General features: G+C 38.2%; 3 protein-coding genes and 1 long non-coding RNA gene across 16 annotated transcripts; all 4 read left to right on the forward strand.

The window, feature by feature from the left end:
* Positions 1–21,212: 21,212 nt before the first annotated feature.
* LOC132316553 (uncharacterized) lies at positions 21,213–23,330 on the forward strand. Its single transcript, XM_059815030.1, has 2 exons — positions 21,213–22,420; positions 22,559–23,330. The coding sequence occupies exons 1-2, from the start codon at positions 21,213–21,215 to the stop codon at positions 23,328–23,330; spliced, it is 1,980 nt and encodes a 659-aa protein (XP_059671013.1).
* Positions 23,331–32,580: 9,250 nt separating this feature from the next.
* Positions 32,581–39,838, forward strand: LOC132266996 (uncharacterized). Of its 10 annotated transcripts, none has more exons than XR_009468801.1 (9): positions 32,581–32,977; positions 33,404–33,454; positions 33,538–34,556; positions 34,643–34,776; positions 35,419–35,584; positions 35,668–35,934; positions 36,056–36,146; positions 36,249–36,345; positions 39,444–39,838. It is a non-coding gene; the product is annotated as an uncharacterized LOC132266996 (long non-coding RNA). The 10 variants fall into 10 exon arrangements; XR_009468802.1 differs by having other exon boundaries at positions 34,472–34,556; XR_009468807.1 differs by having other exon boundaries at positions 34,481–34,556.
* A 1,904-nt stretch (positions 39,839–41,742) lies between these two features.
* Positions 41,743–45,790, forward strand: LOC132266995 (uncharacterized). 4 transcript variants are annotated; one of them, XR_009468798.1, is made up of 8 exons: positions 41,743–42,577; positions 42,981–43,101; positions 43,180–43,336; positions 43,415–44,177; positions 44,254–44,338; positions 44,447–44,962; positions 45,091–45,131; positions 45,547–45,790. XR_009468798.1 is itself a non-coding variant. In XM_059768029.1 (8 exons), the coding sequence occupies exons 4-7, from the start codon at positions 43,703–43,705 to the stop codon at positions 44,579–44,581; spliced, it is 615 nt and encodes a 204-aa protein (XP_059624012.1). In that variant the 5' UTR covers positions 41,757–42,577; positions 42,981–43,101; positions 43,180–43,336; positions 43,415–43,702; the 3' UTR covers positions 44,582–44,628; positions 45,091–45,790. The 4 variants fall into 4 exon arrangements, 1 of the variants encoding a protein (XP_059624012.1); XR_009468797.1 differs by having other exon boundaries at positions 41,748–42,577; positions 43,415–43,984; positions 44,065–44,177; positions 44,254–44,308; positions 45,091–45,790; XR_009468796.1 differs by having other exon boundaries at positions 41,757–42,577; positions 43,415–43,984; positions 44,065–44,177; positions 45,091–45,790.
* Positions 45,791–54,053: 8,263 nt separating this feature from the next.
* Positions 54,054–55,540, forward strand: LOC132316554 (uncharacterized). Its single transcript, XM_059815031.1, has 3 exons — positions 54,054–54,331; positions 54,742–54,957; positions 55,051–55,540. The coding sequence occupies exons 1-3, from the start codon at positions 54,054–54,056 to the stop codon at positions 55,538–55,540; spliced, it is 984 nt and encodes a 327-aa protein (XP_059671014.1).
* Positions 55,541–72,089: the final 16,549 nt, after the last annotated feature.

Here is a 72,089-nt window from a genome sequence, read left to right on the forward strand (position 1 = left end):
TATGTTTACTTGGATTTTTTTAAGGATTCAACCTCCTGTGACATGTTAACATTCCCATTCCAATTAATTAATAACGTATACAAGAAAGAAGTTAGGCTATGTTTGCGGCATGAAATTGGAGTTTTGGAATTGGTGGAATTGGAGAAAAACCAATTCCAAAACTAAGGCTCCAATTCTATACCGCCAAACAAAGCCTTAAAAAAAAAGAGCTCACATTCTCAACCCCAGAGAAAAGAGGAATTCGATCTAATCATGAATTGGATGGATTCACGGACCTTTTTAGGGGGAAGATGTAATAAAATTTAAAAAATGCACCAACAGAACTAGTATTTTTTAAGCAGCAAATGCGAAATTTAAATGCATAATCATAATGTATCTTCCTGACAGAATGAACTGGAATTTATTCTTTATTCTAGACTGATACAAATGCTTTCAGTTCTTTATATTTGTAGCGCAAGAGAAGGAAGGAAGAGAGCTAGGAAGCAAAGAAACAAATGTTTCAAGGTGTTTGAACACTATGCCGGTGGTGGTGGGGCAAAGCAGAAGTCACGACAAGTTTGTTTGCTCTGATAGCATTGTTTATGAGGTTGAAGAAGGCAATCCCAACAATCTCCAAACGCAGTATGTGAAAGCAGGACGCATATCTCTGGATCATCATTAATAGAGCCCCCTGTCATAGAATTTTTTAGCTCAAAAACTCCCACATCAGCTCTGCCTGCATTGCCTGATCATGCAAAACACTTTTATTAGAAATAGAAGCATAATGTAATAAATTAAGAATCAGAATCAAAGCCTTGCAAAGCCTGGTTATTATAAAAAGAATCGAAGTCGATTCTGGTAAACAAGAGAAAAGCAACAAATGATACAACGGCCCATTGGGCATACTCACATTGATGAAGAGCCAAGAGCGTGACAAGCACAAGGCAAAAGAGAGGCAATGAAGTGGTGACTGATTTAACAATAGCCATGTTTATGTGTAAAAGAAGTTGTAGGGAACAAGCCAACAAGGGTGATATATATAGAGTAACAAAGATTACCTAGATTTTAATTATAAGGTGTCAACCTCGTGTGACTGGTTTAACATTGTCATGCCAATAAGGAAAGAAGAAAACAACTTGGATACCCTAATCTTATTTTTTTATTTCTGTGGCACCCATTCCAATTAATATGAGTATTTTTGTGGCCCTTCCAATTTTTTTTTTTTTATTTTTTTTTTTTTTGTGGCACTCATTCCAATTAATATGAGTAATAAACTTCATTAATACAAGAAAATTCACTTCACTCTCATATTACAAATAACTAGTCGTAAATTAAGGCACTTTCATCAATGTTTACCTAAAAAAAAATCTTTTTTACCTAAAGAAAATGCTCATTCAGTTTGAACTCACATGCCCTGTTAGTTCTATTAATCCTTATTATCCGTAAAAAATGTGATAGTTAAAGAGATGGAGTTATCAAATAAGAATCGGTGAAGTGCAAAAAATACCTTAAATATTTTGCGTAACACTTTTTATTCTTTATTTTTAAAAGTGTGTTAATAACCTCTTTATTATTTAAACAATTTGCGAAAACACTCTTTAAATAGAAATCTAGTATAAAGTAATATTAAATACTCATTTTGCCCATTTACTCTTTCGAAAATATCCAAAGAATTGTGTATAATCTCATAGCATAAGAGCATCTCCGTAGTTTGTTAAACTATTATTTTGTGTAAAATATATATAATACGTTTTTTTTTTTTTTTTTTTTTTTCAGCAGTATGTTAAGATGCACAATAAGAAAATATCATTTTGTGTAAAATATACACTGCCACGTATAATGTGTAATTATTATTTTTTATCTCCAACAGTCTATTGAGATATACTTTCAATTCATCAATGTGTAAAATTATTGTGTATTTTACCCAACCTTTTTACACAGTCACATTAACATATTTCCTTTTTCTTTCCTCTTTTCATTCCATTAAAGAATTAACCCTATATTAAGTAGGTTTGTAAAAGTTATATGGGATTCTGACATGACACGTAGTTGGTTACTGATGTGAAATATATTTTTACACAAAAGATATAAAGCATCCTCTGGAATTAAAAATAAATAATCTAAATTTTTTGTATAAATCTATCATGACACATCAGATTTACACAAAAAAAATATATACACAACATTTATAGATGCTTTAAGGGTGTTATGTGCACACAAATTATATTTAACCCTATTAAGAATATTTTTCTCACCTTTCAAACAAAAACGTAAATAAATAAAATTTCTCTTTATATATTTCCCGTAACAATATATTATCTTTATGTATTATCTTTCTCTAAGTTAAGAGTTTTACATTTCTGAAGACTTAATGCTACCCATAAGTTGAAAAAGTTCTAATATATGTATTGTATTTTTTTTATTGGTCAAATATAGATAAAAAAATATTTATTCTCACAATTGTTAGATTAGTGTAGCGTAGTATATCATATAGAATGAAAACATTAGTTCATGTATTTTATAATTATTAAAAAAATTATTCCCAATTAAAATTTAATATAGTTTTTATTTGTCACTATATATAAAATTTTAAAATTAAATTAAAGATACTTTTATATTATATATATATATCTTTTATATATGTATAATATACATATAATTTTTTAGAACTTTAGAATTTTCAATAAATTTTCATATATAAAAATAATTCTTTACATAACAACAAATGAGTGTTCAAATTCAAAATAAAAATAGTTTCTAGGGTAAAGTGTATAAGATCATGGTTACAGTGCTTTGTCAATTTTTGTCATTTCATAAAATATGTATTTTTAAATAATATACAAAAAAATGTATATAAAGATAATTTAGACAAATTCTACTTCAAATGTGTTAGACTCGTTAGGGAACTTAGAGAGTTTTTCGCACATAGAAGGGGGTGATTGATCGGTTGGTCAATTAACATCAACCTTCGCAATAGCACGAATCATTGTAAAATAGGGCTATTGGTCGGGTAAGTCGAACCACAGGGACTACGCTAGTCTAATACAACCTAAATGTCTAGAATCATTCTTAGAATGATGAAGGGTGTATAGAGGTTTTGTTGGATGTCACTTAAGCTAGGAAATTAAAAGTGCATAAAACAATAAATTGCAAGAATTCAAGGGAGTGAAGTACAAGTAAAGAAGGCTAGGGAAATGAATCCACCTCCATCCCTATACACATGCTAGGTTAAGATTAATTTAAGGGGAAAACAACATATATGATAGTCATGATACATAACAATACTAGGTTGCTATAATATCCTTAAGAAGTTCATTTAATTAGAAAGGCAAGAATAAACCATCAAAGGTTCACATGATCAACTACCTAAACTAAAATGTATCTTAGAATATGCTTACTAAGCCAAGGATTATCAAGCCCTAATTTAAATGGTGAATGCACATAAAGCTAAGAATCAAGTATAGCCCATCAAAGGGAAACCCTAAGCCATGAACTATCTAGGTTCTCCAACTCCATGCCATTAAAACCATTCCATGATCTAACTTCCATTGTCACCATGGAAGTGCAAGCAATATGATTAAGAAAAGCAACCATCCAAGACAAGATGAATAACTCACAATAATCATTTAAAACATTCAACATTCATTACAACAAAAATGAGGCTCTTGACCATGGAAAGACTATCAAAAATACATTGTAATCCCCAAAAATAAACTATACTAACACATGCTTACAAGGGAGGGGTTTCATCACCTCCCTAGATGAGGTTTAGTTACCCATTGGTGAGCTAGAAGAAGGAAGAAGCATCATCCTCATCTCCATTTTCGAGCTCCTACTGTAGCACTCAAGAACACCCTTCTCCTTGCTCTCTTCTCTCTCCTTTCTCTTGCTCAAGATAAAGCTTGATCATATATGTGGCCTTTGGGTAGCCTTTTATGCTCCAACAATACCCTCTCTCCTCCAAGGAACACCTCCAACCACTTCATAAAGAAGGAAGATGGCATTGAGGAAACCAATGTGCAAGTGGGCTGAAATGAGCCATTTCCGAAGGGCATTCTGCCTGATTTTCGAGCACACGCTTGGTGACTTCGAGCACTCTAACTTAGTGCAATGTGCAACATGCTCCTCTTGCTCAGTGCTGACCTATTTTGGGAAAACTGCTATAACTTTGTGGCCCGAACTCCGAATGACGATCTGTTTGAAGCTTTGGAGAGCTGATTCAGTGCTTTAAAAACTTCATGTTTTGATGAAGACCCAATTCTCAAGTCTGGTTGGTCGAAAATGGGGAGAAAGGTAGTACATCAGTGCTGCTAGGCAGTTCTGCGCACCTCTGTTGTGAAGATCATAACTCTCTGCTCCGAACTCCGAATGATGAACCACTTGAAGATTTGGAAAGCTGATTCAGAGCTCTAAATCTTTCATGTTATGAGGGAAGTCCAGTTCTCGAGTTTGGAAGGTCAAAATGGCAAGCAAAGTCCAGGCTCTACTGCTACCAGAATTCAGCATTGGCACCTTTTGTTGCTCAGGATTCCACAAGGCCTTATTCTTGTTCCATTTTGGCCAATGAACCTGAAAATGCATAAAAACATAGAATTGGAGTTAATCTACATAAAATAATTAATAACTGGACTTTGTTAATGTAATTTAGGGCGCTTGAATGTACATTATTCGGCGCTTATCACACCCCCAAACTTACATTTTGCTAGTCCCTTAGCAAAACTACAATGAAAAACATAAAGAAAAGACAACCATGGGCATGCTACTACAAAAATATCTTCCATGGTAAAATGAGATAGAAACATAGCTCAAATACAACTTGAAACAGACAAAAACTGGAGATGGGGTCATTGGGAAAACTACCTTGCATATATGAAGCATTGATACAAAAATTGGCTAAATACATTTCTACATACATGCATCAACATCAAAGTCTATATAAATAACTCAATTATCATCTCTTGAATAGAAATCAACTCTAGCTTCAGTGAAAGTGAATTGGATTCTCAACATGCGGCTTTTACTTTCTTTTCCAATTCCAAGGCACAAGTTTTCAAGTCAATGAATTCCCTTTTACATGAAGTCCCTAAGGCATGATTTTATTTTCAAGACAACTTTTGTTGCTTGTTAACAATTTATTTCAACACATAAGCGAAACATAGAATGGTTGTGCAATGCTGAAGTCCCTTAAGCTTTCTAACCAACCCTTGTAGCAAGTGTTAGGCCAACAACTCCCAAACCAGATGGCTTTAGGGTGCTAAGTGTAGAGACACTCCATAGGGCTTAATAGCTCAAGTTGGAAAGGCTACGAACTCCAACGAACCATGTTTATTACTAGTTTAATTTTTTTTTTTTTTTTTTTTTTTGAATGACCGTGCAATGTTTAAGTCCCTTAAGCTTTCTAACCAACCCTTGTAGCAAGCGTTAGGCCAACAACTCCCAAACCAGATGGCTTTAGGGTGCTAAGTGTAGAGACACTCCTAGGGCTTAATAGCTCGAGTTGGAAAGGCTACGAACGTCAACTGGTCATTTTTTTTTTTTTTTTTTTTTTTTTTTTTTTTTTTTTTTTAATAGATACATGCCAAAGGTATCCATCTATCAGGTTCATCAAATCAGATTAACTAGGCCAAGGTCAAGGTCAATCAAGTTGCATGCCTCACAGTTAAGTTTCCAATGTGCATCTGTGCATTGTGAAACTTATAAGAGTGTAAATCCAGCAAGAATCTAATTGAGGCATTTATACAGACTACATTGTATTTACATGATCATTTCAACTCAAATTTTTCTTTATTTTCAAAATTTTCAATTGCTTCTATACACAAGGTATTAAACATATGTTTCATCTCCGACAAGTGTCAAGTTATACTATCATTGCTTAGCAAAAATTATGGAACCAAAAATATGCCAAGAATGCTTGATGCACCCCCAAACTTAAACGACACAGTGTCCTCAATGTGGACATGGATGCAAGTGAGAGACAAAAATGACAACGAGTATAAAAGGAACAACAATACCCAGGGGGAGGGAACGACATTTTGAGACAAAAACCCCCCAAACTTGAACTGGACTGCGCAACCTGGAAAGCAACATGAAGAACCAAAAGAAACAACCACAAACAGCATTAATAGCACAAGCATAAAGACAGAAAACGAATGTATCGAAAGTTAACAGAACATAAAGAATTTGCATTGCAAAAAGAGTTTACATGATGACAAAAAGAGCTGTACAGGGATCATGTCGACCAGAGCAACCTATACATAGCAAATTCTTATAGTGTAAAAGGAAAACAAAATATACAAGAGAAATAGTTACAAAGGAAACAAAAGAGAAGGTCCACACGCGCAACAAGCTACTGGCCAGAAGGTAAACGGGCGAGGATGGAATGGAGGAGAGATTGAGTCTTACGCCGTTCAGCGGAAGCCAAACGACGGTCCTCAGCAGCAACACGGCGATCTTCAGCAGCAAGACGACGATCTTCTTCAGCACGTGAAGAAGACTCACACAGAGCCTGAGTGCACGCGGACAAAGAATGCTCAAAACGATCTAGTCGCGCATGAATACCGGCAATGGAAGCCCGGATGAAAGCCTGGTCCTGGTGAGAGTCGACCGAAGGCTCTACCCTCGCAGTGGCTGCGGCGGTGGAAACTGCCTCAGAAGGAGGAGGAGGTGGAGCGTGGATGAACAGGGGGGCAGGAGGCGGAGGGGTACTAGAATGGCTCAGAACATTGATCCACCGGCGCTGGGTAAAAATTTTAATTTTGTCGCCTTTTGGTTCGTGGGGAGGAACAACGAAACCCTTGTGCTGAAGGAGTCGAGTGATGAAAAACGGCAAAGGCAATTTCCGATTTTCAACTCGCGGAGCCCGTGCATTATGAGCATCATGCCAAAACTTCATAAAGGTGGACCAAATGAGCTCTGGGATGGAGAACCATTGGCCTTGGTCCATGGCATATAAGGCTGGCAGAAAGAGGCCCCGACGCTCGGTGCTGTGCACCAAAGGGCAAACATTGTGCTTGAAGACAGTGTCAATGAACCATAGGCGTTCCGGAAGATTGGTCTTGCGGATAAAAGACCGGGGCCGAGAAGGATCGTCAATAGGGCAAATGGTAGCGGCAATCTGCGCCACAGTTAATGTATCCGGCTCCTCATATAAAGGGAGATTCTCACGATTGACAATGTCATCGGGGTACTCAATGGGGCAACCAGAAACCTGAATGATGTCGGTCATAGTGAAAGCATAGGCGGTGCCATCAATGGATGTATTGAGAGAAATGGGTGGCTCTTCAGGGCACTGGAGATTCTGGTAGAAGAGGCGCACTACACGGGGGTAGGCAACCCTGGCAAGGGGTGCGCAAATGTGTTGCAGACGCCGGTTAGTCAATTCGGCTACAGCCCACGAAGTTGTGGGTAGAATGTCAAAGGCATCCGTGAGCGGAAATGAGAGTTCGTAGTTGAGTTGTTTGCGATCCCAAGGATCACGTGGTCGCTCACGAGTGACAGCACGGGCACCTGAAGAGGGTCGAGGAGGGCGAGAAGGACCGGCACGAGACATTTAGAGAGGTGGACTCGGTTGAGGAATTTCAGCGAACACCTGGCGTGCACCACAAAAAGGAGAAGATGGAAGTGAGTGGGATGGAGGAGCAAACCCAAAAAATTTGGCAAGATAACAAGCTCTAGCATAGAGCAACATCAACAACAAGCAACCCAAGCATCAACAAAATCACCGACATGCAATCCCATCCTCCTTATGATGAAATAAAGACAAGGAAAGGAGAAAAATAGGAAGCTCACATACCTTGGGACAGAATAGGAAATGGGAACTGCAGAGATGTAGGGGTGGTGGCAATGTGGGTGGGCTGGTGGTGGATGAGAGATGGATTGGGTGGTTTGGGTAGAGAGAGGAAGTGGTTGCATGCATGTGGTGCATGGAGGGGTTGGTGGGTGGGGTGCCGAGAGCTGGGTGGTGTGAGGGGGTGAGGGTGTGGGAGTTTGGTGGGTTGAGAGGGAGATGGAGTGGGGAGGTTGGTTGGTTGGTTTGGGGAAGGGAAGGAGCTGAGAGAGAGAGGTGGTTGTGAGGTGGAAGAGGGGTTGGTGGTGGTTTTGTGGGTTAAGAGGGAGGGAGCTGCGAGGGAGAGAAGGGGTTTTAAAAGAGAGAAAAGAGAGCTTGGTTCGAGCACTCGAAGGCCCACTTCGAGTGCTCGAAATGGTGGCAGAGAGTTGGGTTTGGCATAGGGTGTGGGCATGAGGAGTTCGAGCACTCGAAGCTTGGTCTTCGAGTGCTCGAAATTTGAGCAGTGGGTTGCAGGGAAGGGTGAGGGGTGCCGAGAGCTGGGTGGTGAAGGTGTGAAGGTGGAGGGGTGGTGAGGGTGTTGCATGGAAGGTGGTTATGGTTGGTGAGGGTGTGAGGGGTGGCATGCATGCATGGGCGTGCATGCATGCATGGCCGAGAGGGTGGATGGGTGGCTTGAGAGGGTTGGTGGGAAGGTGGTGAGCTGGGTGGTGAGGGTGTGAGGGGTGGCATGCATGCATGGGCGTACATGCATGCATGGCCGAGAGGGTGGATGGGTGGCTTGAGAGGGTTGGTAGGAGGGTGGTGAGCTGGGTGGTGAGGGTGTGAGGTTTGGCATGCATGCATGGGCGTGCATGCATGCATGCAGGGTGGTGATGTGTTGCATGGCCGAGAGGGTGGATGTTGGAGCACTCGAAATGGCCTTCTCGAGGGCTCGACATTGTGGCAGAGAGTGAGGGGTGGATGGTGCATGGAATTCGAGCACTCATTCTTAGAATTGAGAGTGCTCGAAATGAGAGCAGCAGGGTCGGCAGTATGGGTTGAAGAATTTGGAGCACTCAAACTGGAAGTTAGAGTGCTCTAACTGAAGGCAGTAGGCACATGGAAGCTTGGTTAAAGCCTTGGAACACTATGCTTCATTCTTATGCATTGTGAATGTGAATATGATCAACTGAGAGCTGAAGAATTGATACAACTTTGAAATATGCTTCCAAATCAACTTTGAATTTGATTTTTTTTCTTTATTATTATTTTTTTGTTTTTAGATATATATATATATATATATATTTTTTTTTTTTTTTTTTTTGATGAGTGTATGGATGATTGCAAGAAGAGTTCCCAACTTTTGCAACCTCACATAATGCATGGATGATTTTGAGAAAATTTTCAAGCTTTGGAACATCTCGTCAATGCATGGATGAGATTAAGAACATTTAAGAAATGCATTAAAAATGAGAGATTGCACATGAGTTGCATGCCAAAGATCCTATGAAATTGCTCGAAAGCGATGGAAATTTCCGGGAATGAAAATTAGAGCTGAGAAGGTCTAAGAGGCCAGTCTAAAATTGCGAAACACAACTGAAGACCATTTCAGAAAAAAAATCAAATTTTTGGCTTATCTAAACCGTTTCCCAGAAAAAAAAAATTTTTGTAAGGCACGAGCAATTTCAAAGAGAAGGAAGCTTGGAACATCGAAAGAATTTATTCCCTTGCTTTGCTAAATTTAATGTCGATAGCTAGACCAAGCTAGAGCAGGCACTATTCCTCATAAATGGGATCCGTCAAGGGGACTTCCTCAACTTTTCGGGTTAGAATTGTGCTGTCAATGCAAGGCTTAAGCCTTTGGCCATTTACCTTGAAGAGTGATCCACTTGCAGGATCATGAAGTTCGATTGCTCCATGAGGAAAGACGGTAGTGACAATGTATGGACCATCCCATCTTGACCGGAGTTTACCGGGAAAGAGCTTCAAGCGGGAATTGAAAAGCCAGACCTTTTGTCCCGGGGCAAAAGACTTTTTGACGATGTGTTTGTCATGAAAAGCTTTAGTCTTTGCCTTGTAAATTTTTGCATTTTCATACGCGTCATTACGCAATTCCTCAAGTTCATTTAATTGCAACGCACGATTAGAGCCGACTTGTTTGAGATCAAAATTGAACCTTTTTACGGCCCAATAAGCACGGTGCTCTAATTCTACCGGGAGATGACATGCTTTGCCAAAGACAAGTCGATATGGTGACATGCCAATGGGTGTCTTATAAGCTGTCCGGTCAGCCCAAAGTGCATCGTTTAGCCGTAATGACCAATCTTTGCGATCCGGTCTAACCGTTTTTTCTAAAATGTGCTTAATCTCCCGGTTAGAAATCTCTACTTGACCACTCGTTTGAGGGTGGTAAGGTGTAGCAACCTTATGAATGACTGAATACTTAGCAAGGACGGATTTGAGATAACGATTTCGGAAATGAGATCCGCCATCACTAATGATTGCTCGGGGTGTACCAAAACGACTAAAGATGTGAGATTGAATGAAATGGATCACGACTTTATGATCATCGGTTTTGGTAGCCGCGGCTTCAACCCATTTAGACACATAATCCACCGCTACAAGGATGTACTCATAGCCATAAGAAGATGGAAATGGTCCCATGAAGTCAATCCCCCACACATCAAAAATTTCAACAATTAAAATGTTGGTGAGGGGCATCATGTCTCTTCGGGACATGGATCCAAGTTTTTGACATCGTTCACACGATTTGCAAAAATTGTATGCATCCCGGAACAAGGTAGGCCAAAAGAATCCGCTTTGAAGGATTTTGTTAGCGGTCTTTTTGGCACTGAAATGGCCTCCACAAGCAAGAGTATGGCAAAAATTTAAAATGCTTGTGGCCTCGGTTTCAGGAATACATCGCCGGATGATTTGGTCCGGGCAATACTTGAATAATTCCGGATCTTCCCAAAAGAAATGCTTGACTTGGGAGAAAAACCGGTCCCTCTCTTGTTTGGACCAATGAGCTGGAATTTTGCCAACCGCAAGATAATTGACAATATCCGCAAACCACGGAAGAGTAGAATGTGAAACTTGAAGAAGTTGCTCATCCGGAAAAGAATCACGGATGGCTGCAAATTCTGAAGATTTCTCAATAAGTAAGCGAGAGAGATGATCGGCGACAACATTGTCGGTCCCTTTTTTGTCCCGGATGTCAATGTCAAACTCTTGAAGTAAGAGGATCCATCGAATTAAGCGGGGTTTTGTCTCTTTTTTCGCAAACAAATGCCTAAGAGCGGCATGATCTGAAAAGACGATGACCTTAGAGCCAAGAAGATAGGAGCGAAATTTATCCAAGGCGTACACCACAGCTAGCAATTCTTTTTCAGTGGTGGTGTAGTTCAATTGGGCATCGCAGAGAGTTTTGCTAGCATAATAAATGACATGCGGAAGTTTATCCACACGTTGGCCCAAAACCGCCCCTAATGCATAATCGGATGCATCACACATGATCTCAAAGGGAAGAGACCAATTAGGGGGTTTCATGATCGGGGCAGAGGAGAGGAGAATGCGAAGTTTGATGAAAGCTTCCATGCAAGCGTCATCAAAATTGAACGGAACATCCTTGGCTAAGAGATTACACAAAGGCCGTGAGATTTTGCTAAAATCTTTGATGAAGCGACGATAGAATCCGGCATGGCCAAGAAAAGAACGGATTTGACGGACGGAATTCGGAGGAGGAAGATTAGAGATTAACTCAACTTTTGCCTTGTCTACCTCGATTCCCCGCTTAGAAATGACATGTCCTAAAACAATGCCTTCTTGGACCATAAAGTGGCTTTTCTCCCAACTTAGAATGAGATTCGTCTCTTTGAATCTTTGGAGCACAAGAGATAAATTTTTGAGACACGAGTCAAAGGAGGAGCCAAATACGGAAAAGTCATCCATGAAAACTTCCAAGAACCTTTCAACCATATCGGAGAATATGGACATCATGCACCTTTGGAACGTTGCCGGTGCATTGCATAGACCAAAAGGCATGCGTCGATAGGCAAAAGTACCAAAGGGACATGTGAATGTTGTTTTCTCTTGATCTTGGGGGGCGATGGCCACTTGGTTATAGCCGGAATAACCATCAAGAAAACAATAGAAGCTTTGTCCGGCTAACCTTTCTAGGATTTGATCAATAAATGGGAGTGGGAAATGATCCTTCCTAGTTGATGAGTTGAGTTTACGATAGTCAATGCACACACGCCACCCGGTGGTGGTTCGTTGTGGCACGAGCTCGCCCGCTGAATTTTCAACAACGGTGAGCCCGGATTTCTTGGGGACAACTTGTGTGGGGCTCACCCACTTGCTATCAGAGATAGGATAGATGATTCCCGCATCTAGCAATTTGATCACCTCTTTCATGACCACTTCCTTCATGTTTGGATTTAACCGGCGCTGGACCTCTCTAGTAGGCTTTGCGTCATCCTCCATATGAATGCGGTGCATACAAATGGAGGGGTCAATTCCTTTCAAATCTGCCACTGTCCAACCAATAGCTTCTTTATGCTCTTGGAGCACCGCTAAAAGGTTGGTCTCTTGGTCTTTTTGAAGGTCCGAGGCAATAATGACCGGAAGGGTTTGCTTTGGACCAAGGAACACATACTTGAGATGGGCCGGGAGCGGCTTAAGCTCAAGTTGTGGCGGAGATAACAATGATGGGACCGGATGAGGGGTGGAAAGTTGGGGAAGTGGTTCTTTTGGAATTTTCCAAGGAGGTACATCCATGATAGCATTAATATCAAGCAAGGAATTGACTTCTTGAATGGCTTGATCAACATCAAAGTTTGAGAAGTCAAAATGAGACATGCAAGTTTCAAGGGGATCTTTGCTTAGGATGAAGGGGAGAGATTCTTCGACCACTTCATCAATGACATCCACAAGAAAACAATCATCCTCATTGGAGGGATGTTGAGTTGCATGAAAGATGTGGAGTTTGACTTGCATGTTTCCAAAAGCAATGTCCATCACCCCGGTTCGGCAATTAATCGATGCATTAGCCGTAGCTAAAAATGGTCTACCAAGGATCACGGGAATGTGCTTTTTTGGGTCATGGACTGGTTCCGTATCAAGAACCACAAAATCTACCGGGAAGTAGAATTTGTCCACCTTGATGATGACGTCCTCAAGAATACCTCGTGGATGCTTGACCGATCTATCGGCAAGTTGCAAAACCACGGAAGTCGGCTTAAGATCGCCCAAACCGAGTTGTAGGTAGACCGAGTATGGAATTAAATTCACACTAGCTCCTAAGTCAAGGAGGGCCCTCTCGATTTTGCTGTCACCAATGACGCACGAGATTGTGGGGGCACCCGGATCCTTATACTTCGGGGGAGTGCTGTGCTGAATAATAGCACTAACATTTTCAGTCAACCTCACTTTTTTTGGCAAATGATTTTTAGAAGTGCGCTTTTGAGTGCACAAATCTCTGAGAAATTTTGCATAGGGGGGGATTTGCTTGATAGCATCCAATAGGGGCAAGTTAATCTTCACTTGCTTGAAGACTTCCCACATGTCTTGAATTTTACAATTCTTGTTCCCAAAGTGTGTCGACTCTTGAAGACATTGAGGAAACGGAGCTTTTGGCTCATAAGTAGTTTCCACATTTGGGGAGACATGTGTGGGATATCCGTGAATGGTATTGGGACAAGAATTTGGATTAGAAGAGCTTGAATTTGGATTTTTCAACGGCGAAACTTCTTCACTTTTGTCTCCATCGACCTTGTTGTCCACCACTCTACCACTCCGAAGGGTGGTGATAGCTTGAACTTGTTCATGAGTCGGCCCACTCGGAGGAGGGGTTTCGTCAATCACATGCATTCCTCTAGGATTTTCAAAAGGTTGAGAGGGAAGCTTGCCCTTGTCCTTTTGAAGCAATTGATTCACCGAGTTAGCTATTTGGCCCACTTGATTTTCGAGATTAGCTATGGATTGAGTATGAGAGTGAACCATTTGGAGAGTAGGCTGCAAGGATGTCAAGAGTTGCTTGTTGGCATCCATTATTTGCTTATTTAATGATTCCATCATTTGCTTGTTTGCAGCTACTATCTCGTCAGTTGGACACACAGGAGGTTGATTGGAGACATTTGGATTGTAAGGAGGATGGTAGCTTGAAGAGGCTTGGAAAGGTCTACCTTGATATTGAGAAGAGGGCTGATTTTGCCGCCCTTGGTTTTGGAATTGGGAATTCTGTGGGGCTTGTTGCCGCCATGAGAAATTCGGATGATCACGCCAACCCGGATTGTAGGTGTTGGAATATGGATTGTTCCCGGGCCGCGAGAACATGGCATTAGCTTGCTCTTGGTTGGGACTAGGAAATTGCTCCGATGTGGGGCAATCTTCCGAGAGATGGAATGGACTAGTACATGAAGCACAAACTGAACTTGCCGAATTTTGAGACAATGAAGGAGGAAGATGTGGTGCCATTAATTGATAGAATTTATGAGCGATGGCATCCACTTGAGATGATTCCTCCCTTATTGACTTTGGTTGACAAGGGTTGGTGTTGTTTGGAGTGGTTGCGGTCGGAGCCCTACGAGAATTGTGTTGAAGTGAATTTTCACTCAAATTCTCAAGTAAGGTCCAAGCCTCATCCGCATTCTTGGACATGAACATCCCACCACAAGAAGAATCAACCATGAATCTATGGGTTTCGGTCAAGCCGGCATAGAAAGCTTGCACTAATTGCCATTTTGGGATCAAATGATGAGGACACTTCCGAAGAAGATCTTGTAACCTTTCCCAAGTCTCGTGGAGTTGTTCTCCATCAACTTGAGAAAAGCTTAGAATGGAACGCCTCATTTGGTTGGTTTTACTCACCGGATAATACTTCTTAAGAAATTCTTGTTGCAATTGAGCCCAAGAAGTAATAGAGTTGGGAGCGAGGGAGTTCAACCAATATTTTGCCCTATCCTTTAGGGAGAATGGGAAGAGATGGAGATGAAGTGCATTGTCCGGAAAACCTCTCAACCGGATGGTTGAACAGATTTCAAGGAACTCATCAAGATGCTTGTATGGATCTTCATTATCAAAGCCATGAAATGATGGAAGCATTTGAATGGTACTAGACTTGATCTCATATTGAGCTGCATCGATGTTTGGCATCACTATGCAAGATGGAGAAGCATAGGTGGTAGGGATGAAATGATCTCTAAGAGTCATTGGCTCGATATTAGGAATTTCAGCCCTTTCATTCCCCGGATTTCCTACGTTATCCCCCATTATATTGAATTCAGTTTCAAGGTCCCTTGTAAGAGTGGGTTCCCTAAGGTTCCGTCTAAGAGTTCTTTCAAGAGAATTGATATCAATGGGCGAATCGATTGTGGGTAAGGAAAGTGACCTACGACCGAACATCAACAACAAAGCATATACTCAACAAAGCAATTCATCAACCACAACTCCACATACGATGTTCCCTTTTCTCCTCAATTATCAAGACGGAAAATGTAAATGGCCACGACAAGGACCGATGCTTTAACACCAAATTTAAACAGGATAAGAGCCTCGACAAGGGCTTCACAACTAAACTAAAACTAAATTTAACACATGCACAATATTCACAACTCGAAACTAGAAGTCACGAGACTTACCTGGGGTCCTCTAGACTTACGATTTGCTAGCATTCCCACGGCGAGCTTCGAGTCCCTAGAATCTTACAACACTTAAAACACAAAGGTGGTCAAAACACACAAGGAGTATTCACAAGACACAATATTCACAATCAAACTAAATTTAACCCTAAACTTTGGTTGCTAAACCGTTTGCAGTCCCCGGCAACGGCGCCAAAAATTGATCGGTTGGTCAATTAACATCAACCTTCGCAATAGCACGAATCATTGTAAAATAGGGCTATTGGTCGGGTAAGTCGAACCACAGGGACTACGCTAGTCTAATACAACCTAAATGTCTAGAATCATTCTTAGAATGATGAAGGGTGTATAGAGGTTTTGTTGGATGTCACTTAAGCTAGGAAATTAAAAGTGCATAAAACAATAAATTGCAAGAATTCAAGGGAGTGAAGTACAAGTAAAGAAGGCTAGGGAAATGAATCCACCTCCATCCCTATACACATGCTAGGTTAAGATTAATTTAAGGGGAAAACAACATATATGATAGTCATGATACATAACAATACTAGGTTGCTATAATATCCTTAAGAAGTTCATTTAATTAGAAAGGCAAGAATAAACCATCAAAGGTTCACATGATCAACTACCTAAACTAAAATGTAGCTTAGAACATGCTTACTAAGCCAAGGATTATCAAGCCCTAATTTAAATGGTGAATGCACATAAAGCTAAGAATCAAGTATAGCCCATCAAAGGGAAACCCTAAGCCATGAACTATCTAGGTTCTCCAACTCCATGCCATTAAAACCATTCCATGATCTAACTTCCATTGTCACCATGGAAGTGCAAGCAATATGATTAAGAAAAGCAACCATCCAAGACAAGATGAATAACTCACAATAATCATTTAAAACATTCAACATTCATTACAACAAAAATGAGGCTCTTGACCATGGAAAGACTATCAAAAATACATTGTAATCCCCAAAAATAAACTATACTAACGCATGCTTACAAGGGAGGGGTTTCATCACCTCCCTAGATGAGGTTTAGTTACCCATTGGTGAGCTAGAAGAAGGAAGAAGCATCATCCTCATCTCCATTTTCGAGCTCCTACTGTAGCACTCAAGAACACCCTTCTCCTTGCTCTCTTCTCTCTCCTTTCTCTTGCTCAAGATAAAGCTTGATCATATATGTGGCCTTTGGGTAGCCTTTTATGCTCCAACAATACCCTCTCTCCTCCAAGGAACACCTCCAACCACTTCATAAAGAAGGAAGATGGCATTGAGGAAACCAATGTGCAAGTGGGCTGAAATGAGCCATTTCCGAAGGGCATTCTGCCTGATTTTCGAGCACACGCTTGGTGACTTCGAGCACTCTAACTTAGTGCAATGTGCAACATGCTCCTCTTGCTCAGTGCTGACCTATTTTGGGAAAACTGCTATAACTTTGTGCCCCAAACTCCGAATGACGATCTGTTTGAAGCTTTGGAGAGCTGATTCAGTGCTTTAAAAACTTCATGTTTTGATGAAGACCCAATTCTCAAGTCTGGTTGGTCGAAAATGGGGAGAAAGGCAGTACATCAGTGCTGCTAGGCAGTTCTGCGCACCTCTGTTGTGAAGATCATAACTCTCTGCTCCGAACTCCGAATGATGAACCACTTGAAGATTTGGAAAGCTGATTCAGAGCTCTAAATCTTTCATGTTATGAGGGAAGTCCAGTTCTCGAGTTTGGAAGGTCAAAATGGCAAGCAAAGTCCAGGCTCTACTGCTGCCAGAATTCAGCATTGGCACCTTTTGTTGCTCAGGATTCCACAAGGCCTTATTCTTGTTCCATTTTGGCCAATGAACCTGAAAATGCATAAAAACATAGAATTGGAGTTAATCTACATAAAATAATTAATAACTGGACTTTGTTATTCGGCGCTTATCAGTGATATGCACTACAAAGTGTTAACACCTAAAATATAGTTCGAGGCAATTATGCCACGTGGTCAAAGAATATGAGGTCCGAACCTTGGGTCAACCTATGATCATTAGGGTGAAAGATTAATTTCTAATCAGGGTGATCAGGTTTAAGGTTGGGAATTAAGAAGAGTGGATTTTTTAGGCCATTAAAGCTGAGATGAGGTTTGGAGCTTATAACAGGTCACGATTGGGACTCTCAGTCTTAACGGTCATGATCATGAGTTTAGGCCAAAACTTTCTCAGTCAGTATGGTTATGACTTTCAGTCTCAATGGTCATGATCATGAGTCACATTAAAATGTGGGCCACTCAGTAACAACGATTGGTATAAAATGAAGCTATTCTCTAATACCCTCACTGAGACTGCCTTCAAGTGGTATCTAAACTTGCCACCAAATTCCATCCACACTTGGCAACAGTTGCAGGATGTGTTCCATGATCAGTTTTATAGGACAGAACCAGAAGTCTCTATGTCCGACCTATCTAGGATCCATCAGTTACCAAATGAGGATGTTGAGACATTTTTGGCTAGGTTTAAGAAGGCACGAAATAGGTGCCAACTTACTTTGCCTGAAGAAGAGTTTGTCAACTTGGCCCTTAGCGGTTTAGACTTTGAATTACGAAAGAAGTTCGAGGATTAGCCGATAGGGTTACCAAGTATGAAAAAATCTTACGAGAGGAAAACGAGAGGAAAAACTCCTCTCGGGGGACCTCTTATAAGGACCCTAATTATGAGATACACATAGTTGATACAGTATATGATGACCTAAAGGTCGATGCTATTGAAATTATTTCAAAAAAACCATATGTATGTAAAGCTTTAGCTAAGCCTGAATTGATTTTGAGGATACTTCAGCTAACAGAGAAAGCAAGGCTGAAGGAAAGAAGCCAATGGTTAAGGAAACTCCAAGGTCTAAGGATGACTTAGAAAAGGAGTTGCGGGAGGCTCAACTGGCGCTGATCAAGCAAGGATTATGCCCTAAATGCAAGACAGACATTGGAAGGGACCGAGAGAGGTTCCATAGCGACACTCGAGGATGTCCTAGAAGTTCACGTCATGAAAACAGACCTAGGTCACCCTCGTCTAGGGTGCCTGTGACAAGTTGATTAACATGGCCTGATAGAAGGTCTAATACCAATGAGCATCACAAGCGAAGGCGAGAAGTGAACTCCAACAGTCAGTCAAGGAATCTTACTCATGCTGTCTGGAAGCCGAGAGAGCATGACTCAAATGTGGCTCGCCAGGCTGAGACATCAGTTAACCACCTAAACCATAGGCAAAGGATGGTCAAGCCACCAGTCATTGACGATGGTCGATGGTCAAGGGTGAGTCATCCAAAGTTCTCTAGGGTCAGGGATATCCCGCCAGCATTCATGACTCGCACTAAAGTAAGACGGTGGCAGCGGATGAAAACTGAGTTAAAGAGAATGGAAGAAAAATATTCAGCTCCACAGCCAGAGAAGGTGACTTTGCTTAGGAGAGAACCTATCAAGCAAGATTCAAAAAGTGATCCGAAAGGAAAATCCGAGGAAGATAGTGCAGACGGAAATGGATGCACTGAAGAGAAATGCGCGTCTTCCTCCATGAAAGAAGCTGAAGATGAAGCAGGATTTGGTGATGATGAACTCGACCTGGATGACGAGGATGATGGTTCAAAGGGTATCAAATTTGGTTCATTTGAAGGAGTTGTGAATTGCAATATGGTTCTTACCTTGCCTCATATTTTTGAGGCTAAACCTGATCAACCCTCCGTTATGGAAGGAGACGTCGAGGTGATCGATGATGAAGGTCAGGAAGTTCCAGAGATTATTGAAAACCCATCTGAGTTGGTCTCTGAAGATAAGAAATAGAAAGTCGCTGTGATAAGAGCTAAACCACGAGATGATGAGTCAGTGACTATTGGGAGAGATCAGGCGGCAAGGGTGATTTTTGAGAAGCCTTCTGCGGCAATGTCTCAACACTTGAAACCACTCTATATCAGAGTGTTCCTAGAAGGGATGCCAGTGTCTCGAACACTGATAGATAATGGATCTGCGGTTAATATCCTTTCGATGAATACCATGAGGTTGCTGCAAAAAACGAAAGATGACTTGATTCCCACTGACTTGACAGTCAGTAATTTCACGGGGGGCAGAGCCAAGACCAGAGTGATGGTCACCTTGGAAATGACAGTTGGAAAATGTAAGACCATGACTGCATTCTTCGTAGTCGACGCAGGGGCGGCTTACAACGCTTTGATTGGGCGTGATTGGTTACACCCACATTTCTGTATCCCTTCTACCCTCCACCAATTTATGATTTTCTGGGATGGGGATGAAATCCAAGTCATATGGGGAGACAATAAGCCTTTCGAAGCCCGGGTCCATGTGGCTGATGCAGTTTTGTATGAGGAGGAAATAGGTCCTGTGAGGCTCATTGGTTGTGACAAGTATGGCAAGCCTGAGAAGGCGACGATGAGGAAAATTTTGACAGACGGGGACTTATCCGATTTATTCAAGGAACTATCAAGGCCAAGTGTTATTTACGAGCCAAGGCCGATAGTTGAAGTTGATGAACAACAGGTTGTTAATGAACCAAGCCCAAAAGGAGAAGGAGAAAATGCTAGCATTTAAGGCTAGCATGGCACGGCTGAGAGCATATCTCGCCGAAAGACGGGCAATGTTGTGGAGTGATATGTCGGCCAATATGGCCGAAATCATAAAAGAAGGTGAGTCAGGGGATTGTCGAGATGTTATTCAGCTAGAAGAGCTAGATGCAGTCCCAGCTAAGCTAGAGGATTTGAAAGCCGATGTTCAGGATCCCTTGTTGGAGATAAATTTTGGAGCAGAAGAAGAGCCTCGGCCAACTTACATAAGTGATCTTCTAGAACTTGACTTTAAAGCTGAACTGATCTTGTTGCTTAGAGAATATAAGGATTGTTTTGCTTGGAATTACACTGAGATGCCGGGATTACCAAGGCAGCTAGTCGAGCATCGACTACCTATAAAAGAAGGTTTTAGACCATTCAAGCAAGCGCCTAGACGTATGTCAACAGAAGTGACTATGAAAGTGAAGGAGGAAATTGAGAGGTTGCTCAAAGCTGGATTCATCCGGACCACAAGGTATTGCGATTGGCTATCCAATATCGTTCCCGTGGTTAAGAAGAATGGAAAGATTAGGGTGTGCGTAGACTTCAGGAATTTAAATTCAGCTACTCCAAAAGATGAGTATCCAATGCCCATGGCCGATCAATTGATTGATGCGGCCGCCAAGAATGAGATTCTGTCATTCATGGACGGTCACTCAGGATACAACCAGATATTCATAGCAGAGGATGATGTTAACAAAACGACATTTAGATGTCCGGGAGCCATAAGCACTTTTGAATGGGTGGTGATGCCCTTTGGTTTAAAAAATGCCGGAGCCACTTATCAACGAGCTATGAATGCAATCTTCCATGACATGATTGGGAAATTTATGGAAGTATACATTGACGACGTGGTAGTGAAATCAGCGACAAAGGCGAAACATCTGGCCGACTTGAGGAGATCATTTGAGAGAATGCGAACCCATGTTTTGAAGATGAACCCACTTAAATGCGCCTTTGGATTGACAGCGGGGAACTTTCTAGGGTTCCTGGTGCATCGGAGGGGTATCGAGATCGACAAGAATAAAGCTAGGGCGATCATCGAAGCTCAACCACCTCGCAACAAGAAAGAGTTACAAAGACTAATTGGTCAAATCACATACTTGGGAAGGTTTATTTCAAACCGTGCTGGAAAGATCCATACCTTTTCTCCGCTCTTAAAGCTCAAATTAGAGGAGGACTTTTGATGGGAAAAGCATCACCAACATGTGTTTGAATCGATCAAGGAATATCTTGCTAACCCTCCTGTCCTTATGCCACCTAGGAAGAAACAGCCGCTGAAGTTATATATTTCAGCCGCGGATGAGTCAATCGGAAGTTTGTTAGCCCAAGATAATGAAGTAGGGAAAGAACAGGCAGTGTATTACCTTAGTCGTATTTTGACACCGGTTGAGCGTCGATATACGCCAATCGAAAAAATGTGTCTTGCTTTGTATTTTGCTGCTCACAAATTGAGAATATATATGCTACCTGTTTTAGTTTATGTGATTTGTGCCACTGACTTAATTAAGTATATGTTTTCTCGTCCTATAATTTCTGGACAAATAGGCAAGTGGTCCTTGGCCCTTATGGAATTCAGTTTGCAATATGTGCCTCAAAGGGCCGTAAAGGGCCAAGCACTTGCTGATTTCCTAGCTGACCATCCATGCTTGGATGTTGATCCGGGAATTTATGATGCAATGGAGTTATGTGCTATTCAACTAACTCCTTGGACTCTAATCTTTGATGGATCCAGCGCAAATGATGTCGGGGGAGTTGGAGTTATAATAATTGCACCAAATGGCAGGAAAACAACATATTCTTTCTTTCTAGATTTCAAATGTTCTAACAATCAAGCAGAATATAAAGCTCTAATTATTGGTCTTGAAATACTCTTAGAGATGAGGGCACAGACCGTTGAAATCATAGGCGATTCAAGTCTAGTGATCGGTCAGTTGTCTAACAATTTCAAGTGCCAAAGTTGGCACCACAAACCATTTCACTCTATAGCCATGCAATTACTACAAGAATTTGCAGAGGTAAAGGTCAAGCATGTTTATAGATTGCATAATAAAGAGGCCAATGATTTGGCTCAAATAGCATCTGGCGTTAGGGTGCCAGAAGGAATAATGGAGAATTTGATCAGAATAAAAAGAAAATCATTACCCTCAGTTAAGGTGAGGGAAGAATTGTTGGCAGAGGTTTTTGCAATCGAGGTGGAAGAGGAGATAGAAGATAATGATTGGAGAACACCAATCGTCGATTTTCTCAAAAATCCAGACCCTAAGGCTGACAAGAAGCTAAAGATCAAAGCTCTTAAGTTTGTGATGATTGATGGAGACCTATTCAGGAAGAGCATTAAAGATGACCTACTCTTAAGGTGTGTCAGTAAGAAAGAAGCCATGAAAGTAATGGGAGAGACCCATGAAGGGATATGTGGTGCTCACCAAGCTGGAATAAAAATGAAGTGGCTGATTAGAAGGTATGCTTATTACTAGCCCGGGATGCTTAAAGATTGTATCACATACGCCAAAGGATGTCAAGCATGTCAAAGGCATGGGCCAATCCATAGAGCCCCGGTGATTGAATTTCAACCAATCATAAAACCATGGCCTTTTAGAGGCTGGGCTATGGATTTGATAGGGAAAGTTTATCCACCTTCTTCTAAACAACATTGTTTTATCATTGTGGCAACTGACTACTTTACCAAGTGGGTCGAAGCGGTGCCCATGAAGTCAGTGCACCAAGAAGATGTGATTCGGTTTATCAAACATGTTATTCATAGATGTGGGATCCCAGAATCAATCACAACTGATCGAGGTTCAGCCCTTGTTGCCAAAGAAGTGCAGGCATTTGCAGCAGAGTACGGGATCAAGCTCCTAAACTCAACCCCTCACTTTGCACAAGGAAATGGTCAAGCCAAGTCATCTAATAAGACGCTAAAAGGCATCATTGAAAAAATGGTGGAAGATAACCCTAGGGTGTGGCATGAACTGTTATCAGAAGCACTTTGGGCATATAGGACTTCTCAACGGTTAAGCACAGGTGTGACTCCATTCATGCTCACCTATGGGCATGATGCAGTTTTGCCTATGGAAATGACTGTGCGGTCAATGAGATTCGCATTGCAAAATAATTTGACCCCTGCTGAATATAATGAGTCTATGTTGGTCGAATTGGAGGACCTAGACGAAGTAAGGTTAAGGGCTCTTGACCACATACAAGTTCAGAAGAGGCGAGTAGCGAGGGCATATAACAAGCGTGTTAAGGCCAAAATCTTCGGTGAAAGTGACTTGGTTTGGAAGACTGTCCTCCCAATGGGTGTGAATGATCGAAAATATGGAAAATGGTCACAAATTGGGAAGGTCCATTTATGGTTTACAAAGTCTTGAAGGGAGGCGCATATCATTTGCAAGATCTTGACGGGGAAATACACCCTCGACCGATTAATGGCCGATACTTAAAAACTTATTATCCTACAATGTGGGAGACAATGGAGAATAAAACCAAAGATGGTTAAATAACCAGAAGCCATAGAGACATGCATTTCATTCATTGTTTTCATTGAGTACAAAAGTTTATAAGAGTCAGTACCTATCATTTTCTTTGCAGATAAACAAAATGACTCCTGAGCTCATCCCACTCTTTCTTAGACATGGCCATTTTTTCATCCTCTTTGGCCTTCTCAGTCCTCAGTCGAGGAATTTCTTTTAAGACTGATTCTCTCTGCTGATCAATTTCCACATTCTTTTGATAAATCTCCTTCATCTGAATAGTAAGTCCTTCTCTTGACCGGGCAGTTCCAGTCAATTCCATCTTGAGACGTTCTTTCTCCCATTCGATCTCTGCTGCTCCCTGGTTTTCCTTAACATGAGTTAATTTTAAGGTCCGAAAATGGGAAACATTGTCTTTCTCTTGTTGAATCAAAGATTCTTGCTCCTGCAGCTTTTCATGGATCGTAGACGACAGATCACCAGCCTTCTGAGAGGAGAGCTGAAAATCAGAGACAAGAGTCGGGAATCGACTCTGGACAGATTGAAGATGGTTTATCTGTTCTTGACTTAAGTCATGATGATCTATCAAGACAGACATGGCATCAGTCACATCAGCAGCCAAACTTGGCATCTCAGAGAGGTCTCGGGACACGACGGTGACTAGTAATCTTTTTGCCCCCTCAATATCTGGCGAATGACTGGAAGACGTAGGCACAACAACTGGCTCACTCATCAAGGGATCTAGATCAAACCCAGCCGCTATCTCGAAAAAGTAGGCATCAAAGTCATCGATCGTGCTATAAGTTTGAAGGGGCGGTTGGGACTGAGAATTTGAGCCAGCCTATGAATGAAAGGAATTTAGTAAAACGAGTCAAGGCTTGAATGAGAGAATAAGTCATAAATACTCACACCAACTGGTGAAGGCCGAGTCACGTGGCCAAAGGTGCGTCTGGTAGCATACGCTGGTGCAGAGTAAGGGCTTGGAACTCTTAGTTGTGTGCCCGGGGCAACCTGTAAGAAAAGAATATTTCTGAATGCCTAACTTTGATAAAGATATACGGGAGATGTACTGAAAGATCATCTTGAAAATCACCTCAGCCCCATCAAACTGATGAAAGACAATGTTTGGTTGAGTAGTGGCTTGTTGACACTCGACTCCACTAGTGCGAGGGTGATTAGCATTCGCAATGCCATCACAAGTGTTGATCCTATCTCTTGACAACGACCTAGCCGAGTGTGAGGAAACCTGTCCATAAAGATGCCATTAGAATCAGCAAGGTACATTGATACTAGAAGTAAAAACAAAGCCTAGTTACCTCACGGCTGGTAGAGATATTTGTCTCAACTGAGAAAGTCGATGGCATCAAGGGGTCAGGATTTTCTTCCTCCTCTTCATCGATCAGAGGTAAAAGGTTGGTGGTCCTGACTGAGGTAACCTGTTTTTTTCCTTTCCCTACCCTGATCACCTGGAATACCATTGAGGTTAAAAAAGGGGTATATAGGTGGTACATATAAGTAAGCTAAAGTTCTAAGAGATTATGCTTTAAAGAATTCATAAGGAAAACCTTAGGCCTCTTGGGGGGCACCACGTTTTCCTCGTCAGCCTCAGGCATTTCTGCCTCATGATCAGAAACTCCCAATGGGTCATAGAAGTCAACAGCTGCATAAAGGAAAAGATATTCTTATGATTTAAGGCATAGAACTTGGTATTTATATATATGTAAGTATGAGTGTGTACCTTCTTTGGACGACTTTGATTTTTTCATCCTACTGGGAGAACCAGGATTAGCCACACTGATCCCTTTTGATGGCTTGGTCGAGGCTCCTTGGGGTTTAATAAAAATGGAGGCAATCCTATTTGTTATAGTGCGAGAATCCTCCACCATAACCTCCGCAATATGGTTTCCCCATCAGTAGTCAAAGGATGGAGAAGTATCAGGATTTTCCAGAAATGGCTGCAAAGAGAACTTGTTACAGAGAAGGTTAAACCGAGAGGATACTCTATCCACCATTTCTTTTGAGGTGAAGACTACTCATTCCAAGAAAGAAGTATTGACAGATCGAAAAGGCGGAAGTGGAACGAGTTGGGTGAGACCAAATTGTCTAGCAAATTGTGGGGGATTGTAATACTCCATCCCACACTTACTATTTGGAGAGCCCATTCTTGAACATCCATAAGAGACGTCCCTAGCAATCAAGAAACTGGCCCAGGTTTATGTATGTTCGTCTTGGCAACTCGGTGGAGCTTGGGCAGGGGGATAGGAAAGCCACAAAGGTCACCTCGGTCTAGGCGAGAATGGCAAGAAAAGATGACTGGCCCGGTATGCAGGGAGTTTGTAAAAGAAGGAGAACATGGTTTTGAACGACCTTTTTCCTGGTTGAATACATGCATAATGATAGCCGGGAATAGGAACAGCGGTCGACAAGTCGAGATCGGGGTAAAGTTCAGGGAAATATGCGTATTCCCAAAGTTGTAACAGCCAGAATGGCCCAAAACAGGTTTTGAAGTTGGAAGCAACATATTCCCCGATGCCACGGTAAAGATAAGAAAGCAAAAAAGGAGCGAGAGCAAGTTTCTCGCCCGAGTGAAGAGCAAGGGCCAATTGAGTAAATTCCTTAGTGACTATGAGCGAAGAAACGCAAAATAAGAACTTGTTCAGCCAGTACACCAAGAAAGAAATATGCTCGGCGATGGAAACCGAAGTTCCTTTACCTTTGCTGGCTTTAATAAAAGGGCCATGGGTAGTAATGCGTTCAGAAGCGTCAGGTTTCTTTGGATATTCATAAGCTACTTCAGGAACGGTGAGAAGTGAATTTATTTCTGTACCGTGGGGCCTAAGCCCTGTAAGAAAACAGATATCTTGCACCGTCGGACCAATCATACCACACCGAAGATGGAAGGCATTGGTGGAACTCGACCAGAAAAAGAGTAATGAGACGAGAGCCTCCTTATCGATAGAGATTCGATTTTTTGAAAGAATGATGGCATCATAAATGCCGACCTCCTTCCATAATGATCCGTAGTGAGGTTCAACCCGATCGACCCAATCAATCCAGTCACTTTGAGGGATCGGGCAATTTTTGAAAAGGTAGGAAGAATCCACAAGATTAGAGAACTCACGCTGAAATGGGAGTTGCTCCTCAGCTAAGGGACAGTAGGGAAGAAGTGAGGTTGGTGGACTATCTTTGAAGGCTGGAGCAAGGCCGATTCTAGGTAAGGAGTCAGCACCTAAGACACTGGCTAACACTTCACTAGTGCTGAAAATATCTGTAGCGATGATCTCGTTGACGAGTTTTTGAACAATCCTGGCTTGACTGGAAGATTTGTTACTAGCCGGAATTGACGTGTTCTCAGCAACGATCGTTACGTTTTTATTACCACCCATTGGCTGAGATCCTGAGGAAAAGAAAATAAAGTTAAATTAGAGAAGGACCAACGAGAAGAATAATGGAAGCCAAAATTTTATTTTTTACTAACAAAGAGAAAAATTCACTTCAAGATACTCACTAGTCGACTGGCTGGAGCTGGTGTTTTTTACGGTGGCAAATGTTGAATATTTTGTGCCACCCTTTATCTAAAAAATTGAAGAAGGGATAATGCACAATGTGAGAAGAGCTGATAAGAGGAAACAGTCACTTGGCTTTATTTACAATCATGTTTAATACAAGTTAAGGCCACTCAATTTAGCCATTCGATATGAAATACCAAGGCTGGTTTTTTATGTTAGTGTGCATATATATGTGTGTGTATAAACATGTATCTGAAAATATGCATATACCAGTAGACGCCGTTTTCGGCGTTTCTTATTCTCATAGTGGTGGCAATCTTTGATTTGTTCTTTAACTTTTCAGATCTCTCAGGTGGCGGAAAAACAAGGATTGTCGAGCTATCAGTGTTTCACGAACAAATATGCTAACTAAGAATTTAAGAAGAATGAGTTTGTATAGCTCGGCAACGTAAGTCCATAATAGAAGCAGTTGGCCGGTAATAAATGGGGATATTTAAAGTGGTGATTGACAGCCAACGTGGGAGATCCAACTTAAGCATCAGGGTTTGGTGTTGTCTATAGAGAGTGGGGCGTCAAAAAAGTTACAACGGTTGACTTTTAAAATAGCTGAAGCTTCAATTGTTTTAATTAGCTTGTGGCATGTACAACAGTGCAGCAGTTAGTAAAGGTACCTTGAGCTCCCAACCCAGCCGCCAGAGACAACACATCAGGGTCCATTCACATGCTCGGTATACTCTGATTTGCAACTTAATTTAAGTTATGGTCAGCATTCATTAAAGTGGACTTGCACGACAATTGTGGATAGAGTGATTGCAATTTAGATATTCCTTGTACCCAGTGGTCTATACTTATTTGAGCACACGAATCTGCTATAAAACCAACTATATCTACTTTAGTTGTTTGCTGTCACAATGGTGTCTAAAAAGATATGCATTGAGCTCCCAAACAGTCAGCCTATTGAGATGAGGCATCAAGTCTATCCACGTGTTTAAATATATGCCTTTGACTTGAAACCTATTTTAAGTTATTGGTCAGTACCCAGTAAGAAATGGGTTTGCATGGTAATGGTTGGATGGGTGATATTGCATCAGGCATGCTATACATATATACATATATATATATGTGTGTGTGTGTGTGTGTGTGTGTGTGTGTGTGTATCTTTATTTTAATGTTGCGTGTGTGTATATCTATAAGATAGCACAGATTGTTGAGCAGAAAGACACAACAACTTCAAAACCCATTAAAACAAACAAACCAACCTCTCAAACCCTTAAACTCTCCTACTTCTCTCTCTAAAAAGAACACAGAAGAATTCACTTACTTTATTAGCAATTTGTATTTTGGCTCAACTATGGAAGCTTTTAGCTTGCTCATATACTGGAGAAGCGATGACAGTGGAGTTTCTGCCACATTAAGCGCCGATCCAAGGTTGAACAAATCATGGTCCTTTGAAGCATGAAGGGTCATAGTACTTGAGTTTTGTTACCTCGTCTCGTCCACCTGAACCGTGAGTTTCGCCGGCAAAAATCCATCAAGCAAGCCCATACCAATGCTCTCTTCATGACCAACTCCGTGATGGAGATGAACGGGTGATGGTCCTTTGGTGTTGATAACTTCGGTAATTTGTGGTACCAAACCCATTGCCGGAAGAGTTGTTGATGCAGTTAACAGAGCCCGCGGATGACCGTTGCTAACCAGGTGCTCGCTGATTTATTGGTCAAGCAAAGAATTGCTTCGCACCGGAGTAAATGGTTGGACCCGTTTTGATTTTCTTTGACATTCACAGGTGTACAGTGCGAAATATCACTGAAAATCCAAACTGGGTATGGATGATGGCTGTCGGTGATATACTTGCCTTGGAACCTTGAGTGTTTTTCCGGCGGTAAAATTTGCTTTCTTCCTGCCGTCGCCACTGACATTCAAGGCGAAGAAGGAAGGTGACGGCAAGCTCATGGCGATTTCGACGGCGCTGTCAGTGCCGTTGTTGAGCATCGACGACAATTCCCTTGATGTCCTGTTGCTCGACACTGAGAACCGCAACAAGATCGATGCGTTTCATTTGAGAAACCCACTGGTGCAACCTTACCACCTTCAGAAAGCGTTCCAGTCCAAAGGGTCATGTGAGCTCCTTCACCTCACTGGGTGTTTGCAGATGAAGACCATGTTATAATAATTAATTACTGTGTCCACATCATAGTGTTGTAAACTCCAAAACTTTAAATTGATATACCAGCGAAGGGCGACCTCATCATGTTTGGCAACGGAAGGAATTAGATGAGATTAAGGCGGCGCCGGGAAGGTTGCCGAGGTGCATGCATCCAGCCGAAAAGGCTGGGTTGAATTATGGTGGACACTTGATCGTTGCAGTTGGTGAGATTTAACGATGGAAGCAACAATGAGAGTGGTATATCCGGAGAGCCGTGACCATGAATAAAGCCATGACAGTGGCGAGAAAATTTACGTTTCACCAAAACGATTTCTTTCTCTCCGGCCGAATGCTCATGCTCTGAAGTATACCAGTGCCCACACTTTCTCTGCCGGTATCGTTAATTGTTCTAGTCTCGGTGTTAGTTTCCGGCTGCCAAAACCTCAAACTGTCCGCTGCAACCTAACGGCGACATCCATGTTCGCGGGTAACATGGCCGCCGGTGTTATTTATGCCACCGTGTTATCCAGCGGCGACTTCAAAAACGATGCAACACTTTCCCTACGGCCGGCACCGGTCCAGGGATGAATGACCATAATCCGTTGGAGCATGAAGGTGACGGTAGGCGTTGTTGCAATCAATCCCATCGCGGAAGAGTCATGCATATAATTCCAGTAGGTTCGCCCACTGTTGGCTGGAATAAATTGGGTCTCTCATTAGATTGAATGGCATCAAACTCCTCTTGGTGCGGGTTGATTTTCCCTATCAATGCAACATTCACCTAAAATTGCAGACCAACCCGAAAGCTGCAATAGCTCTATCCACAAACTTACATCATCCATAGCCTCCGGCAAGTTTCCTTCTATTTAAGAGCTAAGTATTTCAGTCTGGCGAAGATACTACAACGATCAAATTTTCCCACGATAGTTCAACTCAACGAGACCCAAAACCGTTGGGTATGACAATGGTTTTTTCCAACTTCTCTCTCTGGAAGTGTTCTATAACTGCTATTATGTTTCTGTTTTGGTGTGTAAATGAAACATTAATTGGTTAGAAGCTTCAATATGGCCCAGGTGTAAATGGCCATTACAAAGAAATGATACTCATTTCTTTTTCCGATTAATAAATGGTTTTAGTTATCCATACTTTAAAGGCAAAATTAGCCTTGGCTGGTCCCAGGCCGAACACAAAAATTGGCCTAAACAAATACAACTCTACAAAAATTCGGTATGAACCCATTTTCATATAGTTGGGGGCTGTTGTTAATACCTAAAATATAGTTCGAGGCAATCATGCCACGTGGTCAAAGAATATGAGGTCCGAACCTTGGGTCAACCTATGATCATTAGGGTGAAAGATTAATTTCTAATCAGGGTGATCAAGTTTAAGGTTGGGAATTAAGAAGAGTGGATTTTTTAGGCCATTAAAGCTGAGATGAGGTTTTGAGCTTATAACCAGTCACAATTGGGACTCTCAGTCTTAACGATCATGATCATGAGTTTAGGCCAAAACTTTCTCAGTCAGTATGGTTATGACTTTCAGTCTCAATGGTCATGATCATGAGTTTAGGCCAAAATCTTCTCAGTCACTGTGGTCATAAGAGTCTCAGTCCCATGGTCATGAGTTTAGGCCAAAACCTTCTCAGTCAGTATGGTTATGACTTTCAGTCTCAATGGTCATGATCATGAGTTTAGGCCAAAACCTTATGACTTTCAGTCTCAATGGTCATGATCATGAGTTTAGGCCAAAATCTTCTCAGTCACTATGGTCATAAGAGTCTCAGTCCCATGATCATGAGTTTAGGCCAAAACCTTCTCAGTCAATATGGTTATGACTTTCAGTCTTAATGGTCATGATCATGAGTCTCTCCAAAGACTCATAACCAGCCATGATCAAGACTCATGACCAAATATGGTTATGATTAGGGGTCTCGGGTCATAATCACTTGAAGAATCTTTGGGGTACTTCAAATGAAGATCAGCTGGAATCCCAATGATTTAAGAATCCAACAAGTCAGGTCTGGAAACGTGAAAAGAGCTTGAAATAGAAAAGGACAACTTGACAATATCAGAAGTTCAGAACTACAATTGGAAGGTTCTCACCTACATCTGATGAGGAGAGTCAGAATCGTCAGTAATCAGATGTCTTCAGGCTAATGTACAAATCAAGCCAGACATGACAGGTGCAGGGAGCTGAAAATAGCTTGAAGACCAAAATCATCAAGCATGAAAGACAAGGCACCACTTAGTTAAAAATACTATGTCAGACATACTTTAATTTGCTTATAGAAGGATATGAAAGTCAGTCAACCTGACCAGCTCAACAAGGGGGTTAGGAAGGGTCACTTTCAGTTTACAACCAATCAATTTCTAGAGAAACGGTTGAAAGGGACAATACCAGGTGGAAACCTCTATAAATACCCACTCAAGCTTCACAAAGAAGAGGTCCAAGACCATTTCTGAAGTTCAACCTTTAGCATTCATATCACTTAGCACTTAGCTTTTATTTCATCAAGTTCAGTTTATTACTTAGCTTTTATTTCAGCAAGTTCAGCTTAGCACTATCAGTTTAGTACTTAGTTATCTTTCAGCATTCAGTACTTTAGTTTCCATTTCAATCAAGAGTTTGTAATTCATTCATCATTGTAATCAGTCAAGTTCAATGAAGAAAGGTTTGCAGATTCAGGTATATTTATTGTTCAGTTTAAGTTGTTTCTAATTGATACTCATTTTAAATGTTTAAAGTCCTTTCTTAAAGGCAATAGCAACCTTAAGGAGAAGGTCATTCCTACTCTCCAACTCTCGCCTGAATCACCTTAGGTCGGTGACTCGACCCAATAGGAATAGTTTGGCAAGAAATATTCGAGTCCATCAGGACTCTGGCACGCCCGCGTTCTAGGTCAGCCATTCATTGGCTAGCGACCTCAGACCACTTTGTGAGCCAAACACAAAGATAAAGATGTTTTGAACAATCTTATCCAACTTATTCAATGGTAGAAATCATGTGGGACTCCTTCTAAATTAATGATTATACTAATTATTATTTTGTTTTCCTTTTCGGGTTAAGTAACTAGGCTGATCTTCTTTAAAGAAATAAACATATTTTATTAAATTATTTTAAAAAATAAAATAAAATAAATGCACACATTTAACTTTTATAAAATAAAAATTAGATTTGAACAATCTAAATTAGTGTACTTGATAAGGTCCAAAATAGTCTAACTTTTTCGAATTGTATAAATTGTGGACCACGCAGACCCGTCTTTTTTTAATGAATAAAGTTAAAAAAAGGGCAACCCTTGCATATTTTATTAACTCTTCTCAAACACATAAAGAATTAAATAGATCAAACTTTTGAGAAAATAAATCACTATACTCAGATTTAAATTTTCAATTTTAAGAATGACAATGAGATTTCTTCGATTTATATTTTTCACCATCATTAACATTTGTGGATAATTGGAGAAACCAATTATCAGCCTTCTCCGATCTTCTAGACAGCTTCTCAGCCTTCTCCGATCGGTAAAGGAACAAGGGAAAAAGTAACCAAGTGAGGAATCGTTAACAGAACCGGAACCGAACCCGGTTCGGTTCCATACATGGCGGTTCCGGTTCCGGCAGGAACCGTACAGAACCGAACCGTGTGCATGATCCTACTTTAAAATACCCACCATTTCCCCACTTTCAGACCCTCTTTCTCTCTCTAAAACTTGGTGGGAAAACCATCAACGAAAGCATTCTTCCGTGGCTACCGCCCTTTCTCTCTCTAAAACTTTCGCTCTCCAAGCCCCCTTGTGTTTTTCACCTTCTGATCAAATGAGTGTGGTTCACTTGTTCAATCATTCATTTGCTTTCTCTCTCCATCATCATGTCCATCATCATGTTCAACCGGTAAGTATATCTTCTTCCATGCCTTCTAGTTCTTTTTTTCTTTTTCTTTTTCTTTTTTAATATGATTTTATTGCATAATCATATCTCCATTTTATAAGCATTTTCTCTCTTCTGTTTGTTACATGCGATATGGTATGTATTACACAAAATTAATTAATCTCTCTTTTTCTTAATTTGTTGGCATATACATTTTTATTAGTAACCTTCTTCAATTCCACATGATTTCATATTTGCCTTTGTAACCTTTATTTTGTGATTCTAACATTTCTCAACTCCAAACCTTAACTGACTGATTATTTATTTATTTATAAGTTCATTTAGTCCATCTATCTCAGTTAGCTTGAAATGTTTTTGTTATTAATTTGCAAAGTCTATGTTATTTATGATTATTGCTTGTTAACTCTGAATAAATTTTTGATGTGACAGGGTTTATTTCTTATACGAGGTCAATTAATGGCATGAGTAGTTTCGGAAAAGGTATATATATGATTTATTTGTTTAACTTAATTTTAAATTTTTGCTCATATAAAATGTCTTATAATAAAAAAATTAATGACTAGTGTGTTGCCCACTGAAGATGAGGCTGCATCTGCCTTGCACCGGAGGAGTACCAATATATTTTAGTTATCATTACAGATCCTCAACACAAATTAACGCAAGTTAAACTGTTATCCCTAACCAATTAAACTGTATGCAAGTTAAAAATTTGGAATAACTTGTGAAATATTATGAAATACCTTAACTCTTTGGCTCTTTGGTGGACTTTTCTCAACAACTACTCGCTCTGCAGCTTTGCAAGTTCTTGTATTATGTCCATAATCCAAGCATTTTGAACACTTTCACTTTTTCTTTTGACCTGCTCAGATGGGTTGAACATCACTTTTTTTATTTTTTTGTTTCTCTTCTTTGGTCCTATTGGTTGGAGGATGGATAGGGGTTGTGGGCTCTGTTTATAGCTGCCTTCTCATAGACATGAGGTTGATTATTAAGGTGTATTTCGCTACATGAATTAAAGTTGGTGTAATTGAAAAAAAAAAAATAGTTCAATTTTCTAAATTTTTTTTCTTCAATTTCACTAATTTTAATTTCAATATTTCCATTCTTTGCAACCGTGTATATCTTTATTTTGAATTGACTTTTGTAATTTCCACCATTAAAAAGACTTGAAAAAGCGACCAAAATTTAGCCCTATCTGAGCAGGGATGCACATATATAGCACATATATAGGGAGTTTCCTTCATGTCTACAAGGCATACTTGTAGCATCTCATTTCAAACTTAACGCACTTATATACCAAAAAAAAAACTTTAGGGGAGATATTTCTCCAAATTTTAAATATTAGGAATGTTATTCTCACTTTGCCCATATAAATATATATATTCTTTCGGCAAGAAACTCACATTTTGCCTGAGATTTATCTACTTTGCTTTACATTAGCCACTTTATAACCATCATGTAATAAATTGATCTGTAATCCATAATTACACAATCAAGCGGTTGAAGACCTTTGGGTGACGGATGCTAGACCTGGCAAATGGCAAGTTGTAGCTCCCTCAGAAAATCTTCTGCGTGCATTCCAGTAAGTGACTCTAACCCTTTTTAGGTTTCACAATCATTACAATACATCAGCTAATGTTGGTTATATTCATTGGTTTGAATTTACAGGGGAATAATTGAAGGTTTAGAACAATTTATTGAGAAAGAGGATACTCATACTACGGAGGCACTCTAGAAGAGCATATCAATTTCAGAAGAAGGGGAAGCTAAGCTGACCACACCTTTGACTTTTCCAGAAGAGGGTAATTTAAATTCTCCCCAAAGTTATTATATATATGTGTGTGTGCTTTCTAGTGTCACTATTCTATTCAAGTCATTTGTAGAGTCAATTATGTGAGACATAAAGCTGCCGTATGAACTACATTTGGTAATTTATGTCCTCCTTCCTTTGGGAGATTTCACTTGTTTAGTTTTGGTCTGAAGTGAAATCATAGTAGGTTTTTTTAGTAGAACCATAACAGATTACCATAAATAAAAATAAAAAATAAAAAATAAATTCTGTGCACCCCATTTTGTGTATGCTTTCACTTACTCTATAGTTACCAATACTTGACACATGATTGTCGAATAATGTCTGAATAGAGTCCCCAAATCAACAAAGACAAATCCCTTAAATATTTCAGATCTTAACTGTTTATATCTTTGAGTCAATCCCCCATCCAGCATAACATCCCTCTTTCAATTCTACCCCCTCATGATATTACATTGAGTTTGCTTATTCTGAATTTTTTTGAATTGGAATTTGGATTGCTTGATGAGGAAGATATATAAGACAATTATCCTAGCATGAGAGGATTTCTCGTTAGCCATTTTCTAATTCATCATGTAAAAAATTGATCTGTAATATTAATCTGTAATATTAATGTATTTTTTTAATATTACAGATCAGTTTCTTGCATTAAGGAATGATTTAATCCAATTTAGAGATTTGGTTGAGTTGGCTGCAAGCAGATTCCCTGGTATGGGATATCCTCGGCCTGGTGTCATGTTTTTATTCGATGAATTGGTATCTCGTTACATCAGCCGATGCCAGACAGTGGAGGAGTTGAAGTAAGATTATTCATTCATTTCTTGTTTGGTTCATTTTTTTCAATAATATTTATAATAACATTTTATTTATGTGGCTCTTTAAGAGGACAAATCCATTGTTTTATAATAGCGAGAAGAGATGCTATGTTGTGTGAAAAACATTCACGATGCTAAAGGTGCAGTATGGTATCATTAGGAGAATTTCCTTGATCGGGAGGTGGACATATATGATCGACTCGCACATTGCAGTGCAAGGAGAACAACAGCTATATAAAATCCTAGTACATGGTACCGAAGATGGCAGTACAGATCCCATGTATTTGGGACCTTGGGCCGCTCTCATATTCCAAAGGAATGTGTATGAACATTTGGTAAATACCCAATTTCTGTTTATGACTACTATGATGCCATATTCTTAGTTTTTGTTTATTTATTTATTTTTTTTTTTTTTTGGGCGGCTTGGGATTGGTTGGAATTTTCTCCAAATTGAAGAATTGCTTTTTCGGAATATGCCAGAGTTTGTTCTGAAATATTTCTTTGAAATGGTGGCGAATTTTTATGATGTAAATCTTAATTATGTCAGGTAATGTTCACTTTTCTTTCTTTCGTTTTTTTGTTTTTTGTTTTTTAGTTTTTGTTATTTTTGTTTTCTTTTGGTTTATAGTGTGTCTTAATCTTATTGTAGGGTTAGCTGCCTACGAACCTTGAAATATCCTCCATACCCCCTCGGTCACTAGTATATTGGAAGCCTTTTTGCAGTTTTTCAGCATTTTGGAAAAGAGGTATGTCTTTTATGCATGTAGTAGAGTCATTTCCTCTTCAGTCGTTTCTTCTTTGTTTGTCTTTCCTTCTGAATTTGATTGGTTGACTTGAATGTCTCGATATGCTGGTGAATTGCTCATTGATGAATACTCAATCACATATGGTGGTGTCTATTGGAACCCTTGATTTAGTAATTGGAAATTTCTCACACAAGGATTTTCTCTTTATATGATTAGAGTCTTAAAATCATACCTTAGATCGACTAAAACGCCCTATTTATAGCCAATATAGGTAGCCCATACTTTTTGGTAGGTTGAATCGTTTTAGAAATCTGTTTTGAGAGCTCGATTGATCGAGGCAGTGTTAGATACCTACTGCGAAGTTGCTCCATCAGTCGACCAGTTAATTGAAGCACATTGGGAAATCATTTTACAAAAAATCCCAGTTTTTGATAAACATGATTAAAATAGTATTTTGAGCCTTTTATAGATCATACATAGTTGGTCTTTGTGGTCTCAACTTACCTCAACCTAGATATGTGACCGAGTCTTGAGATATTTGCGGCATGTTCTTCATTGAGCTGTATTTTCATCATCTTTTGTGGTTGTAAACACGTGACTCGCGACTTTGACCTCCTTCTCTCCTCCGTTTGTTGTGGTCATTGTATGGTGAGAAATCTCACCCCTGCCTTTAGACGAGAAAGCTTCTTGCACCTCCCCTAGACAAATCAATAGGAAATGCTACAACCCATTGTTGTTCTTTTTACGATGAACCACTCCGGTACAGTCTGTACTGTACTTCAAAGTCCTAATTGTGGCATGTGAAAACATCCCTTCCCTTGGTTTGAAGCCTTTTTTTTTTTTTTTTTTCTTAAGGTCTGTACAGCAAATAGGAAATTGCCAGCATATGACTCTTATTCCTAACAGAAACATATTAACATACTTAAGTCATTGATATCAACTTCTTTTGTAGGAATGCATATGGCTTCTGAAGTTTTTTAGGGGCTGTATGTTGTCTCGACCATTTATGCTTAGACATTAGTTTGCTGCCTTCATGGCTCTTTCACTTCACAAGCAGGGTGCTGATCTCTAACCCACCTTCTTAAATAGAAAGCCCTTTTTATTCTGATGCTTTGTTTCTGTGGTACACTGTTTGTAGAGATCGTAGATGTTTTTAGTACTTCATGAATGTGTCCGTGATAAAAATAAATAAATAAATTTCATAATTTAGGATTTCCCATACAATGTTTCCAAACACAAGATATATGTAACAAACACGTCTTAAAAAGGCTTCTGTCCGACAGTCATCAAAACAAGATGAACACACTCCAAAAGGTGTTCAAGCTTTGTTTTCTTCAAGAAAAATTTAAATCATACACATGGTCATCGTATGAAAAATATAACACGGAAGCTTTTGTAGATATAAATTGAAATCTTTAATACTTTGAATAGTTTTATCCTCCATATTTGCAATCTTAGTACAAAAATTAGAAAATTATTGAAAGTTTATATTTTCATATATATATATATATATTTCCATGTCTGTATCCTGCCCCTTTTTGGGTTTGATGTATGCAAGCATATGGAATATGACAGACTTGGCACGTAAAACTCCATCAAAATGCTTATGGAACGCTGTTGGAATTTGCTATAAGAATACAAAAATAGAAACATTGAATAGAATTGGTCACGGTAGAAGATTGATAGACATATATTGATATAACGTAGCAGTGTACTTGTCAGAGCAAAATATGACTAGATCAATATCTACTACATAGGCTAAATAAATTAAAAAAACAAATACTACATTTTTGCACCCAAAGATTGTTGAATACAAGAAGGAACAAAAAATTTCTCCATGGATAATTCTAATTTTCTACCTCTTTAGGGCATGTTTTGCTAAAAAATTATGAAGATGAAGACTGAATTAATAAAAAATAAAAAATAAAAATGAAACCAAAAAGAGACAAGAATAGTACTGACTCGTGACTTCCCATCACTTGTCGCAAATTGTCATTATTTTGACCGTCTATGTCGAAATAACTTTATTCTCAACTCAACAGAGCTATTTTCCAACTATTTTGGACTGTTTATATGAATTTATTTTTTGTCAGTTTGCTTACAATTAAAAAGTTTAAAGAGATACAGGATTACTTGGTTAAGGGCCTAAGGGGTAATTTAAATTCTATTAATCAGTTCACTGTATTCCTTGATGTATTTCCATCTTAGACTTCTGGGTGCAATTCAAGTGTCACACCCCGCCTCATTGTAGGGAGGTTATGCCTTGTAGGCACATGTGTACGCTGAGGAGGCCTCTCCATGACAATAGAAGAGTAGAATATAATAGAAGTTCTAGAATCTTCCCGAATCGTGCAGTTGTGGAATACTCCAGAGAGTGAGAAGGTTCTAGAATATTGGATAAAATTACATTGTCCTAATTAGGTAAAAATACACAAATCTCCTCAATAGTTTACTCGAGGAAAAAGGTTTGGTCATTGATGTGAAATTTAAAATAAATAAATAAATAAATAAATAAATAAATTACTTAAAAAATTCAAAAGGGTAATGTGCATAAAAAGGGAAGCCGAACAAAAGAAAACCTGTGTTCTGACTTTGAAATTTTATACCAATGGTAAATTGGACTCACCACAAATTTGGGTCACGGATTTAACTTTGATTGTCTAACAGGCTCAAGACCATTTTCGTGGGTCCCAAACTATTTAGCTAGCCCAAGCCACAAAGAGAGTTGAATAAAAGGGTTAATTTAACTTTAAAATAACTTTTCAAAATTACTATCACTCATGTTATAAATATATGTTCCGTTTTTCACTCATACCCCAACTATCATCTTTAAACATCTGACATTATATAAAATGACTTAAAAACCTTCGACTTTGTCAAAAAAAAAAATTAACCTAAAGAAATATACTAAAAGACTAAACTATCCCTAAATGTTTTGCAAATTTACAATTATATATATATGTGTGCGCGCGCGCCTATATATATAATGTTTTCAACAGATTATATCGCGGTTTTTCCTCGTTTTCTCTTCAAATCACACCTCCGATTTGGTTTTTCCGTTCGCATCCAACTTCGGTTTCTTTGTTTGATTCTATCAGTTTGTTGTAGCAGGAATGCCGGATCCGGTGGAACCATGGCGTCGTTTGAGAGCGAGGACTCCACTCACAACCACCAGGATTTCGACTTGAACTTGCCGGAATAGTCCTCTGCCAAAGAAACTCCATTTATCAATGATAGCAAATTAAAGTTCCTCTTAAATTGATTAGATTACAGTAGTTTTTTAAAGAACTTTTTCACTTCTTTATCTATACGTTACATCTTTTTATTGTGATCATTGAGCAGATTCCCTTGGCATTCCATCCCAGCAAAGCTCTTTCACCAACTTTTGTTGAAAGATACCAATGAAATTTTGTACTAATCACTTTCTCAATGTAATTGTAGTGTACATGCTAAAATGGGTTTTTTTAGTAAAGTCGAGTCATGTTTTATTGCCCACTCTCGTTGCTGTGAACCAACCTTGGAGCTCTGCAATTTTGCAAATATAATGACGCTAACAGCTTGAATCGGTGAGAGAGTTTAATCCGATCGTGTAATTAAGCGGTTCCTTTATTTGCTATAATCTCTTTCCTTCTATAGCACAAAAGAATACAACTGTAGAAATCACACATCACATGAGTTGGTTTAAAAGTAATTTTTTTATTTGTAAGAAAATTAGCCTGACCTGTTGGTGTTGATGGTGGTCGTGCTGATGAGTGTGTGTATATGTGTGACAGGTGGCAATAGATGTTTTGGTCACTTAACATCAGTTCAATATTGGTTTTAAAATAAAAGTCATTAAAAAATGAGAATAAAAATATTATTTCACACTCATTTTAATGGCGTTAGTAACGGATAATAAGGATATCAGGTTTGCCTAAATACTATATTAAATCATTTTTCAAAAATTACTATAGTCAAGATACAATCGTTTGTGCCATCTTTCACCCGCATCCCAAGTCCCCAACAGTTATATAAGAAATAAATTTTAATGTATTTAATATTTGAAGATATTATAAATACGATTTCATTCCATTTAATAAAATTAACATTGTACAATATATAATTAGGTCATTACTTGTGTTTGATAGTCTTAGAAAATTCATTAAAAATCTATATTTATCAGATTATATTGTGAAAAGATTCATCGATACTTTTTGGATCTAACGTGCAAGATCAAAAAGATGCATCCACGACTGCAAACCTTGGTATGGATAGCAAGAAAAGAAAATTTTTGCGGAAAAATAACAACCCATAACTATCTAATTTTTCCTACAAAATACATGAATTTTTTATTTCCAGAAAGTTACATGAACTTACAGTTATACCCCCTTTTTTTTCTCTCTCTAAAATATAACTTGCTTATGCATAAATTTTGTATAATGAACGTATAATAATCTATATCTCTCTAAATGTCCTTCAAACTTATTTATTTAGATTTTTATAATGTTTTTATTTATTTTTATTTTTTTATTTTATTTAAAAAAAAGATAATATTTATGTAGATTCTTATATTATTTTTATTTTATAAAAAAGACAATATTTATTCAATACACGATTATTTATTTATTTATAATCTTATTTAATGAAAGTAAGGACAATTTAGGTAAATCATTACATGTTTTTATTTTTATTTTTATTTTATTATTATTATTATTTTTTATTTTCATGTTTTCCAAACTAGCAAAATAATTTTTTCTAACAAATTTCTTGAAATTTTTTGTTGAATGCATACTAAAAACTTGATTTTATTTTATTTCGCTTGACTTTCAATTTCACTTCCCATCTAACCGAACAAAGGTGAGAAAGTACTACTTTACCAAAACTACCCTTGTGTCTATTGAGAGGTAAAAAATTAATATTGTCCAACAGATGATGACACCTCACTTGTAATCCAAAAAGGGGGGAGGGGAAAAAAAAGAAAGACAAGCAATTTTATTTGTCTTAATTTAAGTGAAGCATTGAATTTTGACAGTAAAGGATGTTGCCTTTGATATTATGTCAACTTAGGTTAAGAGGTTGACCTTGATATAACTTGAGAGAGAGACTCAACTAGATATAGTAATGTTTCTAGTTTTAGCCTCCCGACTAGATACTATTATTATTATTATAGTTATTAATTACTTTTGACAATTCAGAAAGTAGAAGAAAATTACCCCAAAACATATATTCCTTCCGTCCCAATTTAGTTGTCCTTCTTTTCTTTTTGGGTTGTCCCAAAATATTTGTCCATTTACCAAGTTTAAACAACATATTTCACATCTTTTCATAAGATACCCTTAAAATTTTTAAAAAAATTCAAACTTCATTATATATATATATATATATATATATATATATATTTAATATTGAAAGGGTAACTTTGTAATTTTTAAAGGGGATAATGCAATAATTACATGTCCCCCTAAACAGTTTTACTCCCCAAAAGAAACATCTAATATGGGACAAAGGGAGGGAGTACTAACAATTAATTTGTTGGTAAAATAGAAATTTGGAATTAAAAGACATTCATTTTATGCAACTACTTTATTGAAATAAATAAGATTGTTTCATAAAAACACTGCTTAACAACTCACAAAGAATAAGAAAATCATCTCAAAACATATACAAACAATTAAATTGTTCGATAAAATAAAAAAGTCAAATAAAAAGGTACTATTTTTTTTGTTTGAAAAAATAGGGGGAAACCAAAATTTTAAAATTTAATCTGAACTCTCCAAACCCTACTCTCCTCCGCCGTCTCCTTCACAACCAGCTATTTCTCTCAAAAACCCCCCATTCACCATTTTTGTTCTATCTGGCTCAAAGAAATGGTGAATCATGTTCATCTCTGGTACAAGAGGCAAAGGCCACACAGACTAAACGGGTATGCTATTGTAATATGTCCCATGGGGGATATAAATAGGAATAGAGTCGGGAGAGGAGTGGGTAAAGGGTTATCCATTAAAAACTTTGAGGAGAATGCTGCTGCCATGAGGTTGAAAAATAGACTTGACCGTTATGACCACCCCAATATTCTGAAATGTGTCATGTTCCGGCGGGAGGACAATGGGAGTATTAATCTTTTCTTTGAGAGTGTTTCTGGCATGAGAATAGTTGACTGGATCAATACATGTAATGCAGGTGGCCTTTGGAGAAGAGATGATGGAAAAGTGGTTTTTGTGACTCCATCAGACAACTTCATCAAAGTGATTGGGTATATGTTTATTTCTCATATATTGTGGTTTGAATTTATATATACATACATATATATATATGTTTGTTATTCTTCAATGTTTGGGATTTACTCAAGTTGTTTATGCTTGTTTCTCTTCAATTTTTGGATTTACTGAAGTTGGTTAGAGATTTGGGTATGTGTTTGTTTCTCTTCAAAGTTTGGATTTACTGGACTTGGTCAGTGATATGATCATATGGCATATGTTTGTTTGTGGGTTTGGATGTTTTATGTGTTTGATTCTCTTTAATGTTTGGATTTACTCAAGTTGGACAGTGATTGTGTATATGTTTGTTTGTTGTTTGGATGTTTTATATGTTTGTTTCTCTTCAATGTTTGGTTTTACTCGAGTTGGTTAGTCAATGTGCGTGTTTTTCTGTGATAGAGGAATAGTAGCAGGTCTGGATAAGTTTTTCATCAGAGACGGATATTATAGGGTAGTCTGTCAACTATATTTGTAGATGAAGACTTTCATGTCAAATTGACAAAGCCTAAGCACCGTAATGGTAAACCCTTATCTTAGTTTGTTTTGTTTTTGTTTTTTTGTGTTTTTTTTAATGCTCCTTAACAAAGTTAAATCACAGACACTTTAAACCGGATGAGAATGGAGATTATTGAATTTCAAGAGATTGTTCAGTTGGCTGGACAGAAAATCTCAAATCCACCTCCTGCCTTTGTTGAATTGTATAGTGTGTTTATCAACATCTGTCTGCCTCTGTGCAATACCAGAGAAATAATGAGGTGATTTTTAATACAATTTTTTATTGGGCCTCAAATCTAATGCTATACTTTTGATAATCCTTTCTTTGTGTTTCCCAGTGACCTATGGTTTTTTATAAAAAATCACGCTCTCTTCTACAATAGTGTGAAGAGGTACAATTTTATAAGAAAAATCAGCCGAATGGAAAAGACATCAATCATAAAGGATATCTTGATGGGTCCAAATGGTTTCGATCTTTTGTTACTTCTCGAGGTCTTGAGTGGTACTGCCAGACAAGAGAAGAAAGAGAAGAGTGAGAAGAAGCTACAAAAACAGGAAGAACAAGGCTACTGAGACAACAACGGGAACAGAAAAAGCAAAGTCGAAGTCAGTATCGAAAACAGCAAATGCAAAGACGACCGGAACAAAGAGCTCCTCAGCAACAACAGCAGCAAAGAGCTCCTCAGCAACAGCAGCAAAAGAAACGGAAAAGACAAGAGCAGCAGCAAGGATCTCCTCAGCAACCGCAGCAGGAAAAGAAACCGAAAATGCATGCTCCCTATTTGGCACCCAAAAGCATACTCAAGTTCAGTAGATGTTCATTCGAGCATTTGGTGAAAAAAAAACTTCAGCAACTTTCTCACGAGGAGCAGACTCAGAAGAAGTCTAAGAAACATGAGCGTATTGATGTAGATAATTCCTAAGTAAACTTTTACTCTTGAGTACTTTAAAATAGCAATCTTAGTTTGTTATATTCTTTTTTGTGTAGCTTGAAAAAATTATTGTAATTTCGGACATTCTGTTTGAGGATTTTCCTGACGCCGTGGGAAAAACTTTTCATGAATTGGGGCTTATCTATTTTCGAGCTAATAATAATGAAAGGTAATGTTCAGCCTCCTCTTTCATTTTGCAACACATTTATCATATTTATTTTTTAACACACGTACCTTTACTGCAGGATGCTGCTAAAAGCCGAACTGGAAGAAGACCCCTATAAACTTGGGGAGTTGAGTGTTGAGTCTCTCTTTGATCTCAATCTTCCTGTGCGTATTAGTTTAATTGAGTTTTTGATTTCATGTGCTTTTATGGCTGGTTTATTCATTCAGAGACATACTGATTACTCTTTCTTTTTATAAATTGTTTTTTTGCAGGATGGCAAGTGGTGGATAACTTTAACTTTTGATTCTTTTGTTTTTAGCTGGGGGTATTGTAATGGATGTTCTTGGGTGCATACACACCCTGAAAAACTTTTATCATACTATTTACATGTGGAGGAGCAGATTTGAAGGGGTGCATGTAATGGATATTATTGCGCATGATTTCATTGCATCAGGTTTATTTAATTTGACTATCCAAATATTTTGATGTATTATTTTTATTTTTATTTTTTTTCTGATTTACAATGTGGTTGAATGAATATTTTGCTTACTAGCTGTTTGTGGTCTAGATTTTGCTGTTGGGTGTTCAAGGGACTGATATGCCAACCTCTCCGTTGTTTGTTGCTAATTATTTCCATTATGTATCAGCTTATCTTTTTTGGTTGTCTCTCCTTGTATTTAATATTAGTTACATTGGTACTTTTTTCCTTGTTTTTTGTCTTGAGGTTTCTGCCCCTGCTTGATAAATATACAGTGTTGAAATGGTTTCAATGTCGCAAATACAATTGGGTACGTTCATGGTGTTAATAAATTGGCTTTATTGATCATAAAACTGATTTACTATTTGACAGGACCTACTATTATTATTTTTATATTATGCAATATCTTTTAATTCCTTATTCTCATTGTTTTGACAGATGTTCCAGTCATTTCCAGAGCTATGGGATCTATAAAAGAGGTATTTTAGCAAACTATTTTCCTTCCAAATTTTGTCTTCTATTACTTATATGTAGTCTTTTGTGTTGATTGTTTGGTAATTTCAAGTAGCATCTGTACTCTCATTTCTATGTATTACTCACTCCTTATATAAAAATATGAATTGTATTAAGTCAAGTATATTCATTTTTTCATCTTTAATTTTGTCCACTTCAATGTGATTATGCCAGATTGCTTGCACATGTTGCAAGACCTGTTTTAACATTTTTAGGCACTTTATTCTTTTGAATTTCTTAGAATAGCAATTATTTTTTGGTGTAATTTGTGTTACTTTCTTACAGATAGATACATGCAGTTAAGTTTTCAGCTAAATTTCGTTATACAGTACTTTGTACCTTCGAAGTAACTTAGGTCTCTGATTGAACAAATTCATGTAGGTCTCTGATTGTAGTATTATAAATATGATTATTTCGACTTGGTAACTTCATCAGGCCATTCCGGTGACATCATGATCTGGAAAGATCTTAGATTGCTGGGGAATAATTTCTCTTATTCTTTTTTTTTTTTTTTTCTTTTTTTTTGGTAGTTTGAAACTTCTGGAGATGTTTGGATGTTCTTGGCACGATGTGTATTCTAATTTGTTATATATTCCCTTTTCTAAGAGGGTTTCAAGTTGAAAGATGTGAAGGTATGGTGTCATGTACACATTGCAGGTCATTCTTTGTCAATGTAATGGATCCTTGTTTCTTATGGCTTTCACAATTATTGACATACATATTGGGCTTCTAATTGGTTTCTTTTAACATTGCATCTTTTATACCGGGGAATGTAAAAGAAAAAACTGCTCTAATTCTATACAAGTATAGGTGAAACTTTTTATACACTAAATATTCGCAATAATCTTTGAAAATAGATGATGTTTCACTAGTAACTGTACCAAATTAGTAAACTAAGTCATGAGGATTTAAGTTGCATTATTGTACACATGCATACAGTACCAAACTTATAGAAAAGAAATTGGTGATTTAAGTTGCAATAATCTTAACATGCATGATTAAGCTTCATGCCATTTAAACCAAATGCCACTGTTCTCGAATCTTAATAATACGTTCGGGACGTTAACAAATCAGTTCGGAGCCAATCGGAATGCGCACGTGGCAAAATAGGCCATCAGTGCTCGAGCACACCCGTACTGGGCTCGAGCGTTATTCCCCATAAAATAGCGCTCGAGCCTTGTTTTGGGAAAACAGCTCGGGAGGTCCGTTCTTAGCCCTGAAATCTGTCGTCAAGGGTCTTAAAACATGTTTCTATGTCCCATAAGCTTCCATTAATTTATTCTAAGTAAATTAACCTGTATAAAACAAGTATAACATTAATCTATTCCATTGATTTACCAAAATCATATAAACATGCACTTATATATACATCAGGGCTGCAACACGGGTGGGTTGGGCAGGCATCTCAGGTTCAACCCATATAGAAATTCTTTAGCCCAAGCTTAGCCCATACATAACTATTCCAGCCCAAACCCAGACCGAATTGAATTCGGATTCAAAATATATAACCCAGGCCCAAACCAAAATTAGAAAACATTGCCCAAGCTCACAAAATTTCGGGCTGGGCTCGGGTTATTTCGGGTTAGGCCCACCCGAGTTGCAGCCCTAATATACATACACTTATATATCTCTGTTTTCGCCCGATTTATACATGCAAACAGATTTATTCTTTCCGTTACAAATCCCAAATGTCATACTAAAGATTTATGGACATGAGATCAAAGGGAGAAGTGTAGAATAAAGAACTTGCCTTACGGTTTTCGGATTGAAAACCAACTCCTCTCCTTCGTTCGTCTTCTTCGGTGCCAGCAGCCTTTGGGTTGCCGTCGTCTGCTCTCTACCCGAACACATCCCCCCTCTCTCATCCTTGGCCTCGAGCCAGGATGCACTTCAAATATCTAATTTGAGACACATTTGCATCACAGAAAACCAGGGTGTCATCTGTAAATAGCAAATGAGAAATCTCCACCTGATGGTCTATATCTCTTCCCACCCTGAATCCCTTGATGAGACCAAGATCCTTTGCCTGCGCATAAGTCTACTTAAACCCTCCATAACAACAAGAAAGAGGAAAGATGACAATTGATCACCTTGTCTTATACCCCGAGTGCACCCAAAGAAACAAGCGGGAGAACCATTCATAAGAATAGAGAATTTGATAGTCGAAAGACATTCATTAAAAAATAAGATTTTTTAACAGTTTTTACTGTGATAACATTTTAAACTACACAAGTTGGTTAATTTGGATTCCCACTAGTGTAAAAAGATGTTACGAAAAACATTGAACATTAAATTTAATTAGACTAGACTACCGAGTGGCTTGAATCATTTAATATTTTTTCATTAGTATTTTGCTGGATAAAAAAGGAAAAACAAATTTTCCATAATTTAGTTTATACTCTTGTGCAAACACTAGAGTTGAAAAGATGTAAAAAAAAATGGAGCTATTCTGGAGAAAGTTGAAGATTTTTAGAGAGTGTGATCGTTAATTACACGCTTATATACACTGAAGATAGAGTGGGGGATCCAACCAACCCACAAAACCACCACATACCAATCTCACCAGATTCAACTCAAAAGATTCTTAGATCAAACCAGCAACTTTATCCATTTTCTGCTTTCTTTCTTCGAAATAATATATTTTCTTTATCTATACGAGTAAATGCTATATGTTTATATATAATGAAAAAAAAGTGATTATTTTGTGGCGAGAGAGGAATATGAGATCCTTTGAGGGAAAGGAGTCCCTATTTGGTCTCTTATGTACATTATTCTATCTTCCTTATTCTTTTGGGTCAATGGGTAACTCTATGGATAGTCTTTTGGATTTTGTGCATAGTTTAAAGTTATAGTGTTGTTTTGGACGGCTTTTGTTTCCCTGGGAGCGCTTTCCTTTTGAGCGCCTTTTATGATATTGGTCTTACTTATCAAAAAAATAATAATAAATTTAGTTAACAGAGTTCTGTGTGCTTTAAGCTTAAAGTAGTTATCTAATAGTCTAATTTAAGCAGAATTTGCTATAAATATAGATACTTAGAGCTCATTATATACTTATCATTAGAGAGACGTTACGAAGTTACATATATATCTATATATATATAATTTTGGTGGAGTAATGTTGTGGTGTTTTTTAAAGCTTTGCCGACTTTTAGTTTGGTGGTTATGGAGAGAAGCATTTAGAGAGAGAAAAAGAGGTGAACAGTTGTGTAAAGAGAGAAACATCTTGTAGAGAGAAAAAAGGATAGGGGTGTGGGGATGTGGAAAGTGAAGAATGAAGTGAGCAGAAAGCAAGAGTTGTAGAGAGAGAAAAAGAGGTTTACAGTGTATTTGGGTGACAATTATGCATCTGTTGCAAGTTTTTGTTTAGGTAACTTAATTTATGTTTAGGCAGGTTGCAAGTGGGTACCCACTCTCAACCTACTAACGATGCGCTAATTATATCATTATTGCCAACTGATCTGTTAGTGACCTGTTTATCTAAATCACTCATCCAATATTCATTAACTAGCGCGGGTGGGTTTGGGTAATAATTGCCACCCCCAGTTCTACCCATATGTTGTGGTGATCTATTTTTTCTTTCAACAACTCCGTTTTGTTAAGTTTTGTTAAGGGGTTTTAAGGGCACAATGCGTTTCGGGCCACCACATCACAGGACTCATTAGCTCATTATTTAGTATGAATTGGTGAAATAAAGGAAGATAAAGTTGGGGTGGGGGTCTACGATGTGATACTCAAGTATAAGTTTGGGAGAATGAGGGTGAATTGGCTTCCTCTCTTTTTGATTTGTTTTCCGAGTGAGGTAATAAAACCCAGGGAGACTAGTTTAGAAGCTCTATGTAAGCACCAACTTAAAGCCTATACGGAGAAGAGTTTGTTTGCTTATGAGCAAATAAGGGATGAGGGAGCTGAGCTGGTATAATTGGGGCATATCTTTGGCTCATCCGGAATCAACTAGATCCTGAGGTATAACATTGCCATGTGGCCCATGTCTATATGCAACAAATAAGGATTTTTTTCTACACCTTTCTTAATTATGCAATTTTCATGCTTGAACACCACATTATAACCTTTATCTCATAATTGGCTGGTAATAAGCAAGTTATGCTTCAACCCATCAACTAAAAGTACTTTATCAATAAAAGTGGAGGAAACATTACCCACAATGCCAACTCTAATAAGTTTACCTTAGTTGTCCGCAAATGTGATGGTTCCTCCGATTATAGGTTTAAGAGATGAGAAATTAGAGGGATCACCATTCATGCGTCTTGAGCAACCAACTATCAAGGACTATTTGCCCTTCAAAAGAGAGGACGAAATCTTGCAAACCTACAAAATATATCATGCAACTCTTGACAGACCCCAGTTGTCATTGGGTTCATGTAGGTTAGCAATACAACAGGAGCATCCTTTAGGTAGTTACTTTCGATTGATGTTTCCCTTGCGGAAGCTCTTCTGGATTGAGTTCCTTTAGGAGACCAGACCTTCTTTTTGGAGGATCTCCTCTATTTTTTTCTTTTTTTCATTTTTTTAAAAAAGTTTATGTGTCTTTACTTTTTGTTTTTTTCTCATCACTTTGTTCACAAGTAGTCGTTGAGAATTTAAAGAGGTGGCTTTGACAAACATAATTTTCAAGGAATTTTGCTTTGAAGTTGGGTCCAAAAAAAAATCTTCTAGCTTCCAAGAAGGATATTCAGATTTCTTGTTCCATTTGTGAAGTTAGCAAAAGTGATGATTATATCATCAAATTATTTCTTTAAAACGAGTTTTCTTTTCATGACTTACTGATGATTCATCCTTAAATGAAGTTACAGTTCTTTCCTTTTCAATTTGTTGCTTTGAATTTGAGCATTTGAAAGCTCAAGGGAAAAAGATGTAACCTTTTTCTTCAGTACTACATTTTTTAATGATGAATTCAAAAAATCTAAAGAACACTTCATTCTAGTTGTTGCAATTATAATAATTTATTTTGAAATATGAACTTGATAATTGAAATTAATTTAATAACCTAGATCATCTAACATTAGAATTTATTTAGCAGTTTAGTGAAAGCTTTACTTTGTGAAGAGATAGTGAATTTGAAACAAGTGGTTAAATAGAGAAAGTTATCCTAGGAAAAGAGTGGGTTAATGTGAAAATGCCATGCCGATTTATAAAAAGGAAGTCAAGGGAGTTCAAAGTATTCATAAGATTGTTTAAATTTTTTTTTTTTTTTTACTTGCTTATTTGAATGCTAAAGTCAAACATCTTTTTATTATATTAGATTACACAAAAAACAAATTTTTTATTTAATAGAGTACTAAAATTTAACTGGTGTGTACGTTAATGTTTAAAAAATTAGGTCACAAGTGATGACGTTACTATGAGCGATTTCACCCCACTAGGGGAGATTTCAAGCGATAGTGACTTTGTCCTTTTTTTTTTTTTTTTCGTTTGTGACGAAATCTTATTTAGAGATTGCAAGGATTCCAAGAATTTCAATAACTGGGGATGTGAAGTCGGCAGTTCCACATCGAGGACCATCTTTGTACATCGACGGGGAGTTTGTCGCATGGAGGAAATCAGTTCTCTCATCTTGCTTAGTCGGGCATTTTGACAAGGAAGTTGGGGGTTGTGATCGTGTGGAGGAATGGGCTACGAGAGCATCGAATACGTCCTGTGGAGTGGGGGTTACTTCATTATCTGATTCACTGCTCCTTTTCAGGTTTCCTTCTCGGGCCGAAGCCCAATGTGTGTTGAAGGAAGGCCGACGTCAATGGGGTTCTGCAACCCTGCGGATCGATGTATGGTCTTTTAGGGTTGGTTGTTGCAGCGTCCTTAGGGAAAAAGGTCTCAAACAGATCCGGCTGTTTGGACTTCCCCTTCACCTATGGTGTCATGCTTTATTTGTTGAAGTAAGGGAGTTGTGCGGCGGATTTGTGGGAGCTGTTACTAATGAAACAAAGGATGCCGAAAGTGTTCGGATTACAGTGAGAATAGGATCAACCTGTCCGCAATTTGTGTTTATTAATGATGACACTTTTTGTTATAAGGTGGTGATCTTGGAAGAAATTGCGTCGGCGTTGGTTCCTTCGACAGAGAGTATTGAAGGCGGCAACGGGCCTCATCATATGCCAGAGAAAGAATAGGTGCGAGGAAGATCAAGTAAAAGACGCGCCGGTCACGAGCGTCATAGTTAATAAGGATAAATCTACACGTGGCGCTCGTAGAGCCTCAATTCCAGATTCGACCTTATCCTTATCTACAAGGGTTGGTGAGGAAGCTGGGTTGGGCCGCACAAATTGGCCTAAAGTTGATTTGGGCTAGAGGGGTTATGGGTAAACTAAAGCATTAAGGTTCAAGCTTGATTTTGGGCCTAAGCCAACCCACACTAAAAGACGGGTTCTTAGATGACCCAACTCATTTTCTGTTTCAGTTCTTAACGAATTAGATCCAAGGAAAGCCCATGTTAACACTCAAACCCAATATCAAAATCTCATCTTCTTCATTTCAGCGTTGGAATAAGAAAGAAAAGTGGAAACGGCCGGTTGCCTCAGCTAGACGACAAGGTACCCGATGGACTCGTACTGAAAAACAGAAATGGGCAGCACGCTCTCCTTCTCTTTCTCCAGGTTCAACCTCTGTCTCTCATCCTAAGAGCTCATCTTCTACCCCTTTTTCGTGTGAGGTGATGGGAAATGGTGAAGGTGGAGTGGAGGATCGTTTGGATCAAAGGAGAGGTCTTTCTGAAGCCATTGTTCCACGGGATGAAGAATCACCGTCTTCAATGACCAAGTCCGAAAGTATTAGTTGTTCTAATGGGGTGACAGTTTGTGTTGGACGAGACCTTTATTTTAAGTTGACAGATGATTTAGCCCTGTCTTTACTTAATGAACTTAAGCTCTGTGTTACTCTAAAAGGCTTAAATGGTCTACCTTCCGTGATTGGGATGAACTCTACCCATGATTTAATGACAAATTTTACGGATGACCCTGGAATAGAGTTGAATCTGCAATTAAACTTGTATCAGAATAGTGTTGAAAGCAAATGGGAAGACTTTGAAGATTAGTCTCAACAGATCTGTCCTCTTGCCTGGGATATTGATCAATCTGATGTGGACATTATGGAACCCTTAGCAACTGTACACCCAGATTGCTTAAAGACGGTTAACGATTTAGGTATGGATTAGGTGTTGGATAATATTGGCGAGGTCAGCGAAGCTTTGGGTGTCTCCTTGGAAGGAGATGATGATCGAACACAAACCATTCTTCATGATATTGTGGCAAGAAATAATAATACAGAGACCTCTAAAAGCACAAAAGTTGTTAAAAATAGGAAACATGCACATCAGAAAGGTGATTAGGAGGTTAAAAACCTTATTTCTAATGTAAATTACGAAGGGAAGGATGGGGTGAATAAAGAAAAGGGAAGGACCAGAAGTGGGAAGCAGGGAGGAAGGGCATTGATCATTTTTGGTTCATAATGAAGATATGAATTATTACATGGAACGTATATGGATTAAATGATCCGGACAAAAAAAAGGTGGTTAAAGTTGCTTTGAAGAAGTGGAATGCCCATGTTATTTGTTTGCAAGAAACCAAGTTGACTTCTATTTTTGATGATGTGGTTAGAAGCCTTTGGGGAAGTAGGTTCGTGGATTGGGAAGCCTTGAACGCCTTTGGTACATCAGGTGGCATTCTTATTATGTGGGATCATAGATGGATGTCCAGAACGAATATATGGAAAGAGCTATTTTCTTTGTCATGTGTGTTTCAGATTGAAGATGATAATTTCAGTTGGGTTTTTTCTGGAGTTTATGGACCCGTTATTGATTGTGATAGACCTATTTTTTGGCAGGAACTTAGCTACATTAAGGAATTATGGTCGTTGCCTTGGTGCTTAGGCGTGAATTTCAATTTTGTTTGGTCTCTATTTGAGAGATCCACAGGGGGGAGGTGGTCTTCGGAGATGACCCAGTTCTTTGACTTTATTGATGGTCACCTTCTTATTGATTTGCCTTTGGAAGGGGGAACTTTCACTTGGTCTAGCCACAGAGAATCAGTTACTTTATCGAGGCTCGACAGATTCCTGATTTCTGGAAATTGGGAGGAGAAGTTCCCGGATGTCACTCAGGCAGCTTTGGTTAGAGTCACGTCTGATCATGTGCCCTTAGTTCTGAATTGTAGAGGTATAAGATCTAGACGGACTCCATTTCGTTTTGAAAATATGTGGTTGAGAGCTGAGGACTTCCAATGGAAGGTCCAGTCCTGGTGGGAGAAAGTAGTGTTTACTGGCTCTACTGGCTATGTGCTTACTAAGAAGTTTTAGATTCTCAAATCTGAGCTTAAGTAGTGCAACAAAGAAGTGTTTGGGAATCTTGAATGGAAGAAAAATAGAGTCCTGCCTGAAATTACTGAGATTGATCTTCTTGATGAGACAGGGCAAGTCACGAAATCTCTACGCTCTAGAAGAGTGTCTTGTCAGGCGACTTTTACTGAGATTGTTACTATGGAGGAGATTTCGTGGCATTAAAAATCTCAGGCTTTGTGGCTTAAAGAAGGTGACCGCAATACTAAATTCTTTCACAGGCTTGCTAACGCTAATAGAAGATACAATAACATTAGGCATATTCGTGTGAATGGTTTAGAGTTGCGGAAAGAAGATGAGGTGTGTGGGGGTATTGTTTCTTTTTATCAGCAACTCTATACCGAGACTTTGGAGTGGAAACCAAAACTTGATGGTTTGCATTTCAATGCTATTTCTATACTGGATAGTGATATGCTTGAGGTTCTGTTATCTGAAGAGGAAGTTCTTAAGGCATTATCCAGTTGTAATGGTGATAAAGTTCCAGGCCAGATGGATTCACTATGCGATTTCTGAAGAAGAGCTGGGAAGTGGTGCTTAATGAGGTAATGGGCACTTTTCAGGAATTTCATTCTCATGGCACATTTGAGAAATCATTAAATGCATCTTTCATTGCTCTTATTCCTAAGAAGGGCAACGCCTCTGACATTAAGGACTTCCGGCCAACCAGTCTAGTGAGGTGTATGTATAAGCTTATTGCCAAGGTCTTTGTTCTTAGAATGCGAAATGTTTTGGATGGAATTATCTCAGAGTCACAAAATGCTTTTGTTGGTGGTAGACAAATTTTAGACTCCGTTCTTATCGCAGGAGAATGTGTCGACTCCAGGTTGAAGAGTGAAGTTCCTAACGTTTTATGCAAACTTGACATCGAGAAAGCTTATGATCACGTGAATTGGAAATTTCTTATTTACTTACTTCGGAGAATGGGTTTGGTGATCGATGGATAAAATGGATTGAATCTTGCATCTCATCAGTTATGTTATCTGTTCTTGTGAGCGGCTCTCCTACTGGTTTTTTTCCGAGCTCGCGTGGTTTGAGACAAGGAGATCCTTTGTCGTCTTTTCTTTTCATTATTGTCATGGAGGGATTGAGTAGATTAATAAAAAAGGCAGTGGATTTGGGGTACATAAGGGGGTTCACTGTTGGCAGAGATGTTGTTAACCAGATTGAGATATCCCATTTGTTGTTTGCAGATGATACCTTGGTTTTCTGTGAGGCTGATGTTTCCTAACTCAGGTATTTGAGGTGCATTCTTACATGCTTCCAAGCAGTGTTTGGTCTTAAGATTAATGTTGGAAAGAGTGTGCTTATCCCAGTGGGGGAGGTTTCCAATATTTCCTCTTTAGCTGCTGTTCTTGGGTGTGGAGTGGGTGCTTTTCCACCCCCTTATCCGGGATTACCTTTGGGAATCTCCTCTATTAGAGTGGGGACTTGGGATCCGGTGATTAACAGGTATGAAAAAAGATTAGCAGGATGGAAAAAATAGTATCTTTCGAAAGGGGGGAAGGTCACTCTTATTAAGAGCACCCTCTCGTCCCTTCCCAGATATTTCTTATCTCTGTTTCAAATCTCGTGCTCTGTCGCTGAACGAATTGAAAAAATTCAGAGAGATTTCCTTTGGGGTGGAAAAGGAGAGGAGTTTAAGTATCATCTTGTTAATTGGGAGCAGGTTTGCAAACCGTTGAAGTTTGGCGGGTTAGGTATCCAGAAGTTGGTCCCTTTTAATAGAGCCTTATTAGGGAAGTGGTTATGGAGGTTCGGTAAAGAGCATCATCGACAATGGAGAAGAGTTATCTCGTGTCATTTTGGGGAGGAGAGTGGAGGTTGGTCCTCTCGTCCTGTTTCTATTATTGGGGGCGTTAGCATTTGGAAGTTCATTCAGAAAGGTTGGGATGTGTTTTCCACCCATATTCGGTTCAAGGTTCGTAATGGTATGAATGTTAGATTTTGGGAAGACTTATGGTGTTGTGATCAGTTGTTGTCTCTTTCCTTCCTCGTCTCTTTAGCATTGCCGAGAATAAGCATACTTATGTAATTGACTGTTATCATCTTGATAACAGTGGATTTACGTGGATGTGCATTTTAGGCGTTCTTTTTAGCATTGGGAGATAACAGAAGTTTGCGTCTTTTTGGACCTGTTGTATAGACACAAGGATGTTGGCAGAGGTTATGATGATATTTTGTGAACTCCCTGCCTTCATGGTAGATACGAAGTTCGATCCATGTTCTTGTGTTTGTCTAATTTTATTGGGCATAATTTCCCATGGAAGTGTATTTGGCGCTCTAAAGCTCTTATTAGAGTTGGTTTCTTTGTTTGGACTGCTACTTGGGGAAAATTCTAACATTGGATAATCTGCGTAAGAGAGGTAATACCATTATTAACTGGTGCTATCTCTGTAAAGCTGATGGTGAGTCCGTGGACCATCTTCTTATGCATTGTCCTGTTGCATCTGATTGTTGGAATCTCATATTCACTATTTTTGGCGTTCAGTGGGTAATGCCTAAGCACTCTTTCCAATTTATTAACGCTTGGAGAAGTTGCCCTGTTGATGCGACCCGAGCCTGTGCACAAAATAATGCACAACACTTTGGTTTTGGAAATGGTATCAAGCGGGCATCATAGTTTACATTTATAAACCGCTAGACACTTATACTATGTAGTATGAAGTGAGAAGGGATCGAACCCAAGAGACCTTTGGCTTGGATTCAAATAAGATAGTTGGTTTTAACAAGTGATTACCATAAGAGAGATAAAGAGAAAATAAAATAGATGGTTGGTTGATTAAGCTAGTGAACAATTAAATTAAAATGCAATGAAAATAAACTAAGTTAGAGTTAGGGGTTTAAGAGATAGAAGAAAATTCTTAGGGTTTATTGGAAGCACCACTAAGCTCATGCAATTAACCACTTGCTTTCCATTAATGGGGAGAACATTGTTGTAATTAAAATGTAACTACAATCAATGGCACAATTTGCATATGTAAGCATGATCATCCAATTCATTTGTAATGCATTGCCTACCTAACCAACAAGTAAACTACGTGTAGGACAACACACCAATCTTGAGGCTTAACCTATCTCACCAATCCACAAATGCATCCAATGAGAGCACACATCAATGTGATAACACAAATTTCAATCATGATGATGGATTGATTAATCAAGTGTAGATTGTCTACCTAATGACAAGTAAACTAGGGTGTAGTACAACCTATCAAGACAAAACCATAACCAAACAAATCCATTGACCATTTGCATATAATCCACAATAAAAAAAGATGATACAAATTACATATAATAAGTGTGGAATATCAATTTCAAGTATGAATTGTCTAATCATAACACAACCCATCAAGAATAAAGTATAAACCATCAAACAAGTCTAATCATAACACAACCCATCAAGAATAAAGTATAAACCATCAAAATAGTTAACAATTGCATCCATTAAATACCATGTCATGGTCTTCAAGTATAATTCTCAATTAATAACACATAGACATGAAATTAACATAGAGAATTAATGAAAGAATTAATCTTTAACATCTAATCATGAGTATAAACCCTAGATTGATCACACATAGACATGCAACCAAAGATAGAGAAATAATGGAAGGATTAATTAACATAAATCTTGGAACATCCAAGTATGAAATCACAAGACCACAACATCAACTGCAACAATATATTAATCTCCCTAGAAATAGAAATTGTAAAGGTTTAGATTACAAGAGACTTAAGGCTTAACCAAGCCCTAAGTGGAGAGCTAGCCCATCATGGTTGTGGTAGTCCAGGTGTCAACAAGATCCACCTCCATGCTTTGCTCCTTCTTCTTCTTCTTTGATGCTCAAGAGAGATGAGTGTGTAGATATTCTTCCAAACTTGTGCCTCCACTCTTCCCTCTCTTCTCACCCTAGCCTGTTCTCCAGAGAGAACGTGATCTCTCGGTACAGAAATAAAATAAAATTCAATAATTCTAATAATATTCACCTAAATAAAATAAATACTAACCCTAATCTAATGGCTCACTGGGCCTTAAGTAACAACCCTATTAAAGCCCAATAGTACACAAAATAAGCTCAAACAATAAAAAAAAATCTGTAATGTTGCCAAGTCCTGGGGGATCGATCCCCCCAGAGTTGGAAATTTCCTTTAAGCCCTATTTAGCTCCATTTTGGCCCCGAGCTCATTAGTTTGCTTCTTCATCTTTGGGAACATTATCAAAGGTCTGAGATTGACTGCTTTTGAAGAATAAACACACTATACAAGCAATGGGCTGCGACCTTCTTTTTGCCATTTTCTGAGCTTTTCTGAATATCTTTGCTTGACTCCAAAAAGGCTTTAATGGACCGTTCTTAGCTCATTTTAACTTTATTGCCCTGAAATACACATAAACATAAATTAGGACTAAAACATGAAATTAAGATAGATGCAAAGACTGAAATACCCTAGCTCAGGTGCTGAAATGTGCAACATTTAAGCACTTATCACCTGTTTCTGGTCATACTCGTGATTTTTGGAGGGTCGCCCCACACTGTGTTTGGTGGTGTATTTGGAGAGAGAGAAATAACAGAAACTTTGAAGGGAAGGAATCGTCTTTTGCAAACCTTAAGTCTCTTATTCTTCGCTCTCTTTTCTGTTATGTTAGAGGCAGCGCTTGCTCCTCAATTGATGATTTTTTTTGTTTTATTGGACTCTGTTGATCCGTAAATTTGGCTTTTGCTCTTTCGTTTTTGTGTATTAGGGACACGTTCCCCTTTTGAACGTTTTTCTAATATATTTTTACTTATCAAAAAAAAAAAATTTAGGTAATTTGTATTAGAAAAATCTGTTATAATTTCATATGCATGATCTTCCACACTTTTTTTTTTTTGATTAATAAGGTTTTATAAATGGCGCTCAAAAGGGGAACGTTCCCAAAGAAGACAACAGCCGACCAAAATCGACTCTATAGCTTTAAGCTATCCACAAAATCCAAAAGACTATCCATTGAATTACAATCCCGCCCATATACCCAAAAATATAAAGAAGTAAAAATATTGTATTTAATAGCCCAAATGGGAGACTCATCTCCTTCAAAGAATCTCCTATTTCTTTTGCGCCACAGACCCCGACCGAATATAAAAGGGAGTGGTCCTCCAAGCATCTCTGACTCGGCTCTGTACACCCTTTCCAAGTCTCTAACAGGTCAACTATGGATTCTGGGAACACCCATGGAAGACCAAATGCAACCAAAAATATAACCCAAACATCCCTCTGAGTAATGAATAAGGAAATGGTTGACATATTCCCCTATCTTCTTGCACATGTAACACCTGTTAACCACAATATGACTTTTTTTTATAAGGTTATCAATAATAGTAAGGATGCTTCCCAAAGCGACAGTACACGGGAAGAATGCCACCTTCAGTGGAGCTTTCGTCCTCCAAATGGCTTTCCAAGGAAACATAGGCCAGGGCGCTCTAACATGCATTTGTAGAAGGACTTGACCTCGAACACTCCTCCCAGGGTACCCACCTACAGCATCTCTTCCATGCCCACCCCCACCACACCTATTTATAAATGAATGCTCGGAAGTCTATGACCTCCAAAAGTTCCCAATAATGAAATTATCTACAAAACTGCACATCCCAAGTCACCTTCCCATTATCGAGTCGATAATAGTCAGCGACCACCGCATCTTTAGCCACAGCAATTCGGTAAATACGAGGGAATCAACTAGCTAAATTCGAATCCCCATACCATCTGTCTTCCCAAAACTTGACATTACTCCCACTTCTAACTTTAAACCGAATACGTTTGGAGAATTCATCCCAACCTCTACGGATAAGTTTCCGAGAGCTTATGCCAGCTGGGGTTCTAACCTCCCTAGAAATTCACCCTCCATCGCCCTCCCCGTAATGACAAGCTATAACATGCCTCCAAAGCTTGGACCTTTCTCTCTCGAACCTCCACAATGATGTAAAACAACTCGCTCATGATTATCTGACCATATAGGATCATTGCAAATCGGGGAGGCAGAAAAGGCAAGGAGAATAGAAAAAAAAATAAATTAGGAAAAGTCAAAAGGAGATTTAGTGTAGTTGCCAACAATAGAAGATATTATTCTCCATTGCCAAAATTGAAGAGGATTCAGAAAATAATTAAGAAGATTTGGTCTAGTTGCCAACAATAGAAGATATTATTCTCCATTGCAAGATTTAAGGAGGATTATGCTCCATCAAATCGCAGATTTCCCATTTAATATTATTTCACGAATGCTTTTTTTTTTTTTTTGACTTGCCTATATAAAGGCAAAAGATATAAATCTACACACATCATCATTATCAATATAATTTCAGTTTCTCTCTTGTGAGTGTGTTCTTTGTGAATTCAAGTGTATAACCCTGTTATTTATTGTTTCCTCTACGTTACACAACCACTTGCCCAACAACGCCTTATTAAACACATCCAGCCTTCGAATCCCCAAACCCCCTTATTAATAGGGGAACGCACCCTCTCCCAGTTAACCTGGTACTTGAACTCATCTCCAATACCCCCCACAGAAATTTTCTCTGAATATCATCAAGTCTTTGAACAACTGTTTTAGGCATCGGAAATAATGACATATAGTAGGTTGGGAGATTTGAGAGTGCTTTTCATAAGTGTAACCCTCCCCCCTTTAGACAAGTATTGATTTTTCTAACTTGCATGCCTCCTCTTAAACCGCTTAACAATCAAATCCCACATAGAAACTCTCCTCGACGAGGCTCCCAAACGGAGTCCCAAGTAGGAGATCGGAAAAGAGCCAACACCCCACACTCTAGAGTGTCAACCAAGGCATGAATATCACCATACAATCTCACTTTTCACAATGTTAATCTTCAACCCAAAAACAACTAGGAAGCAGGCCAACACGCACCATAAATACTTCAATTGAAGGAGGCTAGCATCACAAAAGACAATGGTGTCATCCGCAAAAAGCAGGTGGGAGATGACCAATTGATTCGGAGCTTTACCCAACGAGAATCCTTGAATGAACCCAAGATCACCCGCCCTCCCTATCAGACGGCTAAAGGCCTCCATGATGATAATAAACAAGAATGGGAAAGAGTGTCCCTGCCTCAATCCACGATATATTCTCTATCAATCTACATATAAATCTTAATTATGTAAATATGATTATATATATCTGGTTTGTGAAACTGTAATTTTATTTCTTTTGCATTTAATAACACCCTTTTATGAATAATTAAATTTGTTTCATTTATATGTAGATAAATAAATATGTCATTTGATATGTTAACATAAATCCTTCATTAAGTATGTTGCTGCAATGAAGCTGTTATTTAAATTTAACTTTAAGCGGAAAAGATTTCTAGATATATCTATATATCTATATATATATATATATATTTAATATAAATATGTTAAAGCTTGTTACGTATTCTATAAATGAAAATGACTATGAACAAACTTGATTACCAAAAAAAAAAGTTCTATGGAATGGATAAAATATTTTATAAACGAATGCATTATTTGTTGGTATCCTAAGTACAACTTTTTTATTATGTGAAAAATGGTGAAGCAGACGTTGGATCTGGTTAGTTTGAGATATTAAAATGTCAAATTTAACGGAATGCCAAGTGAGTGGAATTTCACCTAGCGTTCTAGTGTGGGTGCATTGGTGGCTACTATTTGCCGTTGAAACACTCCAAGTAGTGTTGTGGTACATGCTTTCTTAGTTTTTGTTGGTGGTTTTGAAATTTTGACGGAGTTTGACTATTATTTTTTATGACTAGCAAAGAGAACATGCAATGCACGTGGTTAAAAATCTAAGTAAAATTGTTAAAATTTAGTTGATGAATTTGATGTGATGGTGATATTGTAAATTTAGATAAATTATTTTATAATTCAATATTTTAAGTTATATATGGACATAGATACAGATATAGATTTATTTTATAATAAGTGGAGGCAATAATTTGGTCTTATATCGGGTATTTGTAAAATTATGCCGTTTGGGAATACATAGACACTTGAGTTTTATAGCATAAATTATGTGGATATATATCGCTTTTGCTTTTGGTAGTGTGATTAAATTTGTGTCTTTTAGAATTCTAAATTTAATAGAAATTAATAATTATAATTATCGATATTATGTTTATGTGAGTATATATTAATTTTACATTTTGCTTTTACTTTTTATAAGAATTTTTTAGTGTAATTAATTTTGTGCCTTTTAGAATTCTAAAAACTAGACAATAAAAAATAAAATAAAAAATAAAATAATAATGTTTGGAAATAAGCCTTACACTAATATAAAAGATGTTTGGGAAAAAAAATTTACACTTTTATAATAGTATAGATAGATATAGATACTCTTTAAATGTTACATTATGATTTAAAAAAAATATATAGGAAAAATATTTAGAAAAAATGAAAAGATATAGATATTGATAGATATACCATCTTTAACTTTTCTATTAAATATCTTTAAATGTTAAATTATAAATTTAAAAAAATAGTAAAAATGTTTGGATATAAGGAAAATGTCTTAAACTTTTATAATAGTATGGATATAGATGGATGCTTTTCAAACTTGTACATGACATCATCTCAAACGTGTCGCTTTATTTATAATATATTATTATTATTATTTTCCCCTGAAAAGGATTATTGACTTGCATGCATGATTGGATTGCTTTTTGATAAAACTTGAAGCTGTGGTGCCATGAATTTTAGTATTTTACATGATTGATTTATCACGTATGTGGAAGGTGTTTTTTCCACCTTAAATACATTGATTGATTGAAACTAAAAGTTGTGCTTGGTATATCTTGCTAGAGGTTGATTGATTGAAGAACCACCCTTCTTTATTTTAGTGATTCAACTCTATCTCTCTCTCTCTCACTCTTTCTCACACACATACTTCATAGGGGTGTAGAATTGTTACACTTCATAGGTGTGTAGAATTATACTTCTTTGTTGATAACAATTCTACCCCCTATCAAGTGTGTGTGTGTGTGTGTGGGGGGGGGGGGGGGGAGTTTAAATCCGCTAACAAAGAGAGAGAAATCTGTTGGACAGTAATTGACTCTAGAGGGGGGGTGAATAGAGTCAATGGGTAATTTTTCAACTTTGCAAATTCAGCTACCAATCAACTAGTATGCAATAAACAATTAGGATAGATAAATCATACAAAGCATAAATGTAAGAGAGATAGGGATAAGAGATTACAAACAGTGACACGGAGATTTTAGCGAGGTTTAGAAATTCCTACTCCTTGGCTCAAGATCCCTCTTGAGACTTCCCAATCCAATAGAGTTTCTCCTTAAGGGTGGAGAGCAAACCTTCACATGAAGCAAATCCTTGCTTTTCTTTCTTGCTAGGAGAACACCCTTCCTCTAGGCTTCTTTGGGTCACACCAACCCTTTAGAAAAGTTTGTAGATATAATACAAGATTTAATCTCTCTCAAGATAGATATACAGATGTAAGCTCACAAGACTAGAGTAATAAATGAATCAGAATGAAGCTCAAGTCTTGATGTGGTTGAATGAAAAGAACTGGAGTAAATGCTCTTGAGTGATTTTTCAAATTGTTCTCTCAGCCGCGTACCAACCTTCTTCAATGCTTGCCTTTATATAGAGTAAGGAGGAAGATGAAGTGCATTAAATGCTCAAATATGACTGTTGGAGTAGGTTGAGGAGCATTAAACGTGTAAGTAACCGTTAGAGCAATAAATACACAGATTTCAGATCTGTCTTAGCTTCTTTAAAGAGCTCGAGTGAATGAGATTGGATCTCATCTAACCGATTACAAGTTTTTATCTAACCGGTTACATCAGCTAGGAGGCTATTTAGTTTAAGATTAACTTATCGAGTGCAAGGTACCTCCTAACCGGTTACATGGTTACCCAACAAAAGTGTCATTCTGTTTTAGTGAATCTAATCGGTTACATATGTTCTTCTAACCGGTTACATCAGTGGACAAGAAAAATGGTGTTCTGTTTGAGTGAAGGTAAACGGTTACATGGAATCTCTTAACCGGTTATGAAGGATCATAAAAGGAAGCATCATTCTGTGTGTGTTCATCTAACCGTTTAGATCCAGCCTTCTAACCGGTTACTAGATGCATTATGTCAGGTTGAGCTTTCTGCTTTGATCATCTAATCAGTTACATGGTGTCTCCTAACTGGTTATAAGATCTAGGGAAATTTTGATTTTTCTTTTGAATGCAAGATTTTGGAAAATGTTTTTGAAGAGAATGCATGAGCCTATAGAAATGAGCTTCCAACTGATTCATAAATTACTTTAACAAAGATCCTAATCACTCACCAAACTATCTACCCTTTTTTCTTCAATTTGATCAACAATGCTTTGAGCTTGAGGTGAACCTTGTCTTCTCTTGAAATGGTATTTTCATCTTTGCTTGGTTGTAATTGCTTTACGCATTTGGTTCCTTTTCTCTGCATGGTCAATGTAAACATTAGTCCGAGAACACTTATTAATGTTTTGTAATCATCAAAATCATTAGACGGTCTTTGAATAACTTTTAGGGTCAACAATCTCCCCCTTTTTGATGATGGCAAAACATTGATGTGTTCATACATACAGAAAATATTCATATGACACAACTTAAATGCAATTCTTGAGATTTCTCCCCCTGTCATGGTGCATAGGATAAATGTAGCTTCAATGCGCATGATAGATATGTTTTTGTAAAAGTAATTCAAATTAATTTCATTTCAATGTCATGCAAGAGTAGGCACATCATTCACATTTTTCATTTCACTATGGTTGCAAAAATATTCACCAACACGTCATTTACTTCACTATTCTCCCCCTTTGACATCTCAAAAAGGGGGGGTCCACAAAACAGCATAGACTAACTGAACGTCAATCAATGATCTCGACAGGAGGGTCATGACCCTTATGAGATTGGGGTGGGGGTGGAGGTGTAGCATTTGTCCTACGGCGCTGTTCTAGAAACACAAAGCCGGGAGGAATAATTTGAATACGCTCAACCACCAACTTCAGGAAATCCTTCATAATTTCGGCATTGGCATTGTGAACAGCCAGCTGGCTTTCAATGAGATCATAGGTCTCCATGGCTCGCTGAATGATGACATTTAAGTTGGATGACTGATTATAGAAGTGAGAGATGAGCGACATCCCAACACTATCAGCTCGAGTCTCAAGAGCTGTGACTCAGTCACCTAGAGCTCGGATAGCTGCCATGGTCTCGGCGTGCTGGGCATGAAGGATCTGAGTGATATCGGGAGGAACATGAGGCTGGTGCTGAGGCTCTATAGGGACCTCAGGAAAGAAGTCATCCAAATGAGCGAAGTCAAATGGATTGTGCTGAAATGGATCGGCCTCTGGTGCAGGAGCAGTTGCCGGTGCAGGAGCCTCAGGAGCAGGTGTAGGAGCTTCAGGGCCAGGAGCTACAGGATGTCGTTCCCAGACTCCATTGACTTTGTGACACTGCATATTTTTCAGAATTTTCAATGAAAGTTTGTCTTCCCGAGTTGGATCCTTTTTGTGGAATTCTGAGTCAAGGGGTACATTGAAGTGCTGGAAGACTCGAGTGAGGAACATCCCGTAGGGTAGGGTGACAGCTTTGGTGGTTTTGCCAGGAACGGAAAAGGTGTCATCTGGGTCAGCAAGGAACAGCAAGATGTGCCGAAAAATAATGTATCCTAAAATGAGCTTTATGCCCATTGTGATGCACCATATCAAGAACAAGTCAAGATGGGATACATGGGTTCTACCGCTACCTCGAGGAATGACACAATAGAAAAGGGCATTGTGAATAAGCCGAGCTTCAACTGTGAAGTCAGTGCTGGTGAGGGGAAATGCCTTTGTGAGAAAGAAATTTTGAGTGAAATGCATTACTACCATCATCTCACTGTACCAGTCAACCTCAATCTTAGACTTGTGGGCATAGATTTTCTTTCCTTTGTTTTCAAGCCCCAAGATTGAATTTAGGGTTTTGTAATTGAACTTTATGTTCACTCCTTTGACGTTGGAGTGAAGATACCCATTTCGGAGAGTGAGGTGAGTGTAAAAGACTTGAATGAGGGTGGGGCAGTAGGTTTCCTCAATCCCAATAAAGGAATCCCAACCCATAGCTTAGAATTTCTCATAAAAGATAGGTTTTCTCGAATGCAGAATTCAGCTTCAAAGATTCTACCTTGAGCCACTCCTCTATTGCGAAAGCGAGTATTGAACAGTAGCTCCATCTCTTGGGTGAGATAGGACGCGGCAAGGACTGGGGCATCATCCTGTGATGGTCCTTCTTGAGATTCAACCCTTTTTTGTTTTCTTTGTTGCGTCGCTGAAGAGGAGGGATTATACTCTTCTCCTGAAGAGGGTTCCTCGATGAAGAAGAAGGAAGAGGATTGAGAAGCCCCTCTGCCTGAGCTACGGCCACCGTGACCACCTCGGATTGGGGTGTTTTTAGAACGAAGACCACCACCTCGAACCCTAACCATGGTGATTGGATCGTGACTTGAGGGAGAAGTTGATTGAGTGTTTGAGTAGAAGAGAGGTTGTGTTCGATTAGAATCCTTGAAAGTGACGGACGGTTTTTATAATGGAAGAATAACTAACCGATTAGAATGTGGGAAGTGCTCAAGTACTTCAGATCCAGATCTAAAGTAATCGGTTAGAAACCTCAATGTAACCATTTAGATGAGTTAGGAGTTTTGACATTTGAGAACATGTAACCGGTTAGATAGTAGGACCTGGTCGATTAGTTCAGATCTAGATCTGATGTAACCGGTTATATTTCTTTATCTAAACGATTAGAAGGAGTTTACAGGATCATGTAACCGGTTAGACGTGGTTAAGTAACTGGTTAGAAGAGGAATGATAAAAAAATTTACACTACTGGACTACGTTTATCTTAACGGTTAGAATGGGTTTTGGTGATCGGTTAGATGAATAGTGAGTTCGAGGGTTAAGTTACTGGACTCAACTCATCTTACCGGTTAGGAGGAATTGTGTAACTGGTTAGATGACCTACCACAGAAAGGTCAAATTTCAGAATAATTTGTCATTCCCAGTTCTTTTCGAATTGCAAGAAAGCTATCTTCTTGAAGCAGTTTGGTAAATATATCAGCCCATTATTTGTCGAAATTGACAAAGACAAGTTCAATGTCTCCTTTTGTGACATGATCTCTAAGAAAATGGTATCGGATTTCTATATGCTTGGTTCGTGAATGTTGAATGGGATTCTTGGAAATGCAAATTAAGCTAGTATTGTCGCACTTAATTGGAATATGATCAAAGAAAATACCATAATCTTCAAGTTGTCGTTTGATGTAAAGGGCTTGAGCACAACTGCTTCCAGCAGCGATATATTCGGCTTCTACCGTAGATAAAACAACGGAGTTCTGCTTCTTGCATGACCATAAGACAAGTGAATGACCAAGAAAATGACAAGTACCACTAGTGCTTTTTCTGTCAATTTTGCACCCGGCAAAGTCAGCATCCAAATAACTAATGAGATTAAAGGAAGTATGGCTAGGAAACTATAAACCTAAGTTGATAGAACCACATAAATAACGAAAAATTCTTTTAACAGCACATAGATGTGATTCCTTAGGACAAGATTGGAATCTAGCACATAAGCATACGCTAAACATTATATCCGGTTTACTTGCTGTTAAATATAAACGGCTACCAATCATGCCTCTATACTTTTTGTTATCTACATTTTTACCTTTCTCATCTTTGTCAAGTTTCAAGGTAGAGCTCATAGGAGTTTTAGCATGTTTGACTTCCTCCAAGCCAAATTTCTTTAGCAAATCCTTGACATACTTGGATTGACAAATAAAGATGCCATCAAGTGTTTGTTTAATTTGCAATCCTAAAAAGAATGTAAGTTCACCCATCATGCTCATTTCAAACTCGTTTTGCATGCTAGAAACAAACTTTTCACAAAGCTCTTTGTTAGATGACCCAAAAATAATATCATCAACATAAATTTGAATGATTAAAAGATTTCCATCAATGATCTTAGTGAAGAAGGTGTAATCAATTTTTCCTCTAATAAAGTCATTTTCAAGTAGAAAGCCACTTAATCTTTCGTACCAAGCTTTTGGAGCTTGTTTTAAACCATATAGGGCTTTTGACAATTTGTAAACATGGTTGGGATGATCATAGCTTTCAAAACCCGGTGGTTGTTCCACATGCACTTCTTCCTCAATGAAACCATTTAAGAATGCACTTTTTACATCCATTTGATATAACTTGAAGTTTTTATAGGAAACAAATGCAAGAAGCATTCTAATGGCTTCAAGCCTTACTACGGGAGCAAAAGTTTCATCATAGTCAATACCCTCTTCTTGATTATATCCTTGAGTAACAAGTCTAGCTTTGTTTCTCACGATTGTTCCCGATTCATCCTTTTTGTTCCTAAATACCCATTTTGTGCCAATAATAGTTTTATTTTTGGGTCTAGGAACGAACTCCCAAACTCTATTTCTTTCAAATTGGTTAAGTTCTTCTTGCATAACCATGATTCAAGATTCATCATTTTCAGCTTCAAGAATATTTTTTAGTTCAAGTTGGGAAACAAAGGCTACATAATTGCAAATGTTACTAATTTGAGACCTTGTGCTAACACCTTTGGATGGATTGCCAATGACTTGATTTATTGGATGATTAGGTACTTGCTTCCAATCCTTAGGAAGGGTGACTTTATGAGGATCACATTCTTTTGAATCATTTTTGGCGGGATCATCAAAAGATGGATTGTTTATATCAAGATTTTCAATACTCTTTTCAATTTCCATTATGTCCTCATTATCATCCAATGAACATTTAGAAGGGGGCAAGGGAGATTCATCAAAAACAACAAGTATTGACTCGACAACCACAAGTGTCCTTTTGTTGAACACTCTAAATGCTTTACTACGAGAGGAATATCCTAAGAAAATTCCTTCATCCGATTTAGGCTCAAATTTCCCAAGATTATCTTTATCATTAAGCACAAAGCATTTACACCAAAAAACTTTAAAATAGCCAATATTAGGCTTCTTTTTGTTCCAAAGTTCGTAAGGAGTTTTGTTGAGAAGTTTTCTAATGACAACTCTATTGATGACATAGCATGAGGTGCTAACGGCTTTGGCCCATAAGGATCTAGGAGATTTATGTTCATTTAGCATAGTTCTGGCCATTTCTTGAAGAGACCTATTTTTTCTTTCAACAACACCATTTTGTTGAGGAGTTCTAGGAGCCGATAGGTTATGGTTGTAGCCATTTTCATCACAGAATTTTTTAACGTCATGGTTTTCAAATTCTCTACCTCTATCACTCCTAATGGTCTTAATTTTACATTCCTTTTCATTTTTAACTTTTCTACAAAATTTTGAGAAAATTGTGTGAGTTTCATTTTTGTGTGAGAGGAAGAATACCCAAGTAAATCTAGAGAAATCATCAACAATGACAAATGCATAGAGTTTGCCACCGAGGCTAGCTACTCTCTCTGGTCCAAATAAATCCATATGGATTAGTTCAAGTGGTCTTGATGATGTTATATCCCTTTTTCTTTTGAATGATGACTTAACTTGCTTGCCAATTTGACAAGCAGTACAAGTTTTATCTTTGGCGAAATTAGTCTTTGGGAGGCCTTTGACTAATTCGTTTTCAGAGAACTTTGAAATAAGATCCATGCTAGCATGACCTAATCTTCTATGCCACAACCAACTATTTTCATTTGAAGAAACAAGGTACTTAACATCTTGATCATGTAATTCACGTAAGAGCAAAGTATAAACATTTCCATTTCTTAAAGCATAAAACACTTCACGATTATCCTTTTTAACAATGCATTTATCTGACTTGAAAAGCACATCATAACCTTTATCACATAATTGACTAATACTAAGCAAGTTATGTTTTAAACCTTTCACAAGTAACACATCATCAATAGATAGGGAATAAGAAATATCGATGGATCCAATGCCAATAACCTTGCCTTTTGAGTTGTCTCCGAATGTGACGCTTCCTCCTTTATGAGGCTTGATAGATAGAAATTTTGATCTATCTCCCGTCATATGTTTAGAGCATCCGCTATCAAGGAACCACTTCTCCTTGGATGATGATGAAGTTTTCAAGGAACCCTACAAAAGGAGTTTAAGTAATCTTTTTTTGGTACCCACCTTTTCTTGGGTCCATGGGAGTTAGGAAGAAGCATATCTGTTCCTTTAATAACCCAAATTTCTTTTGTCTTGCATGGTCTAGTGGGACACTAATTAATCTTATGTCCTAACCTTTTACAATAATTGCAATTTGGAATTTGAGAGGAATTTTTGACAAAGTAGTTGTTCAAGGGTTTTCTCTCCTTTATTAAACAAGAATCTTTGCTGTAAGGGTCATATCCTAGCCCATCCTTAGCATAAGCATTTCTTTGCACACCAAGCATAAGATTTAAATTTTCTCTACCTTTTGTGAATTTGGCTAAAGTCTCGATTTGATCTTCTATTATGATTTTCAAAGATTTATTTTCGGAGACTAAATCACTAGATGCCACTTCTTTAGCTAACTCACATTCTTTTTCCTTTTTCAAAGCTTCATTTTTAAGAAGAGATTTTTCAAGTTTTTGAATAACAATATATTTTTCCCTTTTAAGACTAGCGCATCTTTGAACCATTTTGCCTAATTCATCTTGCAGTTCTTTAAAAGTATCAAGTAAGTAATTGTGAGCATCAACTAATTCATCATAAGTATTTTCTAAGTCAAATGAGTCATGGTTAGAATTTACCTCATCTTCATCGGCCATGAGACAAAGATTGACTAATTCATTGAGTTCATCATCACTTCTGGATCCATTTGAATCATCATCCTCCCATGTAGCACGCATGGCTTGAGCTTTCTTTTTCCGTTCTGTGATACCCCCGAATTTCCGAATGCGGGTGGCCAGGCCCACGCCCGAATACCCGAGGATATTAAAACAAATTGATAATAAACGAACACAGAGTACAAAAGAATAAAGAAGAATAAATAAAATGCTTACAAGAAACTAAAATGATAATCTAATAATAAACCCCATAATATATTTCCATTAATTAATAAACTCTTCTGATACAACTTATCCTCCAAAATACAACTCGGGAATCCATACTGTGTGGATCCCTAGAAAATCCAAACTAAACAAATGACAGTAATCTAAAACAGGAAACTGAATCATAAAGGAACTCTTATGTAGCATCGGAAGAATGAAGTAGACTGATCCCCGCTCAACACGAACAACCTCTACTCGTGACGAACACCTGAAAAATAATGGTAGGTCAGGCTCACAAACAAGTTCTACTCTACTACAGTCCAAGCAGATATCCGATATACGTATACATCCTAGTCAATCCAACAGTAACTAGTAGTCCGTATATATATATATACACACTAAAGAAACCTCACTAGACTATAGGGTTGTCTCAACCTGAATAGTAGGCAACATGCAAAACGCACATATAGTGGGCATGAGTACCTAGACCTACCAGGGTACACAACTACACTATATCTAGCTACACATCCCTAGCGATATACGCGCCCTAACCATTGATCCTGAGACTCAAGCTCATATCATGGCACCATACTTATATATATATAATTTAGTGACCATCCTATCCAGTATAAATTAATCCTCCATAAGTCATTCAACTTGTTCAGCTGCCCTGACTTGAATATAAGTAGGACTTAACATTTTAGTTTATCCATTCCCTTATATAATAAATTAATCCTCCATAAGTCATTCAACTTGTTCAGCTGACCTGACTTAAATATAAGTAGGACTTAACATTTTAGTTAATCCATTCCCTTATATAAAATAGGTAGGATTTAACTGATAAGTTAATCCATCCCTAGAATGTCACCGTCCCATACCGGTGCATTAAACACACAATCCAACAATTGATGTAACAATTAAGGAAATACATCAAACATTCCATAAATAACTATGATAAATATGATATCAAGTTATCACATAATAGGAATGACTTATTATTTCTTTAAACTTCCTATATCATATGTCCTACACAAACTGAATCTTATACATGATGATATTTTATTATACCGTTAAATAAGGATTCTCTATATCCAATTCATCCTACACATTTAATCTCAATTGCTAAAATATTTTAAAAGATTAAATCCATTCGTTTGATTAAAACATTCAAATTGCAAGCATCATTATGATTGAGTCTATTTAAATTTATTAAAACCCAAACCTAGTCCCTATTTAATGTTTAGGAATCCTAGGCATGTTTCTACGTTCCATCATTCCACAGATATGAAAAATACGTAATTTAAACATGTAATAATTCACATAAGAAATCAAATCAAAATCATGCATTTTATCAATTCATAACACAAGAACAGATATGAACCAATTTCATAAAACCTATGTTCCAACCTAATTAAACATGCATAATTATTTAATTTTATGTGTTTAATAAATCCTGAAATTTCCTAGGCATGTACAGAAACACGAATCAAAGGGAAAGAGATAGAAGAAGAACTTACCTTAAACTTTCGGATCGAAAGTTAAATTTCTTCTTCCTTGATCTTCTCTCTATAGGGTTTTTCTCCTCATTCCT

This window comes from Cornus florida, unplaced genomic scaffold (genome assembly GCF_030987335.1).
Source record: "Cornus florida cultivar Cherokee Brave unplaced genomic scaffold, ASM3098733v1 CherokeeBrave_3.0.0_Hap2_Chr07, whole genome shotgun sequence".
Taxonomy (NCBI): Eukaryota; Viridiplantae; Streptophyta; class Magnoliopsida; order Cornales; family Cornaceae; genus Cornus; species Cornus florida.

Coding starts and splice junctions, on each gene's coding strand:
- LOC132316553 (XM_059815030.1), top strand. CDS start 21,213: ATGCCACCTAGGAAGAAACAGCCGCTGAAGTTATATATTTCAGCCGCG. Junction 22,421..22,558: donor ATGAAGTGGCTGATTAGAAG/GTATGCTTATTA, acceptor ATGGCCTTTTAG/AGGCTGGGCTATGGATTTGA.
- LOC132266995 (XM_059768029.1), top strand. CDS start 43,703: ATGCAAAGACGACCGGAACAAAGAGCTCCTCAGCAACAACAGCAGCAA. Junction 44,178..44,253: donor CGAGCTAATAATAATGAAAG/GTAATGTTCAGC, acceptor CCTTTACTGCAG/GATGCTGCTAAAAGCCGAAC. Junction 44,339..44,446: donor TCTTTGATCTCAATCTTCCT/GTGCGTATTAGT, acceptor GTTTTTTTGCAG/GATGGCAAGTGGTGGATAAC.
- LOC132316554 (XM_059815031.1), top strand. CDS start 54,054: ATGGGCACTTTTCAGGAATTTCATTCTCATGGCACATTTGAGAAATCA. Junction 54,332..54,741: donor GGAGAATGTGTCGACTCCAG/GTTGAAGAGTGA, acceptor TTCCTAACTCAG/GTATTTGAGGTGCATTCTTA. Junction 54,958..55,050: donor TGGGATCCGGTGATTAACAG/GTATGAAAAAAG, acceptor GTCCCTTCCCAG/ATATTTCTTATCTCTGTTTC.